Source organism: Vicugna pacos, chromosome 11 (assembly GCF_048564905.1).
Source record: "Vicugna pacos chromosome 11, VicPac4, whole genome shotgun sequence".
NCBI classification, from domain to species: domain Eukaryota; kingdom Metazoa; phylum Chordata; class Mammalia; order Artiodactyla; family Camelidae; genus Vicugna; species Vicugna pacos.
The window spans coordinates 4,411,033-4,481,588 of NC_132997.1; the positions used below are offsets into that span (position 1 = coordinate 4,411,033).

General features: G+C 44.1%; 1 protein-coding gene and 1 long non-coding RNA gene across 10 annotated transcripts; both read left to right on the plus strand.

The window, feature by feature from the left end:
• The first annotated feature begins 9,122 nt into the window (after positions 1–9,122).
• On the plus strand, positions 9,123–12,815 carry LOC140699597 (uncharacterized). Of its 2 annotated transcripts, none has more exons than XR_012077806.1 (3): positions 9,123–9,267; positions 11,037–11,145; positions 12,541–12,815. It is a non-coding gene; the product is annotated as an uncharacterized lncRNA (long non-coding RNA). The 2 variants fall into 2 exon arrangements; XR_012077807.1 differs by having other exon boundaries at positions 9,185–9,255.
• A 7,368-nt stretch (positions 12,816–20,183) lies between these two features.
• On the plus strand, positions 20,184–60,411 carry LOC140699563 (uncharacterized). Of its 8 annotated transcripts, XM_072972218.1 has the most exons (6): positions 20,184–20,309; positions 23,698–23,871; positions 24,717–24,785; positions 59,450–59,509; positions 59,672–59,765; positions 60,045–60,411. In XM_072972218.1, the coding sequence occupies exons 1-6, from the start codon at positions 20,226–20,228 to the stop codon at positions 60,137–60,139; spliced, it is 576 nt and encodes a 191-aa protein (XP_072828319.1). In that variant the 5' UTR covers positions 20,184–20,225; the 3' UTR covers positions 60,140–60,411. The 8 variants fall into 8 exon arrangements, 1 of the variants encoding a protein (XP_072828319.1); XR_012077733.1 differs by lacking the exons at positions 20,184–20,309; positions 24,717–24,785; positions 59,450–59,509 and having other exon boundaries at positions 23,715–23,871; positions 60,045–60,315; XR_012077732.1 differs by lacking the exons at positions 20,184–20,309; positions 24,717–24,785; positions 59,450–59,509 and having other exon boundaries at positions 23,720–23,871; positions 59,668–59,765; positions 60,045–60,315.
• Positions 60,412–70,556: the final 10,145 nt, after the last annotated feature.

Consider the following 70,556-nt stretch of genomic DNA (forward strand, 5'->3'; position numbering starts at 1 on the left):
TGGCGGCACAGGAGACTGTGAGAATGAGTCCCACAGCCTTTCTGGAATCAAAAAACTGGCAAATGTGAAAAAGTGCATAATTTGTTTTATTGAACAGGCTGCTTATGTACGTTTGGAGGACCAGGTTCAAGGACTCAGCATCCCTCCAGGACAATAGCCTCAAGAGAAGAACAGACAGAGCAGGAGGAGATCTGGGGTTTCTCCCAGGAATGAGGTGGAACAGGGATTTATGCAGATTTGCAAGGAGTCCCCGACCACTGAGCATGGGGTTACAGCCCCACGAGACCCCTGTCATGTTTGGCTTGGGCTCTGGCTCTGGCCTGCTCATGTATTCTTCCAGCAGAGTTCCAGAAACTCAGAGGGTGGACTTAGAGGGGCTGCGTTTGGAACCTAGTGAGGAGGTGGAGGGTCCTTTATATTGAGTCCCTTCATCCTAATCACCGTAGCTGAAGCCCAACACCCCCCAGGCCCCCATGGTTGCCGTGGAGGGAGAACAAGCCTGGCAGGCGACCTAGGGGTCCCACTACTGTGTCCTTCCCTTGTCTTCGTTCCCTTTCACCGCGGAAGGTGTGATTGTCTCGTGTCATGGTGGCCTCCACAATGTCCCTCCCAGTAATCTCTCTTCTCCATCAGGTGGGGTTCCCAACCCCGCTCAGCCTTCTCTGCATGGATGCTGAAGGACCAGGCCCACCTGAAGTTCTGAGCTTGAGCAGTAAGGTGGAAACAAAGAAACCAATGGAAACAAAGAAGCAAGTGTTTGTGGCAAAGCTCCCCACCACAGAGAAGCTGCCCTGAGTGGAAGGGAGAGTGTGGGCATGCCCGTTTGTTTCCTGTCTCCCAGTGCTCTTAGCTTTCTTATTGCCTACCTGCATGGTTACAACAAAATGATCTGCAAAACTGAAAATATTTACTCTCTCACTTTTACAGAAAAGGCTGGCCAGCCTCTGGTCCGGTACCAGGCAAGAGATTGGAGTTCCTTTCCAGTTTGGAAACATCTTGGTAGGCCCAGGTTTGCAAAGGTCTTTAAGAGTAGTTACGGAGTTTTGCTTTTAAACTTTTTTACGGCTGTATATACTTGTGAGATGTGGTTGTGATGTATAATTCTGAGCCGGGATTTTCTCAAACTGTTTCTCACTTCTTATACCAGACATTCCTAAATTCCAAGTGGAACTGCATATTAAGGAAGCCATGGAATTTAGCTAAAGGATACAGATTTCATTTCCTTTTAAGCATCGATGTACCTCCATCATGGCAGTATTTGTTATGTGTTATTGATAGGGGAACTAAGTAGTAAACAGATTAATAGAAAATAGGGGATTTTAGGTACACAGGTTCATCTTTTCAACGTTGTTTGTAATATTTGCAGTTTAAGATGACCATTCCTGAGAAACAGGCAGCCTCTTAGAATGAAATAGCATTTCCTCTGAAATATAATTAATTTTTATTTTGTAGACAGCAGGAAGGGTAATAACACATCACACATTTGGGGACGTCAAAGAGAAAATGTAACTTTCTGGGAGCTCACTCCCCCGCCTCCCCCTGCCCTTTTTACTGTCCCATTCTCCCTGGAAGGCTCTTTCTTATCTTCTGCTCATGGCTCCAGTAACTCTTTCTTCCTCCTTGTTCCTCAGCTGGTAACGTTAGTTTTATACTTTGAACAAGCAAACAAGCCAACAGAAGAGAAATTTCACAAGCAACTCCCAGCACATCCGCTCGCCTTCTGATGTCTGTGACCTCACTCTCGGTGCCCCACTGCTTATTAAAATTGGCATCGAAAGCCAGTTCCTCCAAAAGTCCCCGAGGCCCCATCCCTCCCATCTTCTCTGGGTTGTCACTCCCAAAACCATCCTCTCTTTCACTGCCTCATCTATTTTGTTCTCCTGCTAGTTGGCACCATCAGTATATAAATGTCCATCCTCTTAAACAAACAGCACTCCTTGACCCTAATTCACCCCCACCAATTGCCACCCTGTGTCTTTGCAGCAAATCTTTAAGGAGTTGTTTAAACTCACTGTCTGCATCTTCTCTTGAGCCATCCCCTTTTACACCCACTCTGGCTTTTCGCCTGATCCCTCGCTCTATGGAAACTGCCCTGTCAAGGCCATCAGTGACCCCATGTTGCTAAATATAGTGGTCAATTTTGACTCCTCATCATGCTTGGCCCCTCGGCAGCATTTGACCCAGCTCTTCCATCCCTCCTAACCCGTGTTCCTGCTTCATTCAACCTCCAGCCCATCGCTCTGTCTGTTTCTGCTTTTGGCCTGCTGGCTGGTCCTTTGCCAATGTCTCCTGTTTTTTCCAAACATATACTGTGGGTGTTCCCCAGGGTGCGTTCCTGGGCCTCTCCTCTCTCTCTCTGCTATTCCTTTGGTGGAAGCAACCCAGCCTTGGAAATTGGCATGCCATCAATTTCTCGATTTCTCCAAAATTCCCTGATTTCCCCTTTCCATCTGAGCCTTTATCCCTGAGACTCACATCACATTCTTTTCCTTTCATTCATCTTGCTTTCTCATTCATACATATGTTCTACTATGTAATTACTTTTCCAAATTTTGAATCAGTACATATATATCATGTAAAATGCTCAAATATGTATTATTTCCACTAAGATGCTAATTCTACCTTAGAACATTTCTGCACTTCTGTATTTATGTGAATAAAGCGAATAGTATTTCTACAAGCCTCATAGTTAAACACTGTGTTAGTTTGGGGCTATTATGTAACATGAAATAATGGTACATCAACATAGTCGTTTTTCATTTATTTTTATGTAACACCGCGATGAGGTTTTTGCCCTGAAGACTGGTTTTATTGAAATTTTACCTACGTTACGGACAGTCAGTTTATGTGAAAGCCCTCATTTCTCCCCTTTTTTGATATATGTTCCATTTGGCTATATATAACATATACCTTGGCATGAAACAAAATTCCCAAATCATTCACATAATACAATTAATATGTTTAAATTATATTTTTTAAATGTTAAAAAGAAAAAGAAAACAGATTCCTCTACCTATTAGGCACTTCTGTGGCAATATGTAATACACCCCTTAACCATGACATTGAAGAACTGAGCTGATACCAGCCCCTTTCCACCTGCTCAGCCCCACCTTTTCCCATCCCCTTTCCCATCCGGAGAGGACATCCCTCCCATTGTCCAGGCCCAGATGTTGGAACCATGTCCTTTCTCTCTCTTTCTTTTACACTCACAGACAGCAAATCCAGCTTGTTAGAAAATTCTGGATATTCTGTCTTAATTAAATACCTGCTCTCTGCTCCCCGCCCTCCTAAGAGCCACCTTCAGCCCTTCCTGGATACCAATAGCCTCCTGTTTCCATCTTTGCTTTCCTACAATCTCTCATCCACACAGAGTCAGAGGGAGCCTGTAAAAACATACATTGGGGGTGGTGGGTGTAGCTCAGTGGTAGGCCGCATGCTTAGCATGCTTGAGATCCTGGGTTCAATCACCAGCACATTCATTAAAATAAATAAATTACCTCCCCCCAAAAAACACAAACACAAAAGCATAAGTTGGACTACATCATCCCTCCCCTCAAAACTCATTAAACGGGTCACCATGTCATTAGGAGCCAAAGTCGTCACAAAGGCCTCAGGACCCGGCGTGTTCTGCCTCTCTGCCCACACTCTCCCCCTCACTCTGGGGGCCTCTGGCTCCGGCTCTTCCTTCTTCCTCCGGATCTATTCTGCTTCAAGTTCATTACTCCGTGAGATCTGCCAGGATTGCCTTATTCCCTCCTGCCTGCCTCCCACCCCACCGCCATCACCCGAGTTTGCTCATATCACTCTTTTTTAAAAATTTTTCCAAACTCTTGCTACCCCAACATGCTGCCTGTTTCCTCTGCTAAAATTGTGAGCCCCCAGTGATGGGGAGTGATGTCTATTTTGTTGACTGATAAAGCCCGAGAGCCTTGGGAACGGTCTAGTTAGGAGATTCCCGTACGTAGTAGGAGCTTATACACATTTGCTGAATGAATGTAGGTGCCCTGGTCCAATCCGATGGAGCACTTCTGTGACGTGCTCAAAGAATAACTCTCCTTTCCACCTGAGAGGGGGTGACAACTTCCTTGGTGATTAAAGGCAAGAATTTTTTGCTTTATGCTGTTAACCATAGGCGGGGAGACTGGGGGATCTTCATATATATTTTTAAATTTGGTTCACTCTGCAGTTGGTCTTTGGTCTCTGTATAATTTTGAGAAACTCTTTATGAGTGATCATTCTTTGATCAGATTGAACAGGTTCCAGGGGGAAGGACCAAGCCTGTCCCATCAGCCATCCTATGTGTCATGTCCTGGGACCCAGTGGATGCTCAGCATGTAAGTGAACCGACAGGAGTGAGTGAAGTGATGGGAGCATCTCATTATTGTGGCGGCTCTCTGTCCAATGCCTTGAGATTTGGGGAAGGTTTTACGAGTGCAGAAGGGAGAGGTCAGGTCCTCTGTGCTTTTCCTGAGTGCCCTGGTCTTACCCATTCCCCCAGCCCCCTCTGGGCAGCCAAGCCAAGGAGCTGGGCCACCAGGGGTTGTGCTGATCAATAATCCACCTTCACCCCAAGTCCGGGGGTAGGTACACATGGTTGTAGACACTGGAGTCAGGTCCTTGGAGGAATTCCTCACTGAACTATGTTTTGGACCTTTTATTTTTCTCTAGAACCTCCAGCTGAAGAAGATTGTCTTAGACACATGAAAGTTGAGGACACCTTCTGTCCCCTCGCAACCCAGGGGGGGCTGGGAGTCTGCTGTTTCTATAGCCGGTGGGCTCGTGTTGATTTGGGCATCCCTGTGCCTGAATTCCTGCAGTACACTCGGTGGTAAGGATGGGGGTGCCTGGCAGGGAGGGAAGCGGGTCGGGAGACTGTACAGCTGGGCTGATGTTAACCTGGGGTGAGCGGGAGCCTGCTGATGCATGGCATCTCGGGGCAGGGAACTCTCCACACTCAAGAGGGGTTCCCACTCCCGCAGGGGCCCTTTGATCAGGGTGCTGGGCTGTCAGGGGACCACAGGGGTCCCAGTGAGGATTAGGGTGCCTTCAGGCAATGGGAAGTGTGGGGTCCAGCGGCAATTGAATTAACTGTGCACCCAAACCCAGCCCCCACCTCTTTCAGCCTGTTTCCTAATCTGCAAAACTGGAATGTTTTTAAACATCTCACGGGGTCGTTGATGGGCTGGGACAGACTAGACAGTCAGGAGCTGGAATTCCTCTGTCCCCTGATTGTTTGCCTTCTTTCGGACTCTTTGCTCTCACAAGCTCAGTCTCTCTGTCTCTCGCTCTTTCACTTCTAACTTTCTCTCATGCTCTGGTTTCATTTGATTTCCAACCACCGCCCCTCCCCTCCGCCAATCCCCAGATGAGTGAACTTGATTTCTATGTGTCAGTTCCAAATTCCCAGGAAAGATGCTCTGTCACTCTCTGGATCTGTTGTCCAACCCATGAGTTGTGGCCAGAGGAGCGAGTCCCTCTGGGACCAGCAGATAGTCTCTGCCCAGCCCCCAGCCACCACTGTGGGAGCACATAGCTCTCCGTGGAGGAAGTACTGGCTGTGACCTTGTGTCACTAAGTGTGAATTTATGTCTTCTCTTGAACCACCTTCATCCTCCTAAACAAAGATGAAAATTAAACACTCCCGGGATTTGTGTCATGGAACACTCAGGGTGGGGGCTAATGGGGCTGGAATTTCTGCTGTATTTAAGGGGCTACAGTGAATCCCCAACGAGAGCCTGCAAAGGGAACAGCACCGGCCCCACCCGGCACTTAGGACGCTGAGTCTGCGTGACGTTGAGCCAGGCTTCTGACCACAGCTCAGGGGTCTGGTCTGACCAGTTAGCCTTTGAAACCAACCAGCTTTGGATTCCTCAATCCCACCCTAAGGTTTTACCTGAACCATCAGCTTCTGTATCTCTGAAGACAGATGATGAGGGCCCTTCACGTAAGCCGTTCGCACAGCCCTCTTCAGGCCTTTGTGCTGCACGGTCTGCCCGGCGAGCTGACCGAGGTTGGTATTTTACTGATATTAGAAGTAGTCTGGTTTACCGATGTACTGTTTCACTGAACAAGCAACAGAAGCCACTTCTCGCTGATAAAAGCAGAAAAGGGACATAATGAAAAGATACTGGGAGGGTGTGTGGAGTGGCCAGGACCGGAGCCAACCCAGGAGTTGTAGGAGGTGTTAGGGAGCCCCAGGCACCAGGCTGGGAGGGGTGCTACCGGGCCCCCTGCCACCCCAGAAGGGACCCCCCTCCACCCGACCCTCCACCTCACTCACTGCAGGTTCATGTCCCGGCAGGGCCAGGTCACACTGAAGCCACCAGCACACACCTCAGTGGGGCAGCTGGCCCCGTCTGAGCTGCGGGCGTGCCTGGTGTGGGGAGAGGCCCAGTTAGAGGAAGACGGTTCCTCTACTGTTCCGAGTTAAGGTGCAAGTCAGTGCCCATCACTCAGGAGAGCCAGGCTGGACGGACCTCATTGTGGTGACTAGGCTGTCTGAGTTCACTTATTACTTTCTATGTTTGAAGGCCCTGGAGGGAGAAAAAGTGAAGGTTCTAGTACTTATTTTGTGTTTCCCACGTACCAGGTGTGGTAAGCAAGCCACTTCAGACAAGGCCCAGAGCAACCACATAAATAGGCCACGGAGCAAGTCGTGCAGTCAGGCCTCTGTGGTCCCGAAACCCGTTTCCCCATCGGCTCCATAGTTACCAGTGGAAACTAGGTGGATTTATGGGACTGTGTGCTCCTGTGGGGGCTGGGATATGTGTGTTTAAGTCCACATCTTCAGAAACTCGGCTAGAACCATAGCCACTGATTGCACAGTGGCAGAGGAAGGGAGGATTCCAGCCTCTGGTCCAGCTCGTGTGCAGCTCAGAAGTTCTTCCTCCTGTCCTGAAAATAACACCAGATCTGAGGGAGCTGCAAACCCACTGCTCTTCTTAGATCCCAGAAAACTGAGGGGGAAAGCTGCTCCCAACCCAGAGAGGTTGCAAAGGGAACAGCGGGCAGGCTTGGAGAGTCACAGCTCCCAAGGCAGAACCTGCTTTTGTAAGAATCCCGGGGGCAGGTAGATTTAACAGGTCCCTGAGGCCAGCAGGAGGCTCAGTGTGGGGAAATCAGAGTGTGACAACTCCAGGGGGCCAGTCAGAGGGGCCCCATGCTCTTTTTCATGTATTTTACATCCAGGACCGTGTCCTGTTCTCAGAATGAAGGTCAGAGGATAACTCCTCATGCTTCCTGCCTGGAAAGGAGAAAATAACTGTATTGAAATACACCCAGAACATTCCGTTTCATTGGGGGAAGTTGTTTTTTGTTTGTTTGTTTTTTTAATGAGAAATAATTTTACCAGAGCCTAACCAACCTGGGAGAAGGGAAATCCCTTCTGTGTCACCCAAATTGGGGTGGGGGGAAAGAGACACACTTGTGGAGGTCACAGCTCAGGGCACAGGCTCAATGAGAACTAATCACAGGACTGCAGATGCCCTGCTCTGTCCCGCTCCCCCAACACCTTACCTCCATGTCAGTAGGGCCCGTGTGTAATAACAGGAGTAAAACTAAAAGAAGTAAATGTCTCAGGAGTGTCTAGGGAAAACCCAAAGACAGCGGGGAGATCAAAACAAGGACACACAGGCTGTTTTAGCCTCTCACACCAATAGCTGTAGCAAACTACACACAGCCCAGCCCCAGTAGATAAATAGACAACCTCACAGAAGAAATTATTTATTTTGGTTCTCTTACCCAGTGCATTCCATGGTGCATCCTCGCCTAGAATTGAGTGGAAGCAAGTCCATCTCAGAAGGGACATAACTGAAGAGGGATGGCTTCCCAGACTCTGAGGGGCAGAGAGAGCACCAGCCTGGGTTAGAGAAACGTGAGGGGTGGGGTAGGGTGTGGGCTGCCTTCTTCCCCAAATAAGGAACCTTCCTGAGGCCAGCACAGTAGGAGGGAGGGCCATGGGGTGGAAGCAGCCAGACTTCATCCTGAGAACTGATGGGATGCCTCAAAGGGACAATTCAGGTGCCCAAACTGGGCCCTGAGTGTGGGAGCCTGTCGGTCTGACTCAGAGCCCAGGACTGAGGTGGGCGCACAGCAGGCCGGTCTTACTTGGCCGGATCCATTTCACTTCTCCGAAGCCCTGTGTAAAACATGAAGCGTGGACGGCCTGGTGAGCACAGCTCTGCCCTCAAGACCGGTTTCAACTCCTCTCTTCCCAGAGAACAGCATCTCTGAACCCATCCTGGGTGACCTCACAGAGATCACCCTAGTGGCCCAGGCTAGTGACCGGGAACATGTACCTTCCTGCAGGCAACCCCTGACGTCCACTGATGCATCATGTACTGGCAAAGAGTGAGTCCCTGTGCATTGGTCTAACAGCAGAGACTCTGCCAAAGGCCCAAGAGGTGGTGTGTGGGACATGCAGGGGTGCAGGAGTGTAAGCAGTGCAAAAGTGTAACTGGTGACAGGGGTGCAGGGGCTGTGGAGGGCGCAGGCATTTCAGGGGATGTGGGGGTGGAGGGATGCAGAATTGCAGAGTGTAGCAGGGGTTCGGAGGTGCAGGGAGTGTAGGGATGCAGGGAGGTGCTCAGGGACGTGGCCAGGATTAGAAGGCAAGTGCACATCCTTGCTGTCAGCCTGACCCCGGGAGGCTATTGCAATGCTTTGGGGCGGCGGCGGCGGCGGCGGCGGTGGCGGTTGGGAGGCTGCCCGGGCAAGCCGGTCGATTTCTTCTCTTCCCTGCAGCCTGGCCTGGGGTGGGGCTTGGCCGGCGGAGATTCGCCAGATGTTGGACTCCAGGTAAGCTTGCTCCTGGGAGGTGGGGCGGTTAGGTCAGCGGGCGGCGGCAGCGGTAGAGGGGCGGAGCGGGGCTACCCCTGGCGAACGGGTGGAATAGCTGCCATTTCCCGGCTGCTGGGCCTGGGAGCGTCCTCTGCTTCCCCAGGTCGCCGGACACTCCTGTCCCACTCAGCTTGCTGAGTGCGGAGTGGGGGCGGGGCCGTTAAGGTGCGGGGCCCACGGGGGGAGGGGGGCTGCCGCGGGGGAGCCGGTCAATTCGCTCCGCTCTCCCCAGCGGCGGAGCGAGGGGCGGCTTCTGCTGCCCTAGAGGCGGGACGCGGTTCTCCAGAAGAGCTTGCTCCTGGGAGGCGGCGGCGGAGGCGGCAGGGGCAGGGGATGTGTTCCAGGGAGCTGCTCCATTTCTTCTCTCCCCCGCGGCCTGGCTTGGGGGCGACCTCTGCCGCCGGAGATTTGCCTGAGGTCCGACTCCACGTGAGCTTGCTCCTGGGAGATGGGTGCGGTGCGGTCAGGGGGCTGGTAAGGTGGTGGCTGCGGGCATAGGGAGGCTGCCCCGGAGGAGCTTGTGGATTAGCTCCATGTCTGCACCGCGTGGCCTGAAGGCGGCCTCTGCTGCTCCAGGTCCCGGGACACCCCTGTCCCACTTTGCCTGCTGGGGGCGGGAGGCAGGGTAGTCAGGGTGCAGGGGTGGCGGTGGTCGGCTGCCTGCAGCGGGGGAGCGGCCCATTTTCTCCCATCTTCCCCGCGTCTTGTCCTGGGGGCGGTCGCTGTTGCCCTGTGTTACGAGACGCGTGTATCCTAGTCGGCCTGACCCCGGGAGTTGGACTTGGTACTTTGGGGGTGGTGGCAGCAGCGGCAGGTTTTCCCATGGAGCTTGTCCATTTGCTCCCACTTCCCCCCGTGGTTTGCCCTGGGGGTGGTCTCTGTTGTCCCAAGTTCGCCGGACGTCCATCTCCAGGTCAGCCTGCTCCCTAGAGGAGGCCACTGTGAGGTCATGGGCAAGAGTGGTGGCTGCTGCGGGGGTAGGGGCTGCCTTGGGGAGCTGGTGGATTGGCTCCTGTCTCCCCGATGGCCTGGTGTGGGATTGGCCTCTCCTGCCCCAGATCACCAGACGCACCTGTCCCACTCAGCCTGCTGGGGGAGGGGCGCCCTGGGCGGTGACTTTAAGGTGCGGGGGTGGCGATGGCGGAAGTAGAAGACCTGCAGCGCGGAGCCTGACAATTTGCTCTCCTCTTCCCGACGACCAATCCTGGGGGCGTCCTCTGCTGCCCAAGAAGCCGGATGCCCGTCTCCAGGTCAGCTTGCTCCTGGGAGACGGGCCCGATGCGGTCGAGGGGCAGAAGCAGTTGCGAAGGCCGGCTGCCCCGCCTAATGGGGCCACTTCTTCTCCTCTCCCCTGACCTGGCCTGGGGACGTCCTCTCCGGCGCAAGATTCGCCTGACACCCCACACCCGGTCTGATTGCTCCTGGGAGGTGGGCGCAGTGAGATCAGGAGGTGGAGAGGACAGGGGGCTGCCACTGGAGAGCTGGAGGATAAGCACCAATCTCTCTGGAGGCCTGACGTGGGGGCGGCCTCTGCTGCCCCTCGTTCCCAGGTCACACTTCTTCGGGTCATATTTCCCCGGGGTTGCAGTAGGGTGCGGGGGCCGCGGGGTGTTGGCGGGGGTATGAAGCCTGCCGCTTGGGAGCAGGGGGTTTAGCTCCCATCTTTTCCGCAGCTTGGCCTGAGGGCAGCCTCTCTTGCTCCAGGTCGCAAAGCAGTTTCCCTGACAGCTTAGCCACCAGAGGTGGGCAGGATGGGCTGAGAGCGCTGAGGCAGCCGCCAAGGCAGCGACGGAGGGGGCTGTCCCTGGCCAGCTGATCAATTTGTTCCCATCTCAACATTTGCTGCCCCAGTTTCGCAGAACGCCCTTGTCCAGTTTATTCTTCTCCAGGGAGGTGGGCGCAGTGCATGCAGCCCGAGGTCTGGGCTCTCCCTTGGGAGGGGCAGAAATCTCTTGTTCTCCTTTGTCTTTATTCTTCAGCGAAGTGGTTACTGGACGCAATTCTTAATTCTGAGAAAGTGTATCCTGTGTTACGGAAGAGCTGCTGGACAGTGAGTTTTCTGGGTGGATTTTCATATCAGCTGATGTCCCAGGCAGGCAGGAAAGCTATTACTCAGAGCTTCTTAGTCTGGGGTTGGTGATGGCCCCGCCATCCTCACCATGCTTTTTAAAAATATGTTACTCCCCTCTTTTTCCTAGGTGACATTTTAGGTTATTGGGTCTCAGATTGCTGGCACACTCATCCCTGTTCTCAAACATTTTTAAACTTGGGTGAAGTGATAAGTAGGGGAAGATGATTTACTGAAAGGTAAGACTACTTAAATTCGCATTAAAGCTACATTCTGTCAATCTTTCTCAAATGATTTTTCTCTGATTCTAAGTCCACGACCTAGTGAATGTTGTACTCCTGTGTAAATCATTGATCTTCACATCACATTTCTTGAGTGGTCAACGAGATTTGTTAATTAGATTATTCCTGAAAGGAAAAGTTCAGGCTTTTCAGAATTCCTTGTCTGATGTCACCCAGGCAGTCACAGTAGAAGACAGAGCTGATATAAAAATCCCTCAGCTGCCTGAACTGCAAAGCTTCTGGGATTACTGATCCCTGAAATGCAGGTGACTCTTGATGATAATCTGGGGGATGGTTTATATGATCAGATTCTTCCAGTCCTATAAATGGGTTCCGTGGCCCCAGCCCTGGGAGAACTGGTCATAGGGGCCATATCGTGAGGGGTGGGATGGGAAGACAATGTGTAAGAGCTGGAATCACTGAGATTCCACACTCGCTAAACACAGACTCCAGAGCCTAATTGTTGTCAGGTTCTGTTCTGGATTTGAGAGTGTGTTCATACATGATTCTTGCCCTTCTGGAGTCACTGCCTGGATGGAAGTAACCTTTACATAGATCTGTGGAGGATGACATTTAAGTAGATAGGCTGTTATGGTTCTCAGTGTGCCCAGGCTTGCTCTTCCAGGCACTCGTGGGACTAACGAGAGTCATGTTATTCACTCATTCACTGATTTATTACCCTTGAATTGATCACTCGTCCCACAGTAAGTGAAAGTAGGTATCAGGAAGCTGAGTTTTGTCCCCTGTCCTATCACTGATTGTATCTGTCAGTCGGGCGCCCTGCGTATGCATTGTGAAATGGTGGTATTTCGTGCCCAATGGGGCAGCACTGTCAGTTCTGAGAATCAGGGGAGACACGTGGGTAGGACAGCACCCTGACACACATGGCACCCCCCACCCCTTGAGACAGAATTGTCGATGCTCAGGTGACCCGATGTAGACCGCGGTGCTAAACCTGAGCATGTTTAGTGATCCTGGTGGCTATGAAAATACAGACTACCAGTCGCTACCTCTGGAGACTCTGAGGGTGTGCACCCCAGAATTCTGCATTTTAAGAAGCACTTTAACGAATCCTGATGAAGAGATCTGAGTGTCCCACGGAGAAACACTGGTGTGCGAGACACCAATATTGAGAATTCTCAGGGAACGATGTCTTTTCAGGTTGGTCCAAGGGCCCTCACTTTAGACTTTTGCCTTGGGTTTAATTGTATGTGTTCAGAAGTGATGTCTTTCACTTCCAGTGCATGTCAGTATGCTCTGTGCAGGGATTTGCTCTCAGTAGATGGCAAAAACTGATTCTTCAGGTCACCGAGCTAAAGTGTGAACGATATTTTATTTTGGTTTTCTTTATAGCAATGCAGAGTCTCCCGAGAAGAGATTCAGACTGAACAGCTTTGTGTCAGACTTTGGAAGATGGCTGCTGCCCAAGGTGTTCTCTGGCAGTGCAATCACGAATCTAGGTCCCTCTTTCACTGCTACATCAATGGAGTGGACCACTTGGACAAGGCCAAAGCTGGTATCCCTACCATAGCCCTTTACAGTGATATTCCGCTCCAGGAAGCCATCAGAAGCAGCAGGTGGCCAGAGGAGGAGCCGAACAGACTCATGAAATGTGACATCCCCAACTTTATCAACACGGACCAGAACTCTTCCTTTGTGGAAAATGATTTCCTGATTTTGTAACTACCGATTGTTCTAGAAAATAAGCCAGTTGCCCAGAACTCACACAAAGACTTGAATTGAGAAACGTGCTTTGTCAGGTATCTTTCTGAAGATGCGAAGTCTGTCTTTGTATGGCAGGAAGCCCCCTTTCACAAAACTGAATGTGTTTGTGTCTGAGAGAGGGAAATGGAGACAGAAAGACGAAGAAGCAGAAGAGAGCCCCCTCAGAAGAGAGCTAGTTAAGGTGAGTTTTTGTGCCTTTAAAAAACATTTGGGGTTTTAGGGGGAACAAAGTATTTACACTGTCTTATTCTCCTCGTTGGAAACCTTGGCCCCGTCGTCAGAGTCAGCGGCCTTGAACGGGGGTTTCACGCTGCGTTTCATCTGGCGCTGCCACTTCCACGCTCTGCCTTTAGCACGTTGCTTTGCCTGTCAGGGTTGCCACCCTTTTAACTGTAAGGTGAGGAGTCTGGAGTGGATGATCCACCCCAACTCTGCTGTTTTGCAAATTTCTGATTTCGTATTCAGATGAGGCTGGGATACACCTAGAGCAGTATAAACCAGGCCCTACCTCCTGCCTATTGCTGGGGCATCCCTCAGGCCTGTGCCTTCTACTCAACCCTTTACTGATCCCAGCTTTTGTCAGGAGCCCAAGTGCCTACCGGGATGGCAGGGGACTTGTCTTTCGTGGTCACGGTGGCCAAGGATTCTATTGGTTGTTCTGAAACAACTCTTCCGAGATCCTCCACCCACCCCTGCTCAAACCTAATGACAGCCCTACGGTTCCTTTCCTAGGAGGAGGATCAATCCATGGTGCATTTTATGACAATCCTGTCCCCAGGAATGCACGGAAGTTTATCAGCTGAGTGAGGGGAGGTGCCTCTGTGTCCCTGTATCTCTGTCTGCTCACAGTTCGCGGCCACTGGCTACTGAACAAGAAAAGTGCTATTCACCATGTTGTGTGTTTTCCAAATGTGTAGGTGATGGTCTTGTGGCTCGTGCGTGGGCTTTGATTTGGGATGGTGAAGGGCTTATAAATACCTCATCAACATGTATTCGAGATGGCCTGTTGCCACACAGATTTGATTCATGAAGGCGTCAAGCCTGCACACTGGTTTGGAAACAACTTGGTTTTGATCATTCACACTGCATGCATGACTCGCTGCTAATCTCTGGGTGTTTTTTTCATTTCAGATTTATTCACTCCGTGTCTTGCTTAAGCTGAAAAATACATTTGTTTCACCAGAATATCCTCTGATTCTTTGTTTACACACATCCAGTTTTTTTAATTCCTTTAAAAATGATTCTGTGTTTATAATGCCTCCTAATTTCTATCATCTCTGTGTTGCCAGTGGCCTGAGACATGCACCAGATTTGATGCCGGAACTGTTCCACCAAAAGAAATCCCTTTGTCGTAATATCTTTTGAGGAAAATATTATTCTTTAAGGCTCTAACAGTAAATCGTAGAACAAAGCATGGAACATTTCTTGTAGTTAATACATGTTCATGCAAAAAGAAATGATATTTTCATTAAACAATGTTGATTTTAATAACTTTTACAAATGTGAACATTATTATTCATAATTTAAGTAACCAGATAAAACCAGTTATTTATTATGAAGATTGAAAACTATTTACACAGTCTCTTAATTAGAAGTAGCTTTATTAGAAGACTGAAGGGTATTTAAAAGATGGAAAAATACCCATGATGACACCATCATTTTTATTAACTAAATATCAAGAACTGTGCAGGGTTAAGATTTAACCCTCTGCAAACTGCCAAGTTAGCATGAGGTAGTTTGTGGATGCTGCCAGAGGACAGGACACTCCCCCAGGATCAGAGACAAAGGACTTCCAGCCAGCACAGCAGGCAGCCTGTGGTTCAAGTTCATATTGGTTCCTGAGTTCCTTTCCTATTGCTGTTGTAACAAAGGACCACAGACTCAGTGGCTTAAAGCAATACACATTCATCTTCCCACTGTTCTAGGGTGCAGAAGTGCAAGGTCAATGTCAGTTGCTTAAACCAACGAGTGGCCAAGGCTAAGTTCCACACCGAGGCTCTTGGGAGGGATTCGTCTTCCTACCTTTCCCAGCTTGCAGAGGTGCTCACACTCCTTGGCCCAGGGCCCTGTGTCACTGTGACCTCTGCTGCCACTTTACATCCCTGTCTCTGACTATATAGATATAGAGGAAGAGTCTTCTACATCTGGTATGGACCCTTTTTCCTAAATGGACATTGTATCCCTATTTATGTGCAGATGAAAACCCCTTCCCTCCAGGGTGCGGTGGCATCAGCTCACAAGATGACCACTCTGGGCTTTAAGTGTCCTCTTTGTTTTGTCATCAGGGAACTTCTCTCTCCATAGTTAGCTCTGTATTACATTGTTGTTATATTTTACCCGGAATTACTGAAAGTTTTACTTAAAAGAGATCCTGATTAGCTCTGTTTACCTGTTTCCAGAGCTGAAAGCTTCAGTTCTAGAGTATCTGTTTGATTTTTCTTAAAAATACATTCCAGTATATTTCTCTGGTGAAAGTCTCTACCCTGTTATCTATTCTCCCATCATTTCCTTATTTTCTTGAATATATTAAAAGTATTTTATAGCCTTTATTGGTAGCTCTGATGCCTACATCACCTGGGGGTTTGCATCCTTTGTCTAATGCTCCTTATTCTCATGTTATCTGTCATATAGTCTGGACATGTTGCATGTCTAGAAATTCTTTATTACATGGCAGACATTGCAAATGAAAAATCCATGTTATCTTCCGTGAGAGCTTTTCTACCTTCCCGTTAGGCAGACAGTGTGAGGGACTGATCATGTCACTCCAATCAGGCGCTGAGGTGGATCAGGACTAAAGTGCCTTTTTTCTTAAAACAGCTTTGAGGTATACTTGGCAAAATAATTTTCACACGTTTAAAGTGTACAGCTTAATATGTTTTGACATAAGAATATCCCCAAGAAACCATGACCACACTCAAGACAGTGAACATACCCATCACCGACAAAGCTTCTCTCCTGCTTTTTGTTGTCCCTCCCTCCCTCCCCGTCTCTTCCCCTGGGAACCATTGATCTGCTTTCTATCACAACATATTGGTTTGCATTTTCAAGATCCTTATATGAATGGATTCATGCATTATCTACTCTATGTTGTCTGACTTCTTTCATTCAGTGTAATTATTTTGAGAATCATCTGTGTTGCTGTATTAATAGCTTATTTGTCTTATAGTAGAGTATTGTTTAGTGCTGAGTTATTACTGAAGTGTTTAATGTGAGCAGTGTTTGTATAGACCATCATTTCTTTCTGCATTTACTTCTTGATGGATGCATGGGTTATTTACAACTTGAGCTGTTATAAATAAAATAGCAGTGAATATTTGGTTACAAGTCTTTGTATGGACATATGAGTTTCCTTTCTAAAGCACCAGATGAGGAATGTCTGGGTTACATGATACATAGGTGTTTACCTTTTTAAAAGAATCTGTTAAAGACTTTTCTAAAATGGTTGTACTATTGTAAATTCCTCGTGGTGTGTATCAGTTCTGGTTGCTCTACTTCCTTGCCAGCACCTTGTAAGGTCAGTCTTTCTAATCGTATTCTTTCTAGTATGTATGTGAACTAGTATCTTACTGTGGCTTTTAAAAGTATTTCTCTAATGACTAATGACATCTTTAATCAGCATCTTTTCATATGCTTATTATCCATCTGGATATCTTTACTGAAGTGTGTTTTCTGGCCTCATTCATTCATTCAGGTGTTTGAATTATTATTGAATTTTGAGACCTCTTTATTCTGGATCAGATACAAAGAGAGACCTTTATCAGATTTATGATCTGCAAATAGCTTCTGTCTATGGCTTGTCTTTTCATTTGCTTAGCAGTGTTTAGAAGAGCTTTGAAGAGTCTTCATGTTGACAAAGTTCACTCTATCAGTTTCTTTTTAAAATAGATGATACTTTTGGTGTCATAGCAAAGAAATATTTGCCAAACCCAAGGCCGTAAAGCTTAAGCCTATGCTTGTTCTCCTAGCTGTTTTATAGTTTTAGATTTCCTATTAAGATCTATGATACATTTTGAGGTAAATTTTGTATATTTTGTGAGGTGTGGATCAAAGTTCATTTTTTTTTTGTGTATCACTATCTAATTGTTCCAGCACTACATGTTGAAAAGACCCTTTCTCCACAGCATCCTTTTTGAGAATCAATTGTCTGTATAAGTGTTGGTTTAGTTCTGAACATTCTATTGTGTTCCATTATTCTATTTTCCTGTTTTACACCAACACCATAATTTCTGATTACTGTAGCTTTATAAAATAAAGTCTGAAAATCAGATAGTGCAAGTCTTCCAACTTTGTTTTTCTTGTTCAAAGTTGTTTTGGATATTTGGATCCTTTGAATTTTTATATGAATTTTAGAATAAGTTTTTAAATTCCTTACATCCTGTTCTGCCAAAGTTCCACCCATGTCTTTGGCCGTCTCCAAAGCCACATTTTCTGAAGAAGTCTCTCTACATCCCAGGTGAAAGGAATTTCACTTTTGTCTGTGCTCAAATCACATTTGATAATATTTGATTACATTTAATCATATTTGGCTATATGTACTTGTCTGATCTTTCCAGCCATATAGTAAATCTCAAAAGATTAGGAATCTTGACTTGGTTCCCTCTGTGTGCTGAGAAACTAGTTCTATGCTTTGCAGGAGTGAGCCCTGCAGTAAGAGGTATCTGCAGCACACATCTAGCTCATTGCTTGAATATTGTCAAGGAATTCTGCAGATTTAGAATTGTTTATTGATTGTTGTCTCCAAGACGGCTCAGTCTTTTTTATTTCTATTGCTACTGCTGCAGTTTCAAAGAACAATGGGCTAATTATTTTCCAAATATCAAATCATACTCTAATTGTGTTGTCACGCAAGTTATGTGCTGCTGTGTCTTAACAACCTGCTTAGTGTTCACAGGCTCCTTCACTCATGGAACATTTGTGAGAATGTCATATCCTTAGAGATAGCAATGCTGACTTTGGCGACCTGAGCAGCAGTATCTGAACTCACTCCTGCTGATTTTCCAGTGTCCCCTCTAGCCCTCCTCCAGCCCTCCATGGGGGGCCCTGCAGTTCTGCCCTAGGAAAGCCTGTTGCTTCTCAGGAAGACTTCCCTACGAAACATAATCATGTCCTTCTTGTGGGGACATTCAGTCCAGAGACCTGAAAGCAGGGGAAAATGTTTAGCCTGCTTTTGGTAGAACCTAAATTCTTCCATATTTGTTAGAAGCAATTTCAATGAGGAAACTGTTTTGGCATCTAACAAATCAGCATAAATGACTGATGAGGAAGATCAGCTTCCCCATCCCACTCAGTCATCATGTTGATGTGACACTCACATTGGCAAACATTTTCTCCTATGAGCAACGTAAAGTTCAAGACGTTATGAATGGCTTTTTGTTTTTATTTCTTAGACTTTCCACATTCATTGTGTCTCGTGAGATTATATGAATCCTGCTTATTGTCAGCCCAGCACTAAACTTTTTAAAAGGATCACGTGTTTAAAAGGCTAGTGGGCAATTTTTTAGAAGACAGAAATCCTTAGATTTTGGTCCTAGAGTTGAATCTTGGTTAGTGGTGAATGAAAATTCCCGTTAAAATTTTAAATTCAGTGATATAAAGTCTTAAAAATAGTTAAATATTAGTCAATTTCATTAAACACTATAAGAGTTATTTACCTTTAAGCCTGTTTCTGGGGCAATTTTGCAATGATTCCCTCCCTTTATCGATTCCCTCTTTATCAGAATCCTTGAGAGGCCCCTGTCATCATTGTCACTATCGTCATCATCATCATGGAACTGATTCTTCTGGATGATTCTAGGAAAATAAAGAGATGGACGGGATTATGAGTAGGACAGTGTGTGCATATAGAATAAGAACAGCTGTCAGACATTAGATGCAAGATACCCATTTCATTTAGAGAAGAATGTGGTCATGAAATCCTGATGTGGTGAATGAAGGAAGCGGTGGGAACAGGATAGTCAATGGAAAGGAGGAGGAAGTGAGTGAAGTTGAGAGCATAGGTCCTTGGTTAGTTGATCAGCACATTGGTGAGAATGAGAGGAGTGTGATGGCAGAATCATGTCCCTCCCCGGCCACAGGGTAGCCACCTGTGACATGTTACTGTACATGGCAAAAGGGTTGACAGATATTTTAGGATAAAAATCTTAGAGGATTTCTGTCTCCTAAATTGTCTATTAGTTAGCCTTTTAAACCCATGATACATTATTAAAGATTAGTGCAGGGGCACAAATAAAAAGGATTCATATAATCTCACCAGACATACTGAATGTAGAAAGGATAAGGAAGAAAAACAAAAAGGCACTTATAAGTGCCTTGAACCATAAATTGCTCATGAGAGAAAATGTTACACAAGGTGAATGTCACAGCCACATACATACTGACTGAGTGGGATGGGACAAGGGGATCCTGAGATGAGACAATAGGGTGAGTAGCCCGGATTGTCCAGGTGGGCCCAATGTAATCACAGGTGTCCTTAAAATGGAGGATATTTCCCAGCTGAGTTTAAAATCAGAGGGAGGTGTAGCGATGGAGCAATGTTCAGAAAGGCTGCTGACCATGAAAATGGAGGAAGTTGAGGGGCACAAGCTATGGAAGGTGGGTGACCTCTGTAAACTGGGGGGAAAAAAAAGGAAACATTCTCTTCTAGACCCTCTAGAAGGAAGGAACCCTGCTGGTACCTTGAATTTAGCCCAATGAGAACTGTGTTGGATCTCTGACCTACACAGCCATAAGCTGAAAATTCTGTGCTAGTTTAAGCTATTAAGCTTATGGGAATTTGTTACAGTGGTAATAGGAAAATAACATAGTGAGCGGTAGTGTAAGGGATTAAAGGTGTAGGATCGGGTGTGGAGAGAATTCTGACATTTACACCTAAAAAACAACCAGGTGAAGTGGGAAGGTGATTTAAGGAAGACCTACCTGGCAGGGCTGTCAAGCAGACTGGAGCGAGCGAAGCCTTGGAGTTAGAGGAATCAATTAAACCTCTACAAGGAAAATAAGAAATAAAATGTAACAGGGCTTCAGTGTTAGTAGATGTAGGAATGGAAATGGGTAGAGAGATATAAACATTATTTTGAAATTAGCTACAGGTTTGATGACTGCATGTTTGGGAGAGTTAGCCGATGTGTGGATTGAATGCATCCCCTCAAAATCCATCTGTCGATACCTCATCTCCCAGGGTGATGGTACAGGGAGGCGGGGCCTTTGCGAGGTGATTAGTAGGATAAAATGAGGTCATGAGAGTAGAGCCCTCATGAATGGTATTAGTGTTCTTATACAGGGCCCCAAAGTGCTTGCTTCTCTCTCCTCTCTGGGCCATGAAGATAGTGGGAAGACAGCCATCTTCGAGCTGGCAATCCTCTCCCAGATACATTGACCTTGAAAGCCTCAGCCTCCAAACCGTAAGGAATATGCTGGTTGTTTAAGCCACCCGACCCACGGTAATTTGTTACAGAATCCCAGACTGACGAAGACAGTGGAGAATGCCACTGCGTTTGGCACTGATTGCCTGGAGAATGCTGAAACCCAGGGAAGTGGGCAGCACAGACGTTTACTCATTTAATCCTGCCAACACTGTAGGGGATAGAGTCAACATATTCCTCGCTATTTAAAAGGTAAGGAAAAAGAGGCACAAATAATAACAACGACAACGACAACAACAACAACAATAACAATAATTTGTCCAAGATTCACACAGAACTCCCTGGAGGGAGAGTGAGAATTAATACTTATGCAGGCTGGCCCCAGAGCCCCTGCTCATAACTAATAAGTCAGATCACCTTGCTTATTGGGATCAGTTTTTTCAACTGTGATATGAGTGTACTGTGTCCAGTAACTTATAATTTCAAAATACCTCACTGTAAGGGAATCATTAGTTGCAGGCATTACAAACCACAGAAAGCTAGACATACAAAAATAACTTGTTAGGGCAAGATAACCAATAATGTTTTTAAATATTATACCTGCTGACCCTTTGCAATAAAGTGTTTATTTATAATTCTGTCTGGCTACAGAATAACATCATAATCCTGCATGTGGCTGGTGGCTCCCGTGTTGGACAGCACGGGTCTAGAGAATTTAAATAACTTGCCCAGCCTTGCCCAGGAAGCTCGTGGTGGGATCAGAACTATAGTCTGGGACTGTTCCTTCCTATCCAACAAGTCCCTCATGGAAGTTTAGAAGCTTCTCCTTTGGTGCCCAGATGTCTATCCGTACTTATGACATCTTGTCAGGTGCCCCGGCCTGCTCCTGAACATCAGCCAGAACCCACTTCTGCTCTTTTTTGGCGAGGTAATACCTTCTAGCAACTTTCATTACCTTCTTGGCATCAGTTCTTACCTGGAAGGGTAGTGGCTAGAGATGGAAATGTGTCCACATGACAGGTTTTTCAAAAATATAGTAGGAGTGGTCAAGAGAAGAAAACCTCAGGAATACGAGTGGAAGCATGTCATTTAATATACCAAATGCGTACTTTCAATGTATGTTTGTGTTTCCGAGTCCAGGCTTGTTCTACTCGTGTATTACAGGCCAACACATCAGGAGACAAGGATTTGGGGCAAGAAAGAGCGGCTTAAATTTGTAAAGCCAGCGGAGAAGATGGTAGACCAATGTCCTGGAGAACCATCATCCCAAATCTGAATTCAGGCTCTTATATTAAAAAGGGGAAGCGGGAATGCTTGGTTGTTGCAAACTTGGTGTATGAATTCTTTGTTGTTAGAATCCTTTGTTCTTGCAGCTCTTCACCTGGGTCAGATCCGTGTAAACCTCCAACAAGCAAATGTTATTTTCTATTCTGTATCTTGTTATCTTTATACGAATGGAAAAGTGTTAATATCCTTCAAAGTCAGAGCCTTGAGAATAGGGTCTCCTGTATATTTCAGGATCTAGGCTACATTGTTTCACAAAAGGTGCAGAAACAACAAGACTAAGCCTAGGACACAGGGCACAGGGTTAAAGTCAAAGGAACAGATCTAATATGGAGTCAGATTTCTTCTTTCCTATTTCAGTAGTGCCATGGGGAAGGCACTTTGGGCAGCTTTCTGTAGGGTCCTGGAGGCTTTCTCTCTCAGCCTCTGTGCACCTCTATTGAAAACCGGTCATCGCTATTGGCCTGCTGGAAAACCACTCCGCCTGTTTTGCCCTGAAGTTGTGTTCTGTTTATAACTCATCTCTACTCCTTGGAAAACAACTCAATAAAGACTCAGTTGGTTTTCCACCAGCCCTGGGCAGGGGTGAGGGATAGCATGTTATTATTTTATAAAAAAATATATAAAAGAAGTTTTAAGACAACACTGGACACATAGGAGAGAGACAAACAATGCTTCCTGGCTTAAATCAAAAGTGATGACTCAGTGAGTCTATGGCTGCTGTATTTGCTGAGCTAGTTACTCCTTTGCTCCATTACACATTTATTTTAACTGAAAAAGAAATATATGCATATGGATAAAAAAATTCAAACAGAGCAAAAAATACTCAAGTGAAAGAACTTTTCCCTCATCCTCTGTTCCTACACGCCTCCCTGGAGATGCCAATGTTTACAATCCTTTGTGTGCTTTTCCAGATATGCTATGCACGTTCCCACCAATGTATGTAAATTCCTTTAAAGTTTTACTTATTTTTAACTTAAAGGGACTTAAATCCTCAAGTGGCTTCTGCCACAGTAATAGAAAAGAAGAAATCTGACTCCATATTAGATCTGTTCCTTTGACTTTAACCCTGTGCTCTGTCTCCTAGGCTTCATCTTGCTTGTAAAACAATGTTGCCTAGAGCCTAAAATATACAGGAGAGCCTATTCGGAAGGCTCTGACCTTTAAGGGTATTTAACACTTTTCCAATCATATAAAGATAACAAGTTGCAGAATAGAAAATAACGTTTGTTTTGTTGGAGGTTTACAGGGATCTGACCCAGGGAGATAGCTGCAAGAACAAAGGATTCTAACCAGAAGGAATTCCTACACCAAGAAGTTTGCAAAAACCAAGCACATAGGAAAGCAGCCTGAATTCTGACTTGGGGAGATGGTTTTCTAGGACATTAGTTTGCCATCTAGGTCTACAGAAACTTGCTATTCCATGCCCCAACACTTGGTCTCCCAACTTACTGGCCTGTCCTGCACTGAGGAGAATGAATTTGGACTCAATAACACTTCTACCTACCTAGCAAGCTGGGTACTGGGACTGAGGGCAGCTCTCCCACACACAGGGGCCTAAGGTGAGCCCTTGATTATTCCCAGAGGTTGGGGTGTGGTTTACCCAGGAGGGATGGGGACTATACACCAACACTCAGGCAGTCTGCTCCTTCTGGGGCTCTGACATTTTACCTCCCGCTCCCTGCCAGCCCAACACTTGGGACAGTGGAGCTAAGGCAGAGATCGTGCCTGCCTGTTTCCCAGCGTGTAAAAGGGGAACATGTACTCTTCCCAAGGTAGTTCTGAGAAACAACACCTGCGGGTGCTTGGTTCCCGGAGCAACAGTAAACCTAGCTCCTTGTGGGGGCAACGGGTGTGATACCCGTAGGGTTTCTGCAGAGACCTTAGCTGGAGGGCTGGGCCAGGGACGTAAAATATGAGCTGTGGGCAATGACGGGTTAGAGAAGGGTGTATAGGCAGGACTGCTGCCTCCTTCGGGATGCCCCAAGAGGTAAAACGCTTTCTCCCCATCTCTGCTACTCCCCTCCCAATTCCAGATAACTGCCTTCTCTCTGCTCCTCCTGTCCATGTGTCTCCCTCCACTTTTCCCCTCCTCCCCTCCTCCTCCCCTCTTCTCCCTCCCTCGGTTCCCCTTCTCTCTCAGGACCCAGAGCAGATCGATGGCCCTCCTGCGCATGCGCAGTCGCTGCCAGCTGGACCGCGGTTTGGAAGCTCCAGCTCCGAGCCGGGGATCGGCCCCAATGGCTTCTCAGCTCTGTCGCCCTGTAGGCCTTTGGCTCCTGCCTGGGGCCGGGGCCTCTGGCTGTGGAAGTGCAAGGTGAGGGGATATCGGGAAAGGGGTGAGGCGGCTGCGGGAGGGCGGTCGGCGTGTCACAGCCCCCCAGGGCGCCAGTCAGCGTGTGTTCAGCTGGATTGCTCGGGCCAGGCCCCTCTGCCCGCGCCACCTGCCCTGGCGCACCGGCCACAGCTGCCCAGGGCCAGGTGTGCCCCTGCCGCCTCTTGACCCAGCCGGGCTCCCCTCAGTCCGCGGCTGGAGTCCCCTTCCCCTCTCCCTCCCTCGAGTCCTCTCCTCCCGGGCTTCCTCTCCTTGGCCGCCGACCCGTCCCCACCACTGGGCGGGCTGTGTCCCGGGCGGGCGGGGTCTGCACACCCGGACGGGGCGGGCGGCTTGGGCTGGGGCTGGGGCTGGCCTCCAAGCGGGGCTGCAGCCCGCGTCCCCCACCCCGCTCTCCCTGCCCCGCGACCCCGGGGCTGCCTTCCTCTCCCTTTCCCGATCCCTGAGGTCAAGATTAGCGGCGTGGGCGCTGCTCCCTGGGCTGAGAGCCCGCGGCTGTAATGCCCAGCTTCTCCTGGTGGAGTCGGGAAAATGGAGCAGCAGTGCTGAGGGAGCTTCTGTCTCCTTGATCAGTATTTCTGCCCCAGGTAAGTACCTTGAACTCTTTCAGGTGTTATGATGGCGGTGCTTGTTGATGTAACGTGTTTTTATACTGAGAGGAATTACAGTGGTGAAAGCAGGGCTTTGTTCAGTTAAAAATGAGCTGAAGGCATGAGGCTGTCTCATCCTCCATCCTTCACTCTCCCAGGGTGAAACGTGAGACCGTTGATCTTAAAAAGATACTTATAGTCCCTAACTAGTCCAGCCCAGCTATTGTGTGTTAACAGGAACAGCACAACCCGAGGCGTTGGAGACCCAGTGACACTGCACTACTAAAGAGCTCCTGGCAAAATCTGGTTTGTTTTGTTTTGTTTTGTTTTTCTTTGTTTTTCTTAAATTGTGGGACAGACTAGTAGTATAGAGGGAAAAATAATTGGCAAGAAGGATTTTTTCATATAACAGCTTTATTGTGATATTGTTCACACACCATGAAGTCCACCCACTTAAATGTTACAATTCAGCAGCTTTTAGCATATTCACATTTGTGCAACCATTATTATTCCAGAACGTTTTCATCACATCAGAAAGACCAGTTGAAATGCATGACCTATCCACCCCTTCCCAGTGGGGTTCTAAAGAAGTTTCTTGGCTGTTCCTGACCATAAATTAACTTGTTACATTCCATGAAATATCTAGGAGGAATTCTAATCAGAATTGCAATGAATCTGTCTATCAAAGCAGGAAGAATTAATGTCTTTATGGCATAAACTTCTACACATGAATATATCTGGGACCCTATCTTTTCATCTATCCAGAGCCATGCCTATGGGAAATCCTCATTAATTCTTGGGTTTGTGAATGATGAGGCTCAATACATCATTAGATGCAACTGTAGCCTTTCACTGAAGAGAAAAGTAACCTCGTAGAAGCCAAGTGATTCTCTGATGGTTAGAATGAGTGACCGCCAGTGCTGGAGTGTTCGAGTGGACTTGGTGCTTGCAGAGTTCTCCACCACCTACAGCTAAGGGGATTACCGTGTTCTTTTACTTTTTTTTATGGCGTTGCTTTTATTTTTACTTATTATATAAAATTATTTTTTATTGAAGTGTAGTCAATTTACCATGTTAGCTTCAGATGTACAGCAGAGATTCAGTTATAAGCTTATGCATATGTTTATAAATGTTTTTCAGATTGTTTTTAGTACAACTCATTACAAGTAATTGAAAATAGTACCCTGTGCTATATAGTAGGTCCTTGTCATTTATTTTATATTTATTAATGTGTATCTGTTAATCCTCCCTTTCCTGCCTGCTAACAACAGTTTGCTTTCTATGTCCATGAGTCTATTTCTAGCAGCACCGTTTTTGCTAGCAATATATGCTGGTTGGCTCTTTTCTGTTTCAGTAATTCCATCTTATGTGTGGGCGTTTTTCTTCTGGTGGGCCTGTGTGTGGTGTGCACACGTGATAATAGAGATCTGTATTTGGGAGGACTCCAGGCCTTGTGTAGTCCCTCGTATGGAGCGCCCACTGAACTGATGCTTGAACTTGGAAGAAAACAGTAAAAGTTGGAATTTCCACCATGGTTGAGACTTCCAGGTTTCTATAACCTGTTTAGCCCACCTAAATTTTGGCTGCACCCATACTGGATAATTTGGTGGAACTTCATGGTATGGTGGTATAGAGACAGGGCCTTGTATGCTTCTTCTCTTTCCTTTTTCTAACAGTCATTCTCCTGGGCCTTCCAGGTACTCCCCCAGAAGGGCCCAGGGCTGGCTTGGTGCTGCACTTAGGCAATATTTGTTAATAAGTCCCTTTCCTCATCTCTTCTGAGCCTCCATTTCCTTCTCTGCACAATGAGGGCTTAGACTAGATAAGTGCTTTTCAGTTTCTTTTAAAGCCATGTTTCCTTTGAGAAACAGAAAATGCAAATCTCTCCTCCCATCCCAACCCTTTAGATTTTGACACGTCCTCCAAGGAGTCACATAGCTCTTTGTGGTAAATTGATGTGATTGTGATTCCACGTGGCACAGAAAAGACTCTTCAGAGATTGATTGCAGGGAGAGGGCAGGAAAGGGGCAGTAAGTCACACTTTCTTGTGTGAGCACTGGAGCAAAGGCTTGGGTTTAAATACGGTGTCTGATGTGGCATCTCTCTAATCTTGCACAATGTGATAAACCTCTATCCCTAGTTTCTTAATGTGTCAAGTTGGGGTGGTAATATTTTAAGGCTTTTGTGAAACATTATACACATAAGCCATTTGTGTCTCTGTAGATACAAGACCTGCTAGAGAGTCGGAATTTCTTTAAAAATACATATATATTGTCCACAGCACTCTGTCTGTGTGTATTTTGAAGTTCCTGGAGGGTGAGGGTTGAGTGTAATGTCCATTGTGGGACAGGTGGCCCATGGGTCTGTGTGCCTCAGATTTCCCCCTCCTCCCCAGTCCTCTTCCTCTCAGTCCAGGATGAAGTTCCCTAGTAGATTTACACAGAGGTCTTGTGGAAATGGCTCTTCATTTTATTGTTTCACCAAGAAGGGCTGCCATCATGATCTCTGTGGCCAGGTTTTGGTGACCTGAAGGCTATGCAATTGGGGATTTCTATTTAATAAAAAGAAAAAAAAATTACAAATACAAAATTAGACCTAGGTTGGTGGCAAGGGCTTTTGAAAGTGGGGACCATTAGCTTTGTTAGCTTCAGGTGCAGTGGCCTCTGGCCACAAGGACACATCCTCATGCTCTGAAGTTGGAGGGACCAGTGGGTTCAGTGGGAATATTTACTGAGTGCATCTCATGGGCTGCGCATTGTCTTAATTGTACTGTGTGTTCCTTATTTGAGACAGTGAGCTCATTTAAACACAATAGCCTCTTTAAAATATTAGACTTTTTATTTTTAGATGTAATGTAGATTCCCATGTAGTTGTAAGAGATAATATGGAGAGGGCCTATGGACTCTTTGCCCAATTTTCTTTAATGGTTCCATCTTGCAAAGTTGGGGTACTATTCATTCGTGACTCACTAATCCTTTTAGGTTTGTGTTATTGCCCTCATTTCTATTTATGAATAAACTGGTGTTTAGAGAAGCACACAGGTCTGCCCAGGTCAACCACGTGGTTAGTGTAGATTTGGGTGGAATGTGGGCTTGGCATTTCCAAGCAATACCATTATGATGGTCTGTGGCAGGGAGCAGCATTCATTTTGCTTGTTTATTCATTCATTCAACAAACATTTATTGAATAAACTCTGTGGTTCAGATGCTTTCATAGGGTTATCTGATTCTTCAGCAGTATGGAGAATCAGGTAATATTTTCTTTTTTTTTTAATATGAGAAAAATATCTCTGAGAGGTTATAACCTCCCCAAAGGAAAAATAGCTCATAAATGAGGGATAGTACACTTGTACAGTTCCTTCTTCTTATGCAGGTGGTACCCTAGGCATTTTACATCTGCATAATTCCATAATCCAGATATATTCTTGTAAGGCAAGGAGTTTTTTTTTTAATTGAATTATAGTCAAGTTTACAATGTTGTGTCAATTGCAAGGTGGGTTTTTTTTTTGAATTTTGAATTGAGAAAATATTTTTTGAGGGGGTTAATTAAGTTTATTTATTTGTTTCATTGTTCTAAAATGAGGTACTGAGGATTGAGCCTAGGTCCTTGAACATGCTAAGCACATGCTCTACCACTGAACTGTACCCTCCTCCCCAAAGCAAGTTTTCTTACCCATTATTCTGCACCTTAGGAGTTCAAATAAATTGGAGTTGAAATCCAGATATTTTGATCCTACTATGGTTCTTTGCATTATATCCTGCTGAGGGGTGGGGAAGCAGTTCCTTTATTCATTCCTTTATTCAGCAGTTTTGAGCACCGACTGCATCAGGGCCTGCCTAGGTGGTTGGAAACAGAAAACAAGAAATGACCCTTTTCTGCAGGGGATGGAAGCCTAGACCAAAAGCTGGGCAATGTGATCTGAGCTTCAGTAGCCATGTGCAGACGCTGAGGACAAACTTATCCACGATTTGCTTGGACTTCCCTTGCCTTCTGGCTGGTGCACACCAGGTCGCTGCAACCCAGTGAGGCCCGCAGCCCACAGCACAGTATGTACATCGATTTACCCTCCCTTCTCGGCAGGGACTGCAACATGAGCGCCCCTGACTACGTGCAGTGTGCTGAGGACCACCAGACTCTCCCCGTTGTCGTCCAACCCGTGGGGATCATCTTAGAGAATTTCTTTTGCATCTATAATGGAATCTCCTTGGTGAGCCAAATCAGCCCGTGCGGCTCCCAGTGGGCACTCTGTATCTACTATAGGTATCACTATGTGCCCGAGAATGGATGGAGTGACTCCCAGACCCACCGCAATGTCGTGGGCCTTGTCACCATTACCAACTGCCTCTTGGCCAAGACCTTCTAGAAGCTCCATGCACAGAGGAGCTGTATGGCACCACGCGCTATGACTCTCAGCTCTTTGTCTTTGTGCTGTATGGGGAGGTGGCCGAGCAGCCGCGCACCGACGTGGCCTTCAATCTACGAGGACTGCAGGCTGGTGGAGAAGAGGATCGACGACTTCACTGAGTCACTCTTCATCTTGCCCAAGTCCAAGTGGCTGGATGGGGCCCCCGAAAATTCTGGGGAGAAGACCCCCCTCCTCTACATCCTATTTGAGTAGGAGGACATCGTGGGACTGGACACAGACAGCAGGCAAGTCAACCTGAAGGCCGGGCCACCCTGGCTGTGTGAAAGATTGCTTCCCTACATCCAGAATGGGATCAGCAAGGAGGAGGGCTGTCTTGTAGCCAAGGCGGGAAGGAGGTGCAGCCCGCCGGTTTTCAGACATTTAAAAGTAAATCTGCTTTTGTTTCAGAGAGATACTTTTAGGGTTAGTGTGGACACTTACTCCCCCTTTTCAGCCAGGAAACTTGGTGGGACCCCTGGAGTTGCTGTCCAATAGAGTAGCCACAGCCACTGATGTTAGGAGTGCTGGGGAGGAGGCTGGTCTGAGCTGAGATGTGCTGTAGGTCAAATGCACATCAGACGCTGAAACTTGTCTAGTAAAAAGAATATAAACTATCTTGTTACTTTCTATATTGATTACATGTCAAAATGATAGTATTTTACATACAGTAGAATAAGTAAGGTCTGTTCTTAAAATCAGTTACTTGTTTTTTTTTTTTTTTACATTTTAAACGTGGCAACTGGGAAACATTATTTACATGACTCTCATTTCATTCCTGTTGGACAGCCTGTCCTGGGACAGTTTCATCCCTTCGCTTATAGATGAGACTCTGATTCCCGAGACGCAGAACGAGGTGCTGGTTGAGCTCGGGGTGGAGCCGGTGTCTCCTGCCTCCCAGGCCCAGCACTAGCACGGCTCAGGCCCTCTCCCCTGCCTGACAGCCACCATGCCAATTTAGGACATCAGAAACACTGCCAGGGGCATCCGAATGAGCTCCTTATGCAGGGAAAGGCGTGTCACGGAGAATGGAACAGAGCAGGGAAAAATTCGTCCTCACTTTGTCCCTGTGATTATGGCAAAGGCCCCACTCTGCCTTGGAAGGGCAGACGAGCTCTTCTGGGCTGCCTACCCCCTCACCCTCTACTATGTTTCCCTGTGTATCTTTCAAGCTGTCCCTCGGGCAGAAGAGGGTGAGATGTCTTTGCCGAGAGGTGGTCCCCCTTTACTGGGGAGATTGAGGGGAGCTGTGTCCCCCCCGGCCTGAGGTCTCGGGCCTTGAGTCTCGAGAGCGTTCATGGCGGTCCCACAGGTGACGGTCGGAGGACATGACACGTGCTGCCGGGCCCGCTGTGCAGGAGGGGCTCTGTGATTGTCTGATTCTAAGGTCAGATTCTCCTTTCTTGTTGTTGGTAAGATGGAGGAGAAGATGCCAGAGAATTGATAAAAAGAAAATCCACACCAGTCCTGTGAATGACAGACAAAGGGGATCCGTGTCCCACCTGCGTATGGTGCCTGGCGGGCTCTGGATTAATTTTCACTTCCTCCCCGGACATTCCTCTATGGCTTAAGGAAGGGGAGAGGCATGTCGTGGCCATGATCTGTACTTGTCCTCACATGGTCCTGTGATCTACATGCCCACACTACCCTTCTGCTCCTTGGAGATGAGGTGTCAGGTTTAGGAAACTGGGCACTGCTGAGGGCATAGCTGCCAGAACCGTGCTACACCAAGGCTGGCTCCGTTCACCTGACCTGTCACCTCCTGTTGAGTCCCAAGGCGTCATTCAAGGTAGGCGCATCGGTGCAATGTAAGCAGGGACCACCTTCTCGCCCTGGACAGACTGGTGGGTGAGCAGTGGAAGCCCGGAGCCCTGCACCAGCCCCCAGGCCAGTGCCTCCTCTTTCGTCAAAGGAGGCACTGGTGACATTTTTGCTCAGCAACTGCTTGGCTTTGAGTCTGCAGACCCACCAGAGAATGCCAGATTGTTTTTGCCTTTTGAAGTCTGCCCTTGGGATTTGGTGGAGTAGCTGGATGTGTGCTTAGCCCATAGTGGTTGACACTGTCACCATTGTTTACCCAGAACCTCGTGTACCAGGCATGGCTCCAGGCATCAAAATACAGCAGCGCATTAAACCTCCCTCCTTGTGGGTCTGTCTGTTTTGGTACCACAAGGGCTCAGCCAGCATCTGAACGTCAGCGAGATAACGCGGCCAGTGAGCTCGGGTCAAGCACGTTCTCCTCCAGTCACTTTTACTCCATAGTTGCTTTTACTATTCCACAGTCATTAATTTTTTAAACAATGCTTTGGTTCAGGAGCAGAACCTAATTCTCCCCTGTTCCTCTTGGTGGGAGTGAGTAACATTGTCCAGCTTGAAGTGTGAACACATTTTGTAGCCCAAAAGCTGTCTACACGCAACTAGGTGAAGTTTTGGTTTGGGGCGCTGACCACGTTGGGGTCCCCCGGCAGCACCGCTCCCCTCAGGCCCCTGCCTTCCCTGGATCAGGAGGTGAGGGTGGGTCTCACCGTCCCCGCGTCCCTGTCCTCATCACACTCACGTAATTTCTTGCAAATGCTGTCAGTTATTTTTGTTCTTGTGTGTTTCTTATTTTCGCTTTTCCTCTTTTCCTTTTTCTATTTTCCTTTTTCTCTTATACCACCCTGTGAGCATGTTGTTGGGTCTGAAAATGTGGGCTGTGCACACCCTGCATTGGAATAGCCAGATCGCCCTCTGTGCTGTCTCCATCGCTTTAAAAAGCAAAAACTTAACAGTTGCCATGATTCATATATTATCCTAGTCATCTTCTTATTTTCTAGTTTTTTGGAATTTTTGCTCTGTTAGCACATCACCCACTGGAGTTTGATACCTGTTAAAGTCCTTGTTTTGAGGAACCTGTTTGTTCCTCCTTATATTTGGTAACAAATGCTCTCTTACTAATTTTGTTTATTTGTTTTGAAGAAGAGAGATGCGAATTGATTTAGGCGGCTGCTGAGGGATTTTTTTCATGGAGTATTTAAACTTGGAAAGTCAAAATCTGCAGCACCTTGCTTGATTCTGGCTTTTACACAAACGTGCTCGGCACACGGTTCCTGGCTGTCGCTGTGTGACGTGCGTGACTGTGCTTCCTGGCCGGCGGTCACTGGTGAGGAAGTGGCCGGCTCGGGGGTGAGCAGCTGCAGTGGACTCTGTTGGAGGAAGCAGTCACCAGTTTTTTGTTTTTCTGGTTTTATTTTTGCATTCACCTTCCCAGAGCCATTTACTTTATTTTGCATTCATAGAGGGGCAGGAGCGGGTCTAAAACCATGCCACTCTTTTGTTCCCTTTATGAGGCTGGTTTTTCTAAGTATCAGGAAAACATTGCCTTGTCCTAAGGAGCTGGTTCACTTGGATCTGGTGGACACAGGGACCGCTAAAGGGGACCGTAGCTTCCTCTCTTCTTCAGCCAGTGGGTATTCAGAGCCGGGTCTGTGGTTTGCCTCAGCAGCCGTGCAGGCCTCCCTGCACCGGCCTTTACTTTTACCCCTTTTTGGCAGTTAATAGCTGACTCTGTGTCTGTTGCAGCTGATGTCCACCACTGACGGCCATGTCGTTATTTTGCGGTAGTGAGTCTCCAACACCCCTGTCAGCCGTGAAGGGACCTTGCATTCTCACCCCGACCCTGTTTCATCTCACCCAGGGGAAGGGTTTGGCCACCACCGTCATGCTGGACATGAGGCCTTGTTTCTCCTTTCATGCTCTGGTCCAAATGTGGACACTTCATCCTTCACTGACTTGGTCTCGCTTGAGACAGTCCAGACTTTCTGAAAGAGTCCATCACATTCTGGGGGGGGAACAGAACAAAAGTAAGAGTCGCAAGTAGGAGTCAAGGCTGTCTGGGTTGGCAAATGCAGGCTGGGATCTGTGATGTCTGGTCTGTGCCCTGGAAACAGGCCTTTCCCGTGGCTCCCGAGAGAAAAGGGGTTGGAGCGAGAACAGACTTGCCTGGGTTCCTACCATCCTCATCTACTCACTGACATGAGTGTCAGCTAACTAGGAGCTCCCCCAAACCTCGGGCCCTTCAAAGCTCAGACCACGGGAGATCCTTGAGTCCCTTCTCCTGGTCCTTCTTTGTGAGAATCCAGTGCCTTCTGAGGTGACCGGCAGCAGGAGATGCCTATCCCTCCAGGGAACTCCCATCGGAGGACTGTGACTCAGTGCACCTTGCTGTGAGCTTAACGGTTTCCATCCGTGCTCCCTGCAGAACCAGACTTGAGACTGGCTTAGCGACAGAAATGACAAGACTGATTCCAGGGCAGGGCCAGGTGGAGGGAACAGTGGAAATTGAATGTGACCTCAAAAACCTAGGTGGGTGATGGGGCTGTTACTAAAATGGGGAGCCTGGGAGGTACCTGCCAGGAATCGAAGTCTAGAGTAAATGGTGGTCATAAGGCTTTTTTTTTTTTTTGACATAAGGCATTTTTAAGATGCCATTTGTCATCCAAGTTAGGACTTCCAAGAGGCACTCGGGTCTATGAGCCTGGGGCTCAGGTGAAGGAGCCGGACTAGAGATACACGTTAGGATTTGTCATTCTTAGCTGGTGTTCACAGCCGTGCAAGTGGATCAGCTCATCTCAAGAGGTGCAGACTTTGGCTGGTGGGGGCAGGGCTGTGCCTGGTTTGGAGGAAAGCCCAGACCATGCAGCTTTGGTGTGTCAGTCAGCGGCGTTTGTGATTTTCAGAGCAATGGCATTTATCCTTAAGGTTCTGGGGGGTGGGCAGGGCCACCCAGGAAGAAATCTGAAGGGAGGGTTTTGGCCACGTGTGCACATCTTGGGACGATCCAGAGGCTGCAGGGTCCACAAGGGGAAACTCCTCAGAAGCTGGAGTCGCAGTGGGGAGTTGGGAGAATGTAGTCACACTCTCCTGTGAGGAAGGGAGGGAGGCCTCGGGAGTCCGCACCCTAGCGGACTCTCTTTCCCACGAACAAAAGGCAATCAGACAGAAGATTTGAAGTGAGAAGGGATGGGCGCTGGGAGAGGAGCCAACCTGGAGAAAGGTGGTTGAACAATTCTGGAATAGTCTCCCTGAAAAATAGAGTTAAAAATACCCAGACTCTTAAGAATATTGATAGTGACTGGGGAGGAGGCAGTTGTTTTTCTGGCCTCCTAAGGGTAAGGTATGTATCCAGGGATACACAGAAGAATCGGGCAGTCTGTTCCGGGGGCTTCACCCGTACCAGGGGGAAAAGTGCAAGTTTAAAGGGGGAGAAGGGCAGCTGAGGGAAACTAGCCAGGCCCCGTGTCACGTACCAGTCGGCCGCCCTACTTGCGTGTTGCATTCACATCCATGCCTCCCAAATGGGCGGTGGCAGCCCTGTTTTGAAGATTGGGAAGCCTTCTCAGAGGGGTTAAGGAATTGGTCCATTTAGCGGCTAGTAAATGCTGTAGCAGGATTCAAGCAGGGCCTTGTCAGACTTCAAGGGCATGTTCTCTCTACTAATTCCGGTACCTCCCCGTTGTACCTGAAATGGTGAAGTGAGTCAGTTTCGGAGCCTTTCAGAGAAAGTACGCTTTAAGTGCCTCAGGACTGTTGCACAAAGCTCAGTGTTCTTTGATGGTTCGGAAGCACCGCAGTGCTTTTTGCTCCACAGATGTAAGGTCTTACTCTTTTGACGATGGTGTGGTTGTAAATGATGTACAGGTGCAAAACCACACTTAGCAGCTTCTGAAGGGAAACTCTCCAGTTCTCCCTTGATCCGCTTTCTTCCACGGGATGTAACTGTGCTGCAGCGTAGGCCTGAGCTTTCCGTATGGAGTGAGGGTTTGATATCCAAATTAAACATAAAACAGTCAGATGGAGAAAATCGAAGATGACAATATATTTTCGGGTTTCATTAGACAAGATATACTATCTGTTAATGGCCCATAAAGCGAATGAAATTGAGTACAGAACATTGCATTTCTTACTTTCTACTGAGAGATGTCTTCCAACATAAGATTCTCTGCTTTGGAACTTCAGCTCTGCCACTAGGGCGCCTGTCATTGTGTTGGTGTGATTGCATTTACACAGTGCATGTAATCTGGGCTTCCTTAGCCCCAAACACTCCAGTGCAGAATCATAGGCTGCAGCCATCACTTAGTTATACAAATACTTCTAAAACTATATGATACCAAAAGAAAATAAATAAAAATAGAGAGAGGGAGATTGCCTTTATCAAAGTTCCTTTGGATTTTAACTGCAAAGTGTTGTTGAGCAGCTCTGGTTTCCTTTGGATATGAATATATACATTTCTTTGCATGTAACTTGGATTTTAGGCTTGAACACCAAGCTCTTGTTTTCCATGAGCCACAAAAATCATAGCCAAATGACACACCTATGAAACATTTTATTCTTTTTATCTGAGACAGAATCCTTGAATTTGGGACTTGAGCTGTGATTTTGCTGTTTGCTCTTCCCACCCCTCTTGTCACCTCACTCCTTTTTCCCACGTGGCCTCCAAGAGTTCATGGTCTCAAAGGAACAGGTGGACAAATACCAGTTGGTCGCCAAGAAGTGCTGCTGTAGACGGAGCCCAGCCAAGAGCTAAAGGACATCATCAGGGAGGACTTCCTGGAAGAAATTGGCTCTACATTCAGTTCTGAGGACAGAGTAAGAGTCAGCCATGAGAAGGAATCAAGAGGGTGACTCAGGAGGCAGGAGCAGCCCGGGTAGAGGCCTGGAGGCTTGTGGGGTGGGGACTCGGGGAGACTGCCCTGTGTGGTCCAGGGTGGTGGGTGACCCTGCTTTGAAGGACACTGGAGAGGGCCTAGGGGTGGAGGGCTTTGGAGGAGCTTGGTTTTTACTAGAACTGACACAGAGGAGGCAGTGAATGGTGTCAGCAGGAAGTGACCCTTAGGAGAGCAGCTCTGCCTGTCCTTTTGAGTCCCACCCCTTCATTCTTTTATTCATAACACACGCAATTCTGAGTGCCTAGGGGAGAGGGGGTGGACCCACAGTAGTAAGCAAAATGTACTTGCTTCTTGAGAGCTTAGCAGTGTCAGAAGTTGACTTAGATTAAAATGTTCTATTAACACAGCAGGGCACCTAATCCAAAGTGCGGAGGTTGGAGGGAAGGAAGGCTTCCTTGACAAACAGTTAAAATGAGCCTGGAGGCTAGTGGGAAGCAGCAGTCACAGGGCCCCTGAGGTCACTGGGGACCTGGTACTGAGGTGAGGATAGGCAAGCAGGGTCGGGGGTGGGGCTAGAACTCTACCAGGGAGCCTCTGAAGGGTTTGAAGTGGGGGAGATGTAATCAAATTTGTGCTTTGGGAAGGCTGCCTTGGCTGTGTGTGTGTGTGTGTAGCAGGGAAGAGGGGGAGGGTGTCACCAACTGGGAGGGTCATTAGAAGACCATTCACAGGCTCGGAGGCCACCAGTGGGAGAGGGGCATCGGGGCTGCTTGGGGACCGCAGGGGCAGTGTGGATGCCGGATTTCCTTATGGGGAGGGCTTGTTAGCGGGGTCGCTCTAGCGACACCTTGTGGCTGGAAGTAAACAGATGGAGGCTGCCAGGTGGACTTACCTCTTCTCTCCTTCCCTGCCTTGTGTGATGATCTTAGCTCTGCCAACATATGGAAAAGAAGAGCTAAGTTCCAGAGTAGCCCAGGACTTTGCTGAGCTCGTTCAAGTGAGATTTGATAGGATTTAGTCTTGTGTTGAGATCTGTAGGTTAACTTAGCTAGAAACGTTCCGTCTTTTGGATTTCCATAGGGGTATTAATTCTTGATAAAGATTGCTTTCTTGGTGAGAGGAAATTTAATACAACTGATGTCTTTCTCAAAAAAATATCTTATCTTTTAAGAAATTTAATATTCAAAATAATAGGAATATTTTAAAATGATAAACTAAGGCTTTCGTGTAGTTTCTTTGGTTTCTGAGTTGATGTGTAGGTAGACCCTTTGCATTACATAATAGCACATCTTTGTCAGTATTTAAAGAGCTGTTAGTGAGCGCCCTAGACCCCACTTTTGAAAGCATCATTAAAGCTTGCTCTGAAATAGTGAAGTCATATAGGTCTTTTTTGCAGAAGCCAGATATTTGGTTTATAATCTGCAGCATAGCTCCCTTTATAAAATAATAATAGGTTCAAAATTAAGAAAGTGGAAAATAATTGATTTTTTTAAAAACTGAAACATAAACTTTCTTGTGCTAATGTTGCAACTGGAAATTTCGAAAAGAAAAATCCCACTGTAATATCATCTACGTGAAATACATATATGTCTGTCACGTTTGAATAGTAACTGCACAGTGGTTTTTGAAGTCAGGATCATTCCAGCTCAGATACTGGCAGTGATGGTTGCTGGTTTTCAATGGAAGAACCTAAATTTGCTTTCTTAGCTTTATTCTTTTCTTTTTCTTTTCTTTTCTTTTCTTTTCTTTTCTTTTCTTTTCTTTTCTTTTCTTTTCTTTTCTTTTCTTTTCTTTCCTTTTCCCTCTCTCTTTTTTTTTTTTTTTTTGGGTAGTGCGAGGGTTGAGTAGTGCTGTGCCAGCATGACTTGGGGGCAATTTGGGGGCAGATGTCGTGCAGCAGCAGTGAGATATTTCCATGCCTTTTACTTTCTGGACATCACCAGGGAACATGTGTGGTTTGTGCCTGCAGGATGCGATGCTGCAGGACTCCCTGGTCCATCAATGTTATGTCTTGGAGCTGCTCCGGTCAGTGAATGATTTTCTGTGGCTTGGAGCTAATGTGGTCTGATGCAGATGATCAGATGTGTAACTGAAGTACTTTTACTTGAAATAAGAGAAAAGCTAGCAAAAATGTCTCTAAAATACAGGATGAGGGAGGAGAATTGGCTGAGCTGCTTGCAGTGGGGAATATTCTCAGGTGACTCCCTCACTGTGTCTCCTGTCACTCTCCCCCACAGCCCTGCACGGCAGTCCTACTGAAGCAACCATGCACTTTCTCAGAAATGCGCTGAATTTCCTTGTGCCTCTGATTGTTCGCTTTTTTTTTTTTTTGAAAGCACATCTTGCCCTTTGCTTAAATGCCGGCCTTGCTAGCCACCACTTACACTCATTCTTCTGGACCTCGTCCATATATAGCTGCTGAATGGATGAACAAAATGTAGTATCTCCATTTAGCGGAACATTATTCAGACATAAGAGTGAATAAAAAAGAAAAAATAAATAAAGGGGAATATGAAAAATCCATCTGCTCTGGGAAGTCCACCCTGACTGCTCAACCCGGCCTTTTCCCTTTGAAACCCCATCCCTTATACCCCTCTCTACTATTTTTGATAGTATTTACCACCTTCTAATAAAGTTTAACATTTTCAAAGGAAAGAGACATGCTGATACCACTTCAACATGGGAAAGCCTTGATAACAGCACGTTAATTGAAAGGAACCAGACACAAACGGCCGCATATTGTTGATTTCAGTGATCTGAAATGCCCAGAATAGGCTCATGCAGTGGCAGAGAGCAGATGATGGTTGCAAGGGGCTGGGTGGAGGAGGGTTGTGGAGTGACTGCTAGTGACAGGGGTGTTCTATTGGGGTGATGAAGTGTTCTGGAAATAGATGGTGGTGAGGGCTGCACAACCGTGAGTATGCAGAAGGCTACTGAGCGCTGTCTCTGGGAGTGCCTGTTGTTGGGGCGGCTTTATTTTGTTCTCATCCTGTAATGTGAAGGGTCATCTTGTGCTGAGATCATTCAACTCCTGTGAGTGGTAAGGCTAAGAGACTTTGCAGAGTCATGTTTCTTTTTTCCCCCTTGCTGAGTGTAGGCAAAAATGGTTTAAGCCTGAGAAAGTGCTCCATATGCAGAAATGTCTTTCAGTTTTGCCTGGTGTAAAAATCTTGAGAGCTTTTTAATCGTTTAGGACAGTCTGTAGGGAGAAACAGCCCGTGAAGCCTGGGTGAGACCTGGAAGAGCCGCTCTTCCCTCCCAGACACGGGTGGGGATTTCACCCCAGTTCAGGCAGTGAAGGGCCAAGACCCGTGAGTGAAGTTGACAGTCGTGAATATTTATGTGTATCCGCTGCTTCATCTTGGATATTAATTTCTAGCTGAGTCATTTTTGTGGCGGCAGACTCTTCCTACATCAGGAATTTATAGTATCTGCTCTTTGAGGTGAAGACCTGACAGACTTGATTATTTAACAGTCTATCTTGTATTGATATCTCAAATTCCTTTATCAATCGCAAAACAGCAGAAATACAGACGTCCTTTAATGCCGATGCGACCTGGAGCAGGTTTAGTTTCTGTGCCTCAGTGGCCTTATCTGCGGGTGGGGAAGTTTATAACAGTGCTTCCCTCAGAGGAGCTGGTGAGAGGAGACTGAGAAGCACAAATGGAAGACTTACACGAGATGCTCATGAATGACAAAATTTAGTGCTGTCAGCCTGGTGAGGCCTCAGGGACAGAGATGTCAGAACAGAGCAGCCCTAGCCGGAGTTCGATCCGCATTGGCAGGTTTTATGATCACTATCACCACTGTGGGTTATCAGGTAGTTTTAAGACTTGGTAATATGAATTCATGAATAATGTTAAAGACTAGACAACTCAGATCCGGTTTACATAGTTCTCAAGATTTCCTGTGATAAATGGATATTTTTTCCCCATCTTAAATCTGAGTGGATTCTCTAAAAAAATTCCGTAGTCCTCCATCTTTTCCCTTTAATTCTCCTTTTTAAAAAAAAAAAGTTTTTAAATGGAGTTACTGGGGACTGAACTGAGGGCCTCACGCGTGCTGAGCACATACTATCTCAACTGAGGTATACGCTCTCCCATAATTTTTTTAAACTTTACTTTCTTAGTATGCAGAGGTTAGAGGCCTCTAATTCTTTTTTTGGAGACTTGTCTATAAACCTGTAAATCTAAAATTAATGGACAAAATTTGGTTTATTAAAAAAATCATTAGAACTTTCTTCAATCCATTCAAAAGGAAATGCTTATTGAGTTAAAATGTTTCTCCTTTATGGTGATTTCTAATTTTTGGTCTCGCTTAACTTATTAAAAGTAATCCTCATCATCATAATGACCAAGCTTGCTGTGAGTGGACACCTACCAAAGGCTAAACTGTTTTTCTCATGTTTTACTTCAAAGCAGGTATTTGACGATAGGTATAAATGTCGCCTTTTTGTAGCTGAGGGATTGAGAGGTGGGCAGCTTGTCCCAAATCAAACGCAGCTGGCGGTGCCTAGCTCGGTGCTGGAACCCAGGCTGCACAGGATGCATTCTCAATTTCTCCTCTGATCAGCCTCCCGTTGAGTGGTTTCCAGAACACCTGTGAGTCCATAAATGACCGATTTTGGCGATCTCAGCCTGATGAGGCCTTCAGAGGAGAGACACCATTGAGAATGTGAGACAGAGTGGCATAAATTAAAATTGTACATTTTCACAAATGTTGCATTCTCAGGTAATGACTTAAATAGTTTATGTTTTCTTTATTTTAGTGCTATGTAAGCACTAAAAACAAAACATTAAAAATGATTATAGTGCAAAATAGGAGTGGGCTTTGAAAGTCCAATCATTGCTATTGATGTTGCTTGTTTTTCTCTAGTGGTGCTTTTTGACAGAATAATTTACAGTGACTGAATTTATTTTATGTATGTAGTCTTAGTATGGAGGAAAAGTTTGTCAGTGAATATTGAAAGTAAAATCTTTACTCTTTTCTTTACTGATGATAAATATGTATGTTGTTTCCATGGCTTAAGTATATTTCCTCATTTGTGAAATTTGAGTGATGCCGTTTACCGTGTCTGACTGTGAGAGGTAGATGCCTTGTATACAAAGCATTCAAGAGCTGCTTAGTAAAAATGTGCTGTCACAATGACAGATAGTTTAGAAGGATCAACTGTGAATACTAAAGAGGGTGGCTTGTTTCTGATGCATATTCAATATGGATATATATGAATATGGCTTAAAGTAACAAGGATTCAGTGTTTTGTGTGTGTGTGTGCGTGCAGTATGAAGTTTTAATGAAATCTGTATCATTCTATTGAGACAGGGACTAGTTAAATTGACTTAAGCAGACGACCTTGAAGATTATTTACACAGAATGTGTATTGTTACAACTCAGTGTACATGCTGCCGTGTAACTATACACTCAGACATTTAAATTCGTAGGAATCTGACCAGAAGCATTAAGTTTAGAAAAATCCACATTGATCATTTTCAGGGAATAAGCTTCTCTCTTTTGTGATTAAAGAAAATTTTGATTTATTTTTCTGCACTCTTAATAGGTTTTAAAATATCAAAACATTGATTTGACATGTCAGCTTTTTTAATAGAAAAAAGCTCATGCTGTTTTAATATGTAAATAAATGTTTTTGTATTTCAATACACTTCTATGACTTCCTGGCTCTTTGAGAAGTATTTTGCAAGATACTTAGATTACCTACTGTTGGAAAAAATACAGACATGACATTTATGAATATAGGGCTAGTACAGGTCTGTTGGTTTTTGCTACAGTGCAAGACATGAGGACTAGGAGAGCTTTGCTGCTGATGGCCAGGAGGATAGATCCCAGATCTCAGTCTCCCCTCCTGTAAAATGAAGTGGCTGGACTGGATTCTTTCCACTTCAAAGATGAGTTTCCATGAGCCTGTGTCTTTTGTATATATTCAGGAGTATTAGCAATATCTGATTAAGTACTGAATACCCCTCCCTTTCCTGAAGCGAAGTGCAGTATGTGCTACAAAAGCATTTAGTTATCTGATTCTTGTTTCTGATCCACAGACAATTTTTGTGTTGCATCTTTCCAGGCAACCTGGAAGGCCTTTTAAGCCATAGGTGGCGCTGTTGCACTTTCTTACAGTCTTAACTTTCCTGTTTGTAAAGGAAGTCTTAAACAACGTTATTTTTTTTTTATTCCTTTGCTTAGTGCTTCAGGGTAGCAAATTGTCCATTATGACTGACTACCTGGAAATATTATTCTGCTTATGACTTAGTTTAATTCTGTGATCTCGCTGTGAACATTTCAGACTTCCTGTGCAAACAGTGGCAACATCGGACTTTTCTTTTTCTTTTTTTACATTTTTTATTGATTCATAATCATTTTACAGTGTTGTGTCAAATTCCAGTGTTCAGCACAATTTTTCAGTCATTCATGGACATATACACACTCATTGTCACATTTTTTTCTCTGTGATTTATCATAACATTTTGTGTATATTTCCCTGTGCTATACAGTGTAATCTTGTTTATCTATTCTACAACTTTGAAATACCAGTCTATCCCTTCCCACCCTCTACCCCCTCCCCGGTAACCACAAGTCTGTATTCTCTGTCCATGAGTCTATTTCTGTCCTGTATTTATGCTTTGTTTTTGTTTGTTTGTTTGTTTTGGTTTTTTAGATTCCACACAATAGCGATCTCATATGGTATTTTTCTTTCTCTTTCTGGCTTACTTCACTTAGAATGACATTCTCAAAGAGCATCTATGTTGCTGCAAATGGTGTTATGTTGTCGGTTTTTATGGCTGAGTAGTATTCCATTGTATAAACATACCACATCTTCTTTATCCAGTCACCTGTTGATGGACATTTAGGCTGTTTCCATGTTTTGGCTATTGTAAATAGTGCTGCTATGAGCATTGGAGTGCAGGTGTCATCCTGAAGTAGATTTCCTTCTGGATTCAAGCCCAAGAGTGGGATTCCTGGGCCATATGGTAAGTCTATTCCTAGTCTTTTGAGGAATCTCCACATTGTTTCCACAGTGGCTGCACCAAACTGCATTCCCACCAGCAGTGCAGGAGGGTTCCCCTTTCTCCACTGCCTCTCCAGCATTTGTCATTTGTGGATTTTTGAATGACGGCCATTCTGCCTGGTGTGAGGTGATACCTCATTGTAGTTTTGATTTGCATTTCTCTGATAATTAGTGATATTGAGCATTTTTTCATGTGCTTTTTGATCATTTGTATGTCTTCCTTGGAGAATTGCTTGTTTAGGTCTTCTGCCCATTTTTGGATTGGGTTGTTTATTTTTTTCTTATTGAGATGTATGAGCTGCTTATATATTCTGGAGATCAAGCCTTTGTCGGTTACATTTGCAAAAATTTTCTCCCATTCCATAGGTTTTCTTCTTCCTTTACTTCTGGTTTCCTTTGCTCTGCAGAAGCTTGTAAGTTTCATTAGGTCCCATTTGTTTATTCTTGCTTTTATTTCTTCTAGGAGAAAATTTTTGAAATGTATGTCAGATAATGTTTTGCCTATGTATTCCTCTAGGAGGTTCATTGTATCTTTTCTTATGTTAAAGTCTTTAATCCATTTTGAGTTGATTTTTGTATATGGTGTAAGGGAGTGTTCTAGCTTCATTGTTTTACATGCTGCTGTCCAGGTTTCCCAACACCATTTGCTGAAGAGACTGTCTTTATTCCATTGTATATTCTTGCCTCCTTTGTGGAGATGTGTTGATCAAAAGTTTGTGGGTTCATTTCTGGGCTCTCTATTCTGTTCCATTGGTCTATATGTCTGTTTTGGTACCAATACCATGCTGTCTTGATGACTGTAGCTCTATAGTATTGTCTGAAGTCTGGGAGAGTTATTCCTTCAGCCTCTTTCTTTCTCTTCAGTAATTCTTTGGCAATTCTAGGTCTTTGATGGTTCCATATAAATTTTATTATGATTTGTTCTAGTTCTGTGAAATATGTCCTGGGTAATTGGATAGGGATTGCATTAAATCTGTAGATTGCCTTGGGCCGTGTGACCATTTTAACAATATTGATTCTTCCAATCCAGGAGCATGGAATATCTTTCCATTTTTTAAATTCTTCTTTAATTTCCTTCATCAGTGGTTTATAGTTTTCTGTGTATAATTCTTTCACCTCCTTGGTTAGATTTATTCCCAGATATTTTATTACTTTGGGTGCTATTTTAAAGGGGAGTGTTTCTTTACTTTCTTTTTCAGTTGATTTATCGTTAGTGTAAAGAAATGCAACTGATTTTTGAACGTTAATTGTGTAACCTGCTACCTTGCTGAATTCTTCAATCAGCTCTAGAAACTTTTGTGTGGACCTTTTAGGGTTTTCTATATATAGTAACATGTCATCAGCATATAGTGACACTTTTAACTCTTCTTTTCCAATTTGGATCCCTTTTATTTCTTTCTCTTGCCTGACTGCTGTGGCTAGGACTTCCAGGACTATTTTGAATAGGAGTGGTGATAGTGGGCATCCTTGTCTTGTCCAGATTTTAGTGGGAAGCTTTTGAGATTTTCACCGTTGAGTACTATGCTGGCTGTAGGTTTGTCATATATAGCTTTTATTATGTTGAGATATGTTCCCTCTATACCCACTTTGGCGAGAGTTTTTATCATAAATGGATGTTGAATTTTATAAAATGCTTTTTCTGCATCGATTGAGATGATCATGTGGTTTTTGTCCTTTCTCTTGTTGATGTGATGTATTACATTGATTGATTTGTGTATGTTGAACCAGCCTTGTGTCCCTGCGATGAACCTCACTTGGTCATGATGTATAATCTTTTTTATGTGTAGTTGAAGTCTATTTGCTAAAATTTTGGTGAGGATTTTGGCGTTTATGTTCGTCAGTGGTATTGGCCTATAATTCTCTTTTTTTTTGTAGTGTCTTTGCCTGGTTTTGGTATCAGGGTGATGGTGGCTTCATAGAATGAGTTTGGGAGAATTCCCTCCTTTTCAATCATCTGGAAGAGTTTGAGAAGGGCTGGTGTGAGTTCTTCTTTTATGTTTGGTAGAATTCCCTGGTGAAGCCATCCGGTCCTGGACTTTTATTTGTAGGGAGGTTTTTAATTGCTATTTCTATTTCCTTTCTAGTGATCAGATTGTTCAAGTGTTCAGTTTCTTCCTGATTCAGTTTTGGTGGACAGTATGTTTCCAGAAATTTGTCCATCTCCTCTAGGTTATCCAGTTTGGTTCCATATACTTTTTCATAATATTTTCATATGATATTCTATATTTCTATTTTGTTTGTTGTAATTTCTCCATTTTCCTTTCTTATTTTGCTAATTTGTGCTCTCTCTTTTTTCTTCTTTGTGAGTTTAGCCAGAGGTTTGTGGACTTTATTTACTTTTCCAAAAAAAACAGCTTTTGATTCTGTTGATTTTTCCTATGGTCTTGTTAATCTCTATTGTATTTAATTCCTCTCTGATCTTTATTATTTCCTTCCTTCTGCTGCTTTTTGGGGCTTTTCGTTCTTTTTCTAATTCATTCAGGTGTTGGGTTAACTTGTTTATTTGAGATTGTTCTTTTTTGAGGAAGGCCTGTATTGCTATAAGCTTCCCTCTTAGCACTGCCTTTGCTGTCCCATAGGTTTTGAGTGGTTGTGCTTTCATTATCATTTTTCTCAAGGTATTTTTTAATTTCAGCTTTGATTTCCTCATTGATCCATTGTTTTTTCAATAACATATTGTTTAATGTCCATGCTATTCTTTTTTTCTCTTTTGTTTCTCTGTTGTTGTTTTCCAGTTTCATGGCATTGTGGTCAGTAAAGATGCTTGAGATAATTTCTAACTTCTTAATATTGTTGAGGTTTCTTTTGTGCCCAAGTACATGATTGATCCTGGAAAATGTTCCATGTGCACTTGAAAAGAATGTATATTCTATTTTTGGGGGGTGTAAAGCTCTGAAAATATCCACCAAATCTAGTTTTTCTATTGTAGTATTTAATTTCTCTGTTGCCTTGTTTATTTTCTGTCTGGAAGATCTGTCTAGTGATGTTAATGCAGTGTTAAAATCTCCAACTATGATTGTATCCCCATCAATATCCCCCTTTATCTCTGTTAGTAATTCTTGTATGTACTTAGGTGCTCCTATATTGGGTGCATATATATTAACGAGTGTAATGTCTTCATCTTGTATCACTCCTTTAATCATTATAAAATGTCCCTCTTTATCTTTCTTTATGGCCTTTGTTTTAAAGTCTATTTTGTCTGAAATCAGTACTGCAACACCTGCTTTTTTGGCTTTTCCATTTGCATGGAATATCCTTTTCCATCCTTTCACTCTCAATCTATATGTGTCCTCCCTAAAGTGGGTCTCTTGTATGCAGCATATTGAAGGTTCTTGCTTTATTATCCACTCTGCCACTCTATGTCTTTTGACTGGAGCATTTAGTCCATTAACATTTACAGTAATTAATGATAGATGTGTGTTTATTGCCATTTTGAACTTATCTTTGCAGTTGAATTGATATATCCTCTTTGTTCCTTTCTTCTTCCTTTTGTGGTTTGGTAATTTTCCTTTCTATTATCATGGATTTTATTTAATTTTTGTGACTCCCTTGTAAATTTTTGACGTGTGATTACCCTTTTTTGTAAATCTATTAACCTATACTCGTTTTTATTAAACTGATAATAACATGATCTCAAACCCATCCTTCTGTTAAAAAAATTTAAAAAAGAAAGAAAAAAAGATTCTATATTTCCCTGCCTCCCTCTCCCACTCTCAGTGATTTGTATGTCTTCTTTTATAATTTCGTGTTTTCTTTATTTGTAATTCATGGGTTATCACCTTTCCAGCTGTACGTTTCTCATTTCTGCAGCATCCTGCTGCTTTTCAATTTAGAATAGCCATTTCAATATTTCTTTTAGCATGGGTTTAGTGTTGCTAAACTCCTGCAGCTTTTTTTTTTTTTGGTCTGTGAAACTCTTTATTTCTCCTTCTATCCTAAAGGGTGGCCTTGCTGGATAAAGTATCATAGGCTGCATCTTTTTTTCATTCAGGGCTTTGAATATATCTTGCCACTCCCTTCTGGCCTGTAGTGTTTGTGTAGAGAAATCAGCTGAGAGCCTTATGGGGGTTCCCTTGTAATTCACTCTTTGCTTTGCTCTTGCTGCCTTTATAATCATTTCTTTATCCTTGACTCTGGCCATCTTGATTATGATATGTCTTGGTGTGGGTCTATTTGGGTTCTTCCTGTTTGGGACCCTCTGAGCTTCCTGTACTTGTATATCTGATTCCTTCTTTAAGTTTGGGAAGTTTTCAGTAATGATTTCTTCAAAAACCTTTTCAATCCCCTTTGATCCTTCTTCCCCTTCTGGGACCCCTATTATGCGAAGATTGGGATGCTTTATATTATCCCATAGGTCCCTTATGCTATTATCATTATTTTTTATTTGCTTATCTTGTAGTTCTTCTGAATGGGTGCTTTCTGTTGCCCTGTCTTCTAGATCACTAATTCGTTCCTCTGCATTAACTAGTCAGCTTTGCACAGCTGTTAGATCATTCCTCATCTCTGTCAATGAGTTTTCCCATTTTGCTTGGCTCTTCTTTATAGCTTCAATTTCATTTTTGACATATTTTATTTCTCTAAGCACTATCTCTTTTAATTCCTTCAGCAATTTGACCACTCCTTTTTTGAAATTTTGATCTAGTTGGCTATTGAAGTCTATTTCATTGAGCTTTCTTTCAGGGGATTCCTCTTGTTCTTTTAATTGGGAAAGTTTTCTCTGCTTCTTCATCTTGCTCATACCTCTCTGGCATTGTGGTTTATGGAGCATCAATTCTCTATTTTGGATCTTAAGAATTTTATCTATCTAATGCCTATTTAGGAATAGAACTTAGAAAAAAAAGAAAAAAAAAGAAAAAAGAAAATAAAGAGAAAAAAGAGAAAAAAATAAGAGAGAGAGAGAAAGATTTTTAAAAGAAGGGAGAAAGAGGGCTTGAAAACATTGTATAATGAATAATAGAAGAGCGGGTTGAAGTAGAGTATTAATCGGGTGGAGACGTCCTTTTAAAACCTTTAAAAAATAAAAAAGGGGGGTGGGGAGATGAATATATGTGTTTGAAGCCTGTGTCTAATCAATAACAGGACATCAAAATCCAAGAGAAATAGAAATGAATTAAGAAGTAAAAATTAAGAGAGTAATTCAAAATAGAACAGGTAAAAACAGATTAAAAACAAAACAAAACAAAAACCAAAACCAAAAACCAAAAACCAAAAAACAAAACAAAACAAACAAACAAAAAGGGTTGTTGTCGTTGTTCTCCTGGAGTCTGTGTGCTTTTAATGTGAAGTCCTTCTGTCTTCGTCCTGTTTTGGAAGCTCAGCTTGTTTTCATATTTCATAGGCCCTCCGTTGGCGCCCTCTTCTGTGCTGCTCCCAGCACTTGTCGGCAAGCAGATCGCGCCTCCTCCTAACACGGGGTCAGATGCAGCTCTCTTTTGCTGCGGGCGGGCGGGTAACTGCCCCTCTGGATGCCGCAGTCAGATGTTGCAGACTGGACAGGCATGATGGCGGGTCGTGCCCCCTCCCAGCACCTCGGTCAGGGGTTGTGTTCCTGCCCGACAGGCGGGGGGCCGCTCTCCCCCTGCCTGCGCCGCCGGTAGCTCCGCTGCTCTGTGCGGCTGCGTGCTCTGCGCCGGCGCTCCGCCCTGGCTGGCGCTCCGAACATCGGACTTCTCTTGCAGTGTTAGAAACCAGTGAGCCGGGATTTTATAAAAGAGCTAGAAGAGGCCTCTGGAGCACCTTAAAGCTGAAAAGTGTACTGAGTTCCCTAAGTATTATCCCCACCGCTGTGTGTCAATGGGTGGTAGGAGATTTGGTACATATACGAAGGGGTGTAGTGTTTTGACTTGGGTTTGCGTGCACGCGCTGCCACTGAGCTAAGTGATCCTGAGTCAGTTCGTTCGGAGTTTTTCCCTCGTCTGTGAGATGGGGACACTCATTTCTGCTTTGTAGAATTGTGAGAATAAGAAATTATGTAAAGTGTTTAGCACAGTGTGTATGTCAAGAGGGCTCATAAACTTAACTGCTGTTTGGTGTGAAGCCATCATTTGAGAGTCTTTGGCAATTACTGAGAAACAGGAAAATAAGGAAAGCTGGTTTTATGATGAAAGATATTTGAGGAAGTTCCATAGTCCCTAAACACATAATTTAGCATCAGCAGAGTCAGGACCGTTACACAGTCGCCCTGAACCAATGTTAAGCCACAGAATTTTTTGTTACTTCATATATGTTGGGGCTTAAGGGAACCCAATACTTATACACATGTTGTGTCCAGCAGCCAACTGAGAGATGACAAAGAACAGGCAGGCGATAAATGTCTCCTTTATTACTGATGAAGCTACGTTCTCCATGAAACTCAGGGCTGTGGGAGAGTGAGTGTCATGACACTATGTCCCAGAATTAGAGACTCACGCAGTCCCAGGTAACTCTGGGCCACAGCGAGCATTCCCTTGAGAGGATCTGGCCCATAATGCACAGGAGTGTCTTGCCATGGAGCTGAGCATCCCAGCTGCTTCCTAATGGTGGCCAACACTGGAGGGAAAGGAAAGGTTTCATATGCCCTGCTTGTCTCCCCGGACTCACACCTCAATCTGTTAGTGTGAGGAGGGATAGCCGTGGGCCAGTGGTCAGGGGTGTGAAGGGAGAAGCAGTCTCCCATGGACCAGAGGAGTGGGGAGGAGGGATCCCCTCCCTCAGTTTAAACAGGTGGTGGCTTGAAAGAGAAGGGTGCTCCTCAAGAGTTTATAAGAGGGGAAATAAGGATTTCCTTTGGGACTCAGACTAGCCATGAAACACAGAAGATGATTAGATGGGAGACTTGTAAATCACTTTCTTATTAAATTGACATTTGTTGGGCACCAAAAATATGCTACATTCTTTTCTGAGAGTTTTACAGAAATGAATCCTTCAATCTTCACAACAAGTGAGTAAGAAAGATTTGATTGTTATCCCAGGTTTAAGTGTGGAAATTGAGGCACACAGAGGGTAAGTAATTTGGCCAAGGTAACAGAGCTAGTAAGTGGCAGAGCTGGGGTTTAAACCCTGGCTATCTGGTTTCCAGGCTCCCAGGGATGAGCTTTGGGAGTTTAGAGGTATCTGCATCCCTGGATCTCTGTACCTCTGCATCAGTTAGACCAGAAAGGACAGGGAAAGGGGAGTTATACAGGGGCTCACAGTCGTGTCTCAGCCACTGCCCATGAACTGTGCCCCGTGATTGGCGTTAATTGTTTTCCAGGCAGTAGATCTGTTCTTATAACAGAAATTTAGTCCATTGAGTTAATCTAGAAACTCTTCCTGCTCTGCTTCTGTCCAAGCTTGCCATGTGACTGCCTGCCCGAGATTGGGCCATGGAGGAGAATCTGTACTCATGGTTGAACTCTGATATTTCAATCTCTTTTGTAGTTTCACATCTCCTGTTACATTAATAAATTGAATTTCTGGTTTTCTTGCATCAGTGTGTCATAAGTTTGGTTAATGTGAAACCAGTCCATGGGAGCCCAGGGGTGCTGACGGTATAATTTCTGAGCATGTGGCATTTCTACCCGTGCAGATATGGCTGGATGATGTCCACCTTCCTCACTGATTTCTCCCAGCAGCAGGGTCCTCTCCCACCCCCGGATGTGAGGATGGGATCTCTCTGAGTAGGTCAGTCAGAGGCCGAGTCCACCAATCAGATGAAGTACCTGGAAGTGGGTTTAATAGAAGAAAAGGGCTTCCAGGTAGTCCGATGGGCTGTTCAAGTCCGTATGGTGAAAAGCTGTCCACTGTCTGTGGTTGAGCTGCTTCTTTGCTGTTTAAAACTCTGTATTACATGAAGGGATTTTAAAATGCAGAAAGGTGTGATTTCAGGTGGTACATCCGCACCGGTGACTAGTGCTGGATGACCGCCTTTGTGAGGAATAGACGGAGTCTTACAAACTTCATAAAACAGCTTTAAAAGCTCTGCATATGGGGTGCACTTCGTATGGGATCCAGTTCATGACTGGTCGCGCTGAGAGGGCACGTAAATGATGATGGCAGAAAGGACACGGAGGCATCAAAAAGGTCTCAGTCATGTTCCGTGTTTAGAGGATGGAGCACAGTGTAATATATTTGAGCTGGTTTTTCACTGAACACTTTAGAGTATTTTCTAGGACTCCCCAATCCCCCAAGGTTCCATGCAGCTGGGTGTCCCCTCAGTGCAGCTCTGTCAGCGCTTTCCCTGGGCTGATGCGGTGTCACGGGGAGCAGGACGGTAAGCGTCCCCGGCTCCTCCGAGCTCCGTCTCCTCATCCGCAGAGCCGGGTTTCTCATGCGTGTCTACTTAGTAGGGTTGCTGAGAATCACACGTGATGGTTGTCAGGTGTGATTTGTGGTTGTCTCTGTGATTGGCGTATAGTCAATATTTGATAGAAACACTTGTTTTTTATTATAATTGTGGCTCCTAGATTGCAGTGGTTTTTAGTCTGCATTTATTTTTTTATATGAATTTATTCTTATTTTTAAATAAACACTTGTATTTATATATTTTCATGAAGGTACTGGGGATTGAAGCCAGGAACATGTGCATGCTCAACAGGTGCTCTACAGCGGAGTAATACCCACCCTCCTTGTCTGCACTTTAAAATAAATATTTCAATACACAAAATATTTCTTAAACACTATCATGGGTCCTATTTTCTGCATAGACAATTGAATACATATGCCATCTCAATACGAATAAATGTCGTAGGGACATACCTTTCTAAATCTTTTAACGTGTTTTAAAACGGTCATAGCTAGTGAAAATCACGAGTCTTGGATCCACTACTTCTTAGGGTCTGCTTTGCCATCATGGGGAATTACATTCTACAGAGAAGGCTAATTGGATCTCATTGATATTTGGATGATTTTGCAATGTTCAAGGCTTTCAAAAGCTGACCGTTTTGTATTTTAAACTAACTACAAAGTTATCTTCTAGAAGTTGTAAGTCCTTAGCTTGTGAAGTGCCCAGTAATTCAGTTTGTATATGTCTGTGTCTCTGTGAACGCGTATGTGTGTGATTTCAGGAATGTAGCAATAAGTTCCATATAGCCTTCTGAAACATTTCTCCTCCAGTTCAAGGTGTAAGTATATATTTACACAAATAAATTTTGTGATTTGGCATATTGGTGGGAATAAGAGGTTCTCATAATTGTTTCAGAAGGGTTGGGGAGCATGAGCTTAGAAAATGAGAGGAGATAGAGGCAGGGAGGTTCTTTAAACTTTGTGCAAGATGAGAAACAGTAGCTTTTCTTTTTTCTTCTAAAGCAAACTGGCACTGAATTGTAAAATACTAATACTCAGAATTGCTTTTCTGATCAGAGACAAGTTCCTCAGATTTTTCAAGGCAACATGAATGATGAAATGTGTTTTAGCAGTTATCTTTAAAAGTAGCTTTATTTTTCAAGTAAAAGGCTATAGCCTGTTCTTTTTTTCCAGCTGTACAAGAATTTCTCATTGATCCAGGTACGTGATCAATGTGTTTAGTTTCTCTGGGTTATTTTTTTTTTAAGTGCTTGATTCATTCTGGTGTGAATGAATGTTTAAAATTTCTGGATTTTGATCTTTAAAACTTGCTGATTTATCAGAACTGCTAAAAACCTGATGTTTGTTCCTTGTTTGGTGGGGCAACCTATTGATTTATGTTGTCTGTTATAGAGGGAAATTCTTCCTCTAGCCTGTAGATAATTAAGTGAATGGTTTGCAGTGTGCCTTAAAAATCATTTGAATGCATTGAGCATGTTTGTCCAGTGAATTTTGGATTGAGTCATAATAATGACTTTGCTTTGATTCTGTGGCTTTTGTCCTCTCCACAAGAATTCGAATTCTCTGTTGAATTTTGTATTCGTGTTCTTAACAGGGGAAGGAATTTTGCATATTTTACAGAGGTGGGTTTTCCTATCCCCTCTGAATTCCTTCTGTAATTGATACAGCGAAAATCTGTTATTGCAGTGCTTAATTATTTCATAAAAAATGTTTTGGCTTAATCAGAAACAATGACAAAGAATGATAAGAAAAAATATGAAAACCTTCCTTCCTTTGAAGAATAGAAATGAGGTGTTCAGACTCACGCGTGCTTTGTACCTGACACACTTACTCTCATGTCATTGTGTATCATGATTCGGAGATGGAGTTGCTTCAGGTTTATAGATTTTTGTTGTAACATTTGTGTTGAATTCATTCTCTAGGCATGATGATTCCTGTTGCCTTTGTGGAAAGTGTAGATGAAGGGAAACAAATGCTTTGTTTTGTTTTCAGGAGGCCTGAGATGTTGATGAGAAAAGAGTAGAGGGTGGGCTGAGGAAAATAGTGACAGACCCTCACCTCCAGGCTGAAATTGATGAGCAAAGAAATCAATTAAGTGTATCGGTATTTGACTAATAGAAGTCAGACAGCCCAGACTGTCTAGTTATGCCCAAAGGAAAGTACTGAATTCACCTGCAGAATTAGGTGCTTTTCCATGTAGAAGCAGCTTAGAGCAATCAGAAAAATCAGTCTTATGATGAGATATAAAAAGAATACAATATCTTTTATTTCTGAAACTTTTCTACGGAAAGTTGTGTAGAGCTAAAATTAATTTTCAAGCACCAGGAGTTAAGAGTTTAGGTGGTTCTGTGGGATCGTTATTCAGGGATGTGTCTAGACCCTGCTGGAGTGGCTGAAGCTGGCAGGAAAAGACCCAGAGCCAGGATTTGTCATCCTAGGATGTCCTCCATAATGGTTCCATGTGGGAGCCCATGATTGGGTTAACAAATTGTAACACATCCCAGCCGACTGTCAACTTTAAGAAGAAAAAATGTGCTTAGTAACTGCTTTAAAGCAAGCACCTGTGCATCCTCACTTCTGTCTCCTTGCCATAAAAAGGAGAGAAAATGCCTTGCTTACATATTTGAGGGTATAGATAGCACTCTGCTTATTGCACAGCAATGACCCAGGCCCTCAGCTATAAACGCCGGGCCTGTGTGGTGTTAGATAGTCTATTATCCCCAAAACAGGGACCAGGCTGGTCTGGTGGTCTGCTTTGTAATAAACATGTCTAAAAAATGTATCTTGTTCCCCTCACCCCATGACTTCCCTAAAGGTAAACTAAGCCTTAGTACTCATGGTGGAGTCTACAATCTCTGTCTCATCCCTTCTTTCCCCAAGTTCCTGCCTACTATCTCACAACTGTTAATGACTTTTTCCTTTGATTATACACAATAAATATGGGAGCATTTGAGAGACTCGTGGAGTTGGCTCCCTAATCCCTCTCGCTATCTTTCCTTTTTCCACAGTCTTGAGTAATTCATTCCTTGTCGGTAAGACTTCCGCCAGCCAGAACCCACAGTTCCAGGTGAGAAGGATGCAGGCTTTATCCCTCCTACCCGAGGGAGAGAGAGTAGATAATTGAGATATGCTCCCCTGTGGTCCCTTCCTGCCCCAGGGCCACTCCAGTTCACCTGCAGCCTTTTGGCCTCTGCTCAAAGGGCCTCTGTCCCAGGATTGACTGCAGCCTTTTATTCCCTTGTCAACATTCCCTGTGCCTTTCAGAGGTTGGTCTCTTCTCTGCAATTCAACCCTGGCAGATATGATGGTGGTCAGCATGCTTGTGGGCAGTTACTTGGGGAATCCCAGGAGCCATGCTGATTCTCCTGAGTCATTCGGGGTTACAGAACTGTCAAGCACTGCAGGAAGGCCATTCACGTGAGTTCAACACAGCATTACATCACTTTCATTTTATTTTTGAATTTTCAGTGGAGAAATTATTTGTAGCACACTGTTCCAGATTTTAGGCCGCCTGCTTTCCTCACCACCATTTCCTTGTTGGCTCTGGTGCTTGTTTTAAGAACCAGGTTTCTCCTCTGGTCATTTGTAGCAGCTGGGCTTGCCGAATCCTTGAATTGCATTTGAAGCAGAATGCTTCTTCGTGATGTCAAACTGATTTTCCTTGTCATGACTGAATATTTCGTGTACACTCAGTAACAGTTTCAAGTGAAATGCTCTTGTCCAATTTCGGTTAACTAATATTTGCTGATCTCCTGTTTTCATGCTGAGGGCAGTTTCTTCTTCCTGTAATAAATGTTAACAATTTGCATTTACTATGGAAGGTACTAGCCCAAGGTGCTTTTGTTCTTAATAGTTTTAATACAAATCACCCATTAAAATGTACAGCGGATTTTACTCTATGCCCAGAAATGTGCATCCCAGTCAATCTTAGAACATTTTCATCCCCCCAACAGGAAACCCAGTACGCATAAGCAGACATTATCAACTTCCCCATTCTCCCCAAGCCCCAGGGAGCCACTCTTCTGTCTCTGTGGATTTGTGTGTGCTGAACATTTCATGCAAATCAAGTCACTTCATGTAAGTGGAACCATCTATTTTGACTGACTTCTTTCACACTGAGTAACGTTTTCAATATTTGTCCACGTTGTGGCCCTGGGTCAGTACTCTATGCTTTGCTATTGCTGAATAATATTCCACTGTATGGCTGGGCCCCTCTGTTTACCCATTCATCACGTGATAGACATTTGGGTTGTTTCTGTTTTTTGGCTCTGAAAAGTAATGGAGAAAAGTAATGGTGAAAATTTCTGTAGGAGTTTTTATGTGAACATTTGTTTTCAGTTCTCTTACTTCTGTGCCCAGGAAGCAGAATTGCTGGATCATTCAGAAACCAAATATTCAATTCTCTGAGGACATGCCAGGATGTTTTCCAAAGAGGCCACGCTGTGTTACGTTCTCACGAGCAAGGGCTGCGAGCTCCGCTTCCTCTGTGTCCTCATTAATGCTTGTTAATCTTTTTTTGATTATAATCTATTGTAGTGAGTGTGAAGCGGTTTCTCCTAGTTGTTTTGACTTGATTTCCTTTAGAGCTAATGTTATTCAACATCGTTTCATTGTGCTTATTGGCCATTTGTATATTTTCCTTGAAAATATATTTTCAGATCCTTTATTCATTTTTTAATTGAGTTGTCTTTTTATTGTTGAGCTGTGGAATTTTATTTTTGATACACAAATTCCTTATCAGATAAATGATTTGAAAAAATTTTCTCCTGAGTGTTGTTTTTTCACTTTCTGGATGGTGCCTTTTGAAGCAAAGTTTTAAATTTTAATGAACTCCAATTTATCTCTGTTTTCATTTTTCCTTGTGCTTTTGGGATAATATTAAATATCTGATGTATTTTATTTAAACTTGTATATTTAAAATAACTTAATTCTTAGACCGTTCTAGGAGATGGGTACTGTTGTTGTCCCCAGTCTATGCATCGGAGACTGAGATGCAGAGAATTTCACTGACATATCAGTGTCAAAGCTACCCAGTGCTGTGGGAATTCAGACCCTCATATTTTCCCCTAGCATCTGAGCTCTTCACCACCATGCTCCACTCTTTCCAGGAATCGTTAAAGAAAAAGTCTTTACTTTTTTATTTCTTGTTAGATTTTTTTCTCATTGGGGACCTCATCTCCTCATTTTACTTTTGGATATCGGTGTAGATTTATTTTAGGTCTCATATATGGAGAAGCATTGCTATCAGTTAACTTCTTTATTACTCACTCTCCAGTGATGATTGTTACTAGTTGACCTAATCAAGTCATGCTTAAGTCTTTCCTGCTCATGACACTAACAGCAGAGTCATGACTTATAGAATGCTCAAAGAAGAAAGTACTTGACTGATTTTATTTTGCTACCCAATCAAATCAATCAAATAAAAACCCCAGTGTTGACACAGACTATAAGCCCTCCAGAATAGGGTCACTGTCTTCCTTGTGTTTCATTTGTTGGGTCACAGTGTCTGGATAGTGCCTTGCTGTCCAGCAGTTTTGTGAGGATACGGTGCTCGTGAATCATTTTAAGGACAGAATTTTGACAATAGACTGCTGTTTATTTCATGAGGGAAAAGGTAGTATAGAATTACTTCTCAGATCTGTTTTAAAATTAAGCTTTGAATTTTGAGAATAGTTCAAGAAACCATAAAAAGATGTTTTTCACTAATTTTAGATCTATCTTAGACACATTATGTTTACATAGCAGAGTAACTTATCAAGTAGATTTGACAAGAGGAGTGTAATATTGATTATTTGTTTTAATTGAAATATTCTACCTGGGATAAAGTAATCAGTGCCTATAAATGAACAAATATGTTTGTATTTCTATGCAACATGGGAGCAGACTTCATATGTTTCTATATAATATATATGACTGTGTGTTTTAATCTTTCTGTCAGTGTTTGAATAGTTTTTCAGCAATTTTGTAACTTTAGAATTCTTCGAAGAAAATCACCCCCGATTCTAGTGCAGTTTGTAATGTGTATCCTGTCTTATGCATGGGATTCCACTGTCCCCTCAGTGAGGAATTTCCTCTCCTATTGTGTTAGTAGCAGGAACTGTGATTTCTAGGCCTTTGCTCTCCATGTGTTTGCAGTTGGCTGTCAGTCACGATTTTCCCTTTCCTGAGTTTTCATTGTTATATTAGGATTTCTGAAAATAACTATTAATATGTTGCATTGGTCTCCCTAGAAACTTGACGTCTTAGTGCTTTTCAGTTTTCAATTTATGAAAAATGCAAATGCACTCTTGTTTTTAAGTTGTCCTTTTTCACTAGATATTTGTTTATCTCTTTATTGATAAAATAATTTTTTCCCAATGAATGAATCGGTGTGCATGTTTTAAAGGATAACTTATTTTTTATTTTTCTTATTGTTACAGTAATATTCATTGTAGAGAATTTAGTAAATAAGGATAAACACAGTAATAACTTCACAATGGCCTCTAATCTCACCTGGAGGTACAGTTGTAAGGTTTGAAATTGAGAATTACAAGTCCTCTCAAATTGTTCTTTTTCAAGTACGTTTTGTTTACTGAGATCCTCGAATTTCCAAATGAATTGTAGCAGCAGATAGTTTCTGCAGAGGAGCCCGCTGGGATTGTGATCGAGACCACGTTGAATATACGAATCGCTCTGGGGAGCACTGCCATTCCAAGAGCACTGTCTTTTGATAGAGGAATGTGTGTGGAGTGTCTGTCCTTGTATTTAGGTCTTCTTAACTTTTTTTTTCAACAATGCTTTGAGTTTACAGAGTACTATTTTACTTTTTTTATCTTTGCCTTTATACTGAGGACAAGTGTGCAAGTTACCGGGATCAGAAATGTATTTGAGCCCCGCAACTTGCTGCCACCATGGATGCTGCGCTCTTGCTTCGCCCGCTGTACAATCTTGCACAGAATACGACCTCAGTAACTCTCTCTTGAATGAATGATTATATGATTGTTGGATGATGCTTGAGAGTCATTGTGATGATTTTTTCCCCCAGCCTTTCCTCAGTTCTTAACTATGCCCTTTCCCTTCCTAAACTCCAGCCTGGGTTTCAGCCTGCCTGTGGCATTGATTTTCCCTGTTTGTGGACTCTTCCTTTCACTAGTTCACGATAAAGTTACATGTGGGCTGTGGAAACTTGCTAGATGTCAAGAAAGAGCAAATCCATTGTATGCTAATATTTTTAGAGTGTGTTATTGTTTTATCGATTGAAATTACATGAGGCTGCCCCCTGAGCCCTCCCGTGAGCTCTTTTCACCTTCCTACAGCTGATACTGCTCTAATTGCTGCATGTGCCCTTTCCCCAGCTTTGGTTTTGGAATTGAATAAGTCACCATCACTGGAGCCCTCTCTTTAAAAGATAAAGAGAACATTTGCTCCTTCTCCCTGTTTGGGGACTTCGATGAGATGAGATCCCAGATAAAGAATGGAGCCCCACCTCATTCTGACCTCCGCTCTTTCCGTTCATTTCTTCACGGGAAAAGAGTACTATTCAACAGTATAAAGATTAATTGTGAGCTAATGAGATAGACAGGACAACCGATCATTTATTAAATACCCTTTCATGATAGAAACAAATGTATTATACACACAAACAGCACACAAAGCACGGTAGTACCATGGTTACATTCGTGCGACCGAGTTCGATTCCTGCTCTGGAGTGACAAGTCCTGTGTGATGGAGAACTGGTAGGTTGGCTTAGCCTCTCCAGAACTGATTTTCTGTCCTGCAGAGACGGGGCTCGCTAGGCGTCCCGCCCCGTAGAGGTGCTGTGGGGTGTAAATGACGCGCGTGGGCAGCCCGAGCACAGCTGCTCGTTCCTCGTAAGTGCAGGGTAGCATAGCTTTTGCAGTGACGGCTTTATGACCGCCCCATGTAGACTGTCAGTGCTCCGAAGGGATGCCTTGTGGTTTGGAGATGGGATTCTCACTTCTGTAAATACCCAAGTATAGTGTTATTGGGCCTTGCTGATTTGAGTCTATTCTTTAGAAAGTACATATTGTAGATATATTTTTCAAGCATGCGTACTTTTTTTCTTTTACTATTTAAAGTTCTACCCTCTCATCTCTTGGTGTTACTTTTCATGGAATCCAGGAAACAGTCCTAAGCTACCTGCCTCTTCACACTTTTCCGTGGTGGTTTCCTTCCCTGATTAGAAGAGGGTTTTGCATAGGAAATTTTATTTGTTCCCCTTTTCTTGGAGTCTCTCTCTCTGTCTGCCCATCTCTCACCTCTCAATCTGTCCATTTCTCAACCCACTGATTCTTCTGACATGTTCCAAAACGCATTTCAGGCAGCTTACAGAAGAACAGATACTAAATAAACAGGTGAGAAAATGGAGCCAAGTTCAGACAGTGAGGCTAGGAGGCGAGCCTGTGTGAGGGTTGCAGGCGTGAGACACACGCCTCTGCCCTGTGACTTATAAGAACGACAGCAGCAGTGTGCTTCAAGCTCCCAGCAGACACAGGGAAGCAGGGTTTGTGGGAGATGCTTACTGGCTGTGAAATAAATAAGTGGCTTAGGAGAAGCTCAGCCTTTCCAGCTACTAAGGCTCAGGAGAATATTTTGAGTGTCTTCCAAAATCAGAGTATGGCATCTTTTCTTTTTTCAGAGTTCTATGTATAGTTGGTTACATTCTATACCTGGAAATTTCTCCAAAACTCCTTCCCACGTGAGTCCCATGGCTCGGGAATTGGGTGGTTCTGCTCATTGACGGGGGTTGGCCAGAAACAGAAAATGAGAGCCTCAAAGGAGCCTGGGATTTGTCAGTTATGTTTTGTCAGTGCTGTAGGGTTCAAGAAATGCTTTCACCATTTCTCTCCATCTGAGGCAGCAGCGTGATGTCTTACCAGCATCAGGAGCTCAGGGCCACAAGATGGTGGGGGTTGACTGCACTGCCGTCAAGACAGCTGAGCTAGTCACTGCAGGTGTGGTTCTTTTACATACTGCATTTCATGTTCTTTACTAGAATGTTTCAACAGGGAGTTAATTAACTGAGTTAATTAACATTTAATAAATATGATGCTTTGTTGAAAAGACAGTTATAGGCAGAATATAAGCCGTGAAGTCTTTAAAAACGGTTTCATTACTGAAATTTCATTTGGGTAGATACACAGTTTATCTTATATATGCCTCTCTTTTAAAGTAACAAAGAAACAAGACAGAAAAGGCAGAGGATGATTTCTGTTCTTCCTCTCGGCTTGCAGGTGCCCTCACCCCCAGTAGCATCAATCCAGACACCAGCACTGACACTGGCCGTGCTCAGAACTGCCTCAGGCCTGAAGACACTGCTGACAAATAGAAGGGGATCACGCCCTGTTACAGCAGGTGCTCTCAATTTGTGGGTCCTTATGTAACTGCATGGTGTTAATCAGGATCGCCCGTCCTACATTGTGTGATGCTGCTGCCTTGTCTCCTAGTTACTTGTTTCTCTAAGTATTCTTGTATTATTCTCCAATGCGTAGTACTACACACCTAAAAATGCTTTTTTTCAGATGAAAAAGAATGTGCATTTAAAATAATAAGTCTGAAAAAGTGGGCAAAAGAGGCTATCCTTGTCCCGCTATTCAAAGATAATAATTAACACGTTAACATATATTTTCGTCAGTGTGTATCACCTCTGTCATAAAAAACCAGAGAGCACTCTGTGACTGTTTGCTGTGTGGACACCTCCAATTTCCATTCGGCTTTTTATATGTTTTTCTACAATATTCTATCTCCTCTGGCATGATTTTTGATGACCAGTATAGCATTCTGTCTTGTGGAGGCATCGTCCATTTTACTTCGGACTTAAATAAACTTTTAAATTCCAAGTATACTTAACTGAAATACTGAAAAGAGAACTGTGGTGGTACAGGAAGACCCTACCTCCCTTCCCCTTATTTCCGAAGATTAAAAGCTGTTGAAAATTTGGTATATATATTTCATGACCTTTATGCCTATGACATACATATATACACACATATGAGAATTCCATGTATACGTGTGTGTATATAAGCTTTATTTAAAAATGAGACCATACTATATGTTTTTCTGCAGCTCGCTTTGTTCACTCAGGTGTATATCATAGACGTCCTCCCACTCCAGACTCACCCGGTCCTTTCAGTAGAGTGGAGGGGTCTCCTGATTTGCGGGTGTGGTCTCTTTCCCACGCACACCTTTGGTGAGAGAATGCTGTGGACAAGGCCCTGGACCACGGCGAAACGCCGGCTCCCTCATTGCTCGCAGCTCGTCGTGTTTTACCGCATCATTGTCTTGATGGTGGACAGTTAAGTTTTCTCCATTTTCCACTGTCAGAAAGGATATTTGACTGGCATCCTTCTTGTACAGACATTCCTGTGATCTTTTATGAGTATTCCTTTAGTTAAGGCTTCTGGAAATTTAGTCCCTGGATGTGACATTTACATTCATCACAGACTCCTTTCAAGTGACTCTAGAAATTCCTTCCATAGGGGAATGAAAAGATGCACAATTACTTATGTAACGAATTCTCTATTGCTGGATATGATTTCACTTCAGTTTTTCTTCCCACCATTGTAAACAGTGCTGTGTAAATGCCCTGATGGGTACATCTTTTTGGACTAAATTTGTTTTATCCTAAAGGAAACGATTTGTAGAAGTGGTGTTGAGTCAGTGTGTACGTACGTTTTTCAGAGTTTACATATCCATTGACATGTCGTCCTCTGAAAATGTCGCTCATGGTTTCTTCTCCCACAGATGGACACTAGCTAGAATATCTTTTAAAAATATTTGCCAATATGATGAGCAAAAGTGCTTTTTCATTGTTTTAGTTTGCATTTGATGACCAGTGAGGTATTGAGCATTTTTCACTCATTAGCCATTTGACTTTTTTAAAATGAATGATTCCTTTTATCCTTTGCACACATTTAAGTGGGGGAGCTTCTTGTTGCTTTGTGAAGCTCTTTGTATACTTCTTGTCTTCAACAACATGTATCACAGAGCTTTTTCTTGTCATTTCTTGCCTTTCATTTTGTTTAGGAGGATTTTTATTTTGGTAGTGTCTCAAAATATTCTTATGATAATAAATGTATTCCTTATGGGTTTTATCTTTGACATTATTCTTAAAAATAATTTCTTATACGGGAATAAATCTCTGTAGGTTTTTTTTTAATCTCTAAGATGGAGATGATAATAGTGCTTGTTAATGTAAGGGTAAGTTGAGTTAATAAGAGCAAAGTGTTGTATTTGCTGTTATTAGTACTTTTTAATATTTACATCACTGTCTGTAATTTATCTTGTGGTCCTTATGAGAAGAATAGTATTTATTCTTTCCAGGTGATTCTCAGATTGTCTCAGGACAATTATTGAAGTCATACTTTTCTCTTTGATTTGAAATCCCACCTTTACAAATTACTTATGTACACTAGAGTCTCTTTTTGACCTCATGGTTCCCTTCTGTCAATCTGTCTTTCTTACTCCAGCACCATAACTTACATATTGTAAAAATTTATTTAATAATTGGCAGTCTGAATTTTTTTTGATTCTTTTCTTCCATCCCAAATTTTCTTGTCTAGTATTATGATTTTATTATTCCTGAAGAATTCCAAAATATTTTGTTCAAGTTAAAAAAAATCAGATTGGAGTTGTCATGGGATTTTTTAGTAAGTTTTGAATTATTCTGATGAGAACTTACATCTTTACAAAACTGCTTTCCTCCATGCAATTTGTTTATGTTTCTACATTCTCACCTCTTACTTTACCCCTCAGTACAGTCCTGAAGTTTCTCCATTTAGAACATGGGCATTATTTTTTAACTTATTCCAGATTATTGTTTCTGTTTTTGTCAATTTTGTAAGTGAAAATTTTTTGCTATTATATTTTTAAACGCTTAAAACTGAAATTTAGAAAGGAAGATTCGGTTTGTAAATACTCACTTTGTAATTTGTCATTTAAAATTGTAAGTATTAAGTAGTTGTTCCAGAATCCTTTCTTTTTTGTTTTTAAAAATTTGTGTCAAAGATTCTCAAAATGGTCATAGCTAAGTAGTATAGGTCGGGAGACAGATGGAGAGAGGTAGTGTGGCTCATGTACAAACTGTGAGCAGTGTCATGGCTGCCTTTAGGCTGGAGAAACCACAGAAGAGCCCAGGTTAGACAAGGAATGGCTTTTTATGCACTTGAAAGCCAGCTTTCCTGCCTATATGGTGAAGCCTGGTGGGCGTGGCAGGTAGATGATCAAGGTCTGATCAAGGTCATTTGCTGCACAGAGCGCTGTGTCTGTGAGAAATGGTGACCATTGCCATGGGATATGCTTGGTGCCAGGAACAATGCAGGGGAGCTGGGGAGCCTGTGTTAAGGATTTTCCAGTCCTGGGAGTGGGAAGATCAGACTCTGCATTCAGATCTGTGTTTGAATTAATCCTCTTTAATTTACTGGACCTCTGACTTTTGTCAAGTTATGCAACCTGTTTGAACTCCTGCTTTGTTGTCTCTCAAAACAGGAGAATTGCAGCCTGCTGCTAGAGTGTTTGATCAGGGTAAATGATTTGTGTCTATAAGATGCCACATACAGTCACAAGCTCAGTGAGCAATGAGCTGTCCCCTCTTCTCCTGCAACTCAATGCTCGATAAGTCATCAGCGGAAAGCGAGTCCCTAAATTGTATGTGGTGCAAGGAAGAACAAAACTAACGTCTTGCCTTTCCCTGGCAGTATTCTTACTTCTTTGCTTCATGTACCTCTTTTCTCCTTCACTCTCCCCTTTCACCTCCTCCACCAAGAGCCTGAGACTCTCTCAGAACACTAGATTCAAATTACTTAAATGTTGGCTCATTCCCATGAAATGACAGTGACTTAAAAAAAACTGTACACATCCCAGAATTCATTGTATTTGATTTACACACACACACGTACACACACACACACATCAGGCTACCTCCCATTTGCTGAGGGAGAAGCACCACTTTTACTGAGTTTTCATTTACTGAGCATGAGAGCAGTCTCTTAAGCAGAATTTCACCTGGCTTCGTACATGGTTTTTTAAATTGGATTTCTGCTTTTTGTCCATAAAAATATTCTCCTATTAGAAGACAGGAAGTGGAGACATAGATATTCTGCTGAGATATTGGTGTTATCATATTTGAGTTTTAATGGACATAAGACAGCATAGAGTCATAAATTTTTATGGATGAGAATCCATGATGATGTACCTTGGACAAGAACCTGGGTCTCCTGCCATCGTGTCCACGCGGGTGAAGAGGCAACTGGGTGGGGGATGGCAGGGAACCTTCTTGCTTGAGTTCCAGGTTCTTGTTAGTTTTCATTGCTCAGCTGCCTTTAGTTTATGTCCATGAGGCCTCTCATGGGAAGGTCACTATGTCCTGAGAGACTGAGTTACTAATCAGCAGAAAGCTCTGGACCCACTCATATTTTCCAGAGTTTTTCTGCTGACCTGCTGACACTTTATATAAATGAGATCTAACAAACTACTGGATATAAAATCCTTATTGTTATCATTTGCCCTCAAGTTCAATAGGAATGGGGTGCTGTCTCAGGCTGTCTAAGGCTAGATCTGAACAAAGATAGGGTGATAGGCTGTGCTGCTGGACCCTCCCCAGTCAAATGGGATTTCCACCTTAGTTTTTAGAATCAGGCAGATGAGTTCAAATCTTGTCTTTATCAGTTATTAGATTTGTGACCTTGGGGAAATAACTACTTTTTTGGTTCCAATTTTCTTTATCTGTAAATAAGTTCAGTATTTATTTTAGGGTTTTTGTTTTAGAATTGAATGAGCTAATTCCCTAATTTATTCCTAAAATACTGATCACATGGTTCTATGCTGGTGCCTTAGTAGTTGATTACTAAGGGACACAACAGTGAGAATGGGGGTGGGGCCCCTGGATCATACAGCTTATATTCCAGGATATGCTTGTAAAAGACAGGATTGCAGTGGATTTTTAGTAAATGTCCATTCCTTTCCTAATCCCCATTGATTGTGTATATATCTTTATACTAATATATGAACAAATTTTTTGCAATTTAAATCTCTTTGTAGTATTTAAAGAATGTAGCTATAACAAAAATACGTGAAATAAAATGACATGACTTTTATTTTCCTTTCAATAAGCAAAACAAAATAAAATAGAAAAGAAAAGAAAAAGTATTGAAGGAGTAGAAATAATTTTATTTCCGTGGAATCAACTCCCTATGTTAGGTTTTTCCATTGTGTTGTTCAACAGCATATAAAATTGACAGGTTGTGACTTCAGTGTTGATAGCTAGGTGAGTATAGTTTCTTTTTGTGGTTGTCTTTGATGAATTATTTGCACTAGATCATAAATGATGTGCATGTTACATATTGGAAACAAGGAAACATTGGAGACATACTACCTCCAATGCAGTCATTTTGTTACCGAGTCCAAACTCGTTCTGCTAGCCGCATGATAGGCCAATAAACCGGGAGATGAGGTGTTGGAGCAAGGAATAGTGACTTCACTTGCAATGCTGGCAGACCCAGAAGACGGCAGACTGATGTCCTGGAGAACTATCTTCCCCAAGTAAGAATTCAGTCTCCTTTTATACTAAAAAGGGGCGGGGTTGTGGTTGGTTGTTGCATACTTCTTGCTTTATGAATTGTTTGTCCTTTGAATCCGCTGTTCTTGCAGCTGTCCATGTGGATCAAATCATGGTACTCCTGTAAAACCTCTAAAAAAACAAAGGCTATTCTCTAGTATGCAACTTGCCATCTCTACAGAAGTGCAGATGAGCTAACATTTTTAAAGATCAGGGCCAGGAGAATAGGCTTTCCTGTAGATTTCAGGCTAAAGGCAACTTTCTTTTTCAAATGGTGCAGAGCTACCAAGTCTGAGCCTAGGAAACAGGGCACAGGTTTAAACCCAAAGGAACAGATCTAACATAGGGTAAAAACAGTTATATTTTATTACAATTCCCTTTCCAGCTTCATAGATAATTTTAGTAAGAAACATGAGCAATTTTGTATTTTTGCTTCTTAATAACCGATAAGTGGACCAACTATATTTTGTGAGCAGGGATGCTGTGCAGGCATTGGGGTGACAGCAAACTCTTGTTGGGGGTGGCCGACCCTGCAACATCTCTGATGCCCCGTGAGTGTTGGTGAGGGTCCCCGTAGCCAGGGGCTCTCTTCAGGAACCAGCATATGGGCATTGACCTCTGGAGACCTCTTTTTCGGCTGCAGGAATTTTTTTTCAGATATTGAGATTGAAAAATCACTCCAGCTGGGAATAATTAGGGAAAAAAAGAAAAGGAAAAGGGTTTGGAGTAGAGTAGAAGAGTAGGACATAAGATCATGGAGCCTGAGTGCTTGGCAGCGGGGCCTCGGGAGAGAGGGGAGCAGAGGTGGGGAGGGGCCTGGCTCCGGAATCAGCTCCTGTAATTGTCCCCGCGCCCAAGCCACATAGCTTTAAATTGGCCTGGGCCACCTCTCTGGGCTGGATATCACCCTGGGCAGAACCGTGGTATCTGTAAAGTAAAATGACTTCACAACTATTGCACAGAGCTGCAGGTGTAAGAGAGCCTAAGCCTGTCTCAGAGTGCAGTGGACAAGCAGAAAGGAATGGCAAAATTTCCACTGACAGTTGAAATTTTGTTAAATAGCCTGCTACAGTTGTTTGCATCACTTGAATGAATGCAGGCATATTTCTGTGGGCATTTATAGGTTCACTCAACCCCACCAGCCCCTCTTGCCCACATCGGAGAAGGGCTTTCTCAAGCACAGTGCCCCTCCTGCTTGGGTGGAAAACGCTGCTGGTCCTTGCCTGGGGCCGGGCTGCTGCAGGGCACTGAATCCCCGAGGCACGGACTGTGAGACACGACAGGAACATCTCTGCCCTTGCCTGGGTGTCTCCGTTTCCCCTGCAGTGTAAAAATGCCGGTGACTGAGTTAGAAGCATGCTTCCAAGCTGTCCATGTCCTTGGCATCCAGAAGCAGAGCCTGGAAGCTTCAGAATTTATCCAGAATGCGGTCTACATTCACCTTCAGCAGGTGAGTGTATGTCTTTACACAAGTGGAGGAATTATTGCAGTTTTCCTGGAACTTTCTCACTACAAGTCCATTTGATTTTTCTGTGCTAGGATTCAGTATGGTCTGCTAAAAACTCTGGAGTGAGATCTTGAAACCCTGATGAAGAGCATAATTTATTTCATTTCTCTATATGATACTCTTTTACTTTTAAAATTCAGAATTTTTGGTTGTTTCAGGAATATTTTGGGGGGGCTGGAGAATCATCTTTGCGACCTGTTGCTTTGTGACTCTCACCTGTCTTCTGTCACTTGTGAGGCGGTTCCATTTGTGACCCTGTCCGGGTTGTTCATGTTATAAAACATAAAGCCTGTAAAAGTACAGTCCCTTTTCCTCTGAAGACATTCCACAAATACTCCTTTAACCTGGGTGTGGTTTTAAGAAGACAGAATTTTTAGAACATGTCCTTGCAGGTTGCTAGTGCAAAATCCCAAAATCAATAGTCTAGCTCAACACCTAAAATCTTTCTAATTTACCTTGGACTTGTATGGATAAGTGAAGCAGTTTGCTAAGAACTCAGACCAGGTTTAGAATACAGGCTGGTGTAGCTCAGCAGGTCCTCCCAAGCTGATGCTCTGCCAGAGGGCGGGGCCGAGGGGAGAGGGCGGGTCCTGCCCTCCCTGAGGTGACAATTTCATGGCAAAGACTTTCACCTGGTGAAGAACTTGGAGTTTCTTCTAAGAAGAGTGGGTCTGAAAAGAGTCCAAAAAGCGCGGGAGTGGCACAGTCCCATTTGTCTCAAGTAGGGGAGAGCGGCTGTGGGGCCACTTAGGAGACTCGTGAGTCCAGGTGGGCAGTGTTGGTGGCTTCCACTTGAGCGGTGGGACGGTCAGTGTTTAAAAGCGAACATATTGAAGGCATGTTTAGATGGTAAAAAGGAAAGGATGAAGGCTGTCTGTGAATGCAGAATGGAGTAAGGCCCAGGTTTCTGGGTGGATTAATGAGTTAAATGATGGTCCTTCTGTGCTCTGAGGAGGGAAAGCTGCAGAGGGAGTTCTGTGGAAAACTGATGAGTTCAGCTGTGGGTAAAGTGAAAGGTTGTTAGATGTGTGGTCTGGGAGCTCAGGTGAGAGCCAGTAGTGAATAGGGGGAGGTGAGAGGGACTTTCAAATAATTCTGTCTTGTGAACATACAAATAAGTATGAGTAATGACACAATTAACACCTCTATATTCTGGATTTAAAGCCCAGTAACATTTTGCTATACTGACTGCAGAGGTTCTTAATATTTTTTAATAGAAATAAGTAGAAACAAAATAGTGGAGTTAGTGAGCATCTTAGAGTAGATATGTGTCCTTGTATGTATTTTTATACCTCATCTGTTTATAACCATAATCTACAAAAAGTTATCTTGCTTAGCATAAGAGTTAAACACAGGGACGTGACACACACTGTTGGGGGTTGAAGCTGATCTTCTCGGGCAAATTATGGACCCTCTCTTTGCCTTAGTTGTATCGTCTGTGACTGCCCCAGGGCCCCTCATCACAGCTGATTTCCTAGACTAGAAGTTGGGAGGGAGGCTGCTGAAGGGATTAAGAGGTGGCAACTGCTATGGATATTGAAGAGAGAGACAAAAACAGATTAAAGCCGATAAACTGAGTACAAATACCATCTAAATAGAAGGAATCCACAGTGTTTTGAGCCGCTTATCATAAGAGAAAGAAAATCACGTGGATCCAAAGCTCTTGAGCATATGAGTATTGTGGGTGGGAGGGTGTCTTTATAAAAGTGTTGAGAAAAGGCCTCTTTGTTTTCCTTGGCATTCCCAGTAAGGATGGGGAGCAGAAGCGAAACCCTCTGCTTCACAGTTGAAGGTGCTGTTTTGTGCGAAACTGACCAAAGTTTGGAAACCAGTCATCATCGATGCTGGCAAATGAAGAGGCTTCTGGATTGGGTGGGGCACTTGCTGTGACTTCCAGGTGACCTGCTGGCTGGGGGCTGTGAGGCGGGCAGTAGTTTTGCAGGGTGGCCCGGGCATAATCCCTGGCTCTGATGCTGCTGGTCTGATTAACAGATCTGGGCGCACACTGTCCTAATGGGGCAGCTCGGGATGTGGCCTGGGACACCTGCCATGCTGAGAGCGAGAAGAGGGCTCCCCTGAGGGGGTGTCCCTGCGGAGATTGGAAACCTACACCTGCAGGGGAGGAAGAGCCTCTGAGCAGCGGGCCGGATGCACAGGCAAGACCAGCCTGAGCAATGAGGTTTCCGGGAGCCGGAAGTCATACAGTGGCCCAAACGGCCTTGTTCCTGAGAGACTGGAGGGAATAGATGCTGAAAAGGCAGGCTAGGGTCAGACCCTGTGGTGGGTTATGAGTGACAGGAGAGGATTGTTCAGGCAGGCATGAGAGAACCCTGTGGGCGTCCCAGCTGGGGTGTCACGCCGAAGGGAAGAACAGAGATATAGACTTTGCCACTTATTAGCTGTGTGACTTTGAGCAATATCACCCCACATCTCTCTCTATATATATTCATCTGTAAAGTGACACAGCGACAAGGTCGTGTCATCAGAAGTATTAGCTTAGCTCTGATCCTCTTTGTCCAGTCCTGTCAGTGCTTCCCTGCAAGGTACTGCAACGGCTGCCCTTACCCTGAGACGGGAGGGCATAGAGGGACAATGTAATTCCCGAGGGCAGGAAGGGGTTGCCTTAAAAGCAGACATGTAACCGCCTGCAGCTGCAGACCTGCAGGCAGTTTGGTTGACGGTCCTTGAGAGGACTTTGGAGGCCTTAGCGTCGTCTTAAGTCTTGTTTCCCCTTGGGGACCGGATTTGCCTTTGGGGATTGATGTTGAAGATTTGAGCTTCTGCAAAGCTGTTTTCAGAGATGTGTATATACGTAAAATATCATATAAAATAAAATGATTTATTTAACGTGTGCGACTTTGTAGCTGTTAGGAACAGCTCTGTTGGCCTGGTCTCCACGGAGGACACCAAGGGTGAGCAGAGCGTGCAGGAGGGCAGGCAGCCTGCAGTGCTTCTGTGGGGTGTTCTCCCCAGCAGGGCGCTCTGCTGAGTTGAGTCTTCTATGAGTTTGGTTGCCAGAGGAGCAGACAGCAAATTAATGAGTTCTGGAGGGATTGTATAATGACAGGAAGAAATAGGAACCTGGAGATTTTCCAGACTAAAACACGCTTTTGGTTCCTGATTCAGTGTGTTCCATTACAGAACTGATGAGTTGTGTCTATTCTGGAACATCATTGAAATAAACGTTCAGCCTAAATGTTAAGGGCTTTTTTTATTTGGCTGGAGGACTCGAGCCGGGATGACATCCTCTCACATCACTCTGAGGGACTGCTCCCAAGAGGTAGGGGAGGAGCTAGGATATATAGAAGCATACAACAAGGACCAGGTAATTGGAACAATAAAATATTGCTTGTTATCTAAAGAAAACCAGATATCTCAAGTTCAAGTATTTACTGCTTTTCTATGTATGGTGAGAAGCAAACATCTGGGTCTTTGAATTCATTCTTTTGGCAAGCACCTGGCTATCTAGGGCCAGTATCCTGTCCTTTCTTACTCTGAGTCTGCTCAGAGGGCACCACTGTGAGTGGCTGAGAGGCCGGGCTGCAGGCATGTACTCGCTGGGGGTTGGCAGCAGCCGCTGATGACTTGGATTCAGCATTCTTTGTTTACTGTCATGGATGCAGTATTTTCATTCACATTGTAGTATTTTCATTCACAGTGCTCCCGTTTGGTCCTAAATTCGAC

Coding starts and splice junctions, on each gene's coding strand:
- LOC140699563 (XM_072972218.1), top strand. CDS start 20,226: ATGAAGATAGTGGGAAGACAGCCATCTTCGAGCTGGCAATCCTCTCCC. Junction 24,786..59,449: donor AGAGCTCCTGGCAAAATCTG/GTTTGTTTTGTT, acceptor TTCTTTTTTCAG/AGTTCTATGTATAGTTGGTT. Junction 59,766..60,044: donor AGCTGAGCTAGTCACTGCAG/GTGTGGTTCTTT, acceptor CTCGGCTTGCAG/GTGCCCTCACCCCCAGTAGC.